The 58,592-nt window shown below is 42.4% G+C and overlaps 1 long non-coding RNA gene and 1 pseudogene across 1 annotated transcript; one reads left to right on the top strand and one right to left on the bottom strand.

Annotated features, from left to right (window-relative positions):
• Positions 1 to 325: 325 nt before the first annotated feature.
• LOC103239839 (uncharacterized) lies at positions 326 to 57,924 on the bottom strand. The gene is made up of 5 exons (XR_012093683.1): positions 53,226 to 57,924; positions 52,119 to 52,241; positions 36,702 to 36,813; positions 34,510 to 34,598; positions 326 to 659 (listed from the first exon to the last, which is right to left on the bottom strand). It is a non-coding gene; the product is annotated as an uncharacterized lncRNA (long non-coding RNA).
• LOC103239831 (large ribosomal subunit protein uL13-like) lies at positions 49,108 to 50,014 on the top strand (annotated as a pseudogene).
• Positions 57,925 to 58,592: the final 668 nt, after the last annotated feature.

Genomic DNA, 58,592 nt, shown 5'->3' with positions numbered 1-58,592 from the left:
TGCAGTTGGCTGTTCATTGTAGCAGTTAACTGTTTTGGCTATAATAAGTTAAAAGAAGCCCAAAAACAAAACAAAAATTCCATTCTAAGTGCCACAACAGATGAAATACTTATTGCTATGTGAACAATAGGAGGATTTGGACCTAATGCTTCCTAAGGGAGTCATAGAAGACTTCATCTTTATAAAATCTTGGTATTTTCTCTATCTTTAAAGAGAAACATCCTATAAATGTGTTAATTAGGGTACTTTCAGCTCCAAGTAACCGGAAACCCAACTAAAGCAGCTTAAATAATTAGAACAGTGACTATCTCATGCTCCAGAAAATCTGGAGGTGAGCCATTCTGGGGCTGGCTAATTCAGTGGCTTAGGGATAGCAGCAAGACCCAAATATTTTCTATCTTTCTGCTCTTTTGTCCTTGTTATGTCTGCAGTGTCTTTCCTCATAGTTAAGAGATGGTCAAAGCACTTCCAGGTGTTACAAGCAGACGTTTCATCTCCAAAGAAGAAAGGCATTTGCTCCTGTGCATTGCTTTTTAGTAGTGAGGAAAACCTCTCCCAATTACCCACCTGCAGACTTTCTATCAGGTCCCATTGATCACAGCGAGGGCCCAGGGTCATGCCTTCATAGTGGATTCAGGATCAAGCATTTGGGTTTTCTCCTGAGGGAAATGGAGAGTCATTAGAGGATTTTCAACCTGGTGATAGAGTCACACCTTTTTAGTGGTTGTCTGTTTTGTAGAGACAATGTCTCACTACATTGCCCAGGCTGGTCTCAAACTCCTGGGTTCAAGCAATTCTGTTACCTTGGCCTCCCAAAGTTCTGGGATATACAGGTGTGAGCCACCTCACCCAGCTTAGATTTCTGTTTTCGATAGATCACTTAGAGAGTAATATGGAAGATGGACTAGAGGGAGGGAAAGATGAGAAGCAGGAAAACCTGTTAGCAAACTGCTGCAAAATCCATATGAGAAATGATGAGACCTGAACCAAAGTAATGATGATGGGAATTTGGTGTAGGAATTAGGAAAGACCGAGCTAATCGGAGATGGTAAATTTGCATTGGCAGTGGATGCAAAGATTGTCTAGAAGTCTTGCCACCAACTGAACTGAAGAACATCACAGGATCGAATTTGAAGGAGCTGATGATTAGCTCAATTGTGTAAATATTGAATTTGGAGACCATGGTGTTTCCAGGTGGTAGGACAAGATAAAGGCTGGAATTGAGAAAGGGATATGGAGCTGAGAGTTGTCTGCATGGGAGGGATTGGTTAAAGCCAAAGGAATGGATGAGGTCACCCAAAGCAAGAAGGGAAGGGTGCCAAGAACAGAACTCTGGGTGCACAGCATTTAAGGAATGGGCTGTGGATGAGAATTCCATGAAAAAGATGAACTCAGAGAATCAGAAAGATAGAAAGAGAACCAGGAGGGGGTTGTATTACAGAAGCCAAAGGACAAAGATTTCCAAAGAGTGTTAAATACCACAGAAGGGCAAGGGAGACAGGCATTGACTTCAGCTTTAATGACTTTGATGTGAGCAGTAAAGGCAGCAGATGCAGACAACTCTTTCTAGAAGTCTGGCTGTGACAGGGAGTAGAGAGATGATACGATAACTGAGGCGGGTGAGGGACAATTTTATAACGTAGAATGAAGCTTGGACATGTTTGCAGGCTGAAGGAAGGAGCCCAGGGCCTGGGAGATGCCATAGTCCTGTCTGACCTATAGACATAGGCCAGTTTTGAAGCAAAACTCCAAAAGTTGAGTTCTCTCCTCCCTGTGGGCCACTCCAGAGGATCCCTTGGGCCGGCTCCTCAACAGGGGGTCACCAGGTGTCCCTCAGCCTCTGCTGTTATGATGACACACTCATCCACATGCCCTTATTATTCTTAGAAAACAAAAGGGAATCAATCCTAGTCTCCATTTAGTACTGGCTTTCTGGAAATTATGCAAAATACTGGCTGTCTCCTAGATCACTTATTAGTGCCTTGGGGTGGTAATTTCATGGAAATGACTGTGAGGCACAGATGAGCCGTCTAGCAGACAGCCATTTACATTCCAGGGGTCTGTCTTCTATATCTTCCCTATCCCCTTTGGGGCTGGTCCCACTGTCCCCAGGTCAGGTTCTCAGGGAGCTGTACCCTCACCTTCCCTACTTCCTTCAGACTCAGAGCTTCCTTTGCCCAGCCAGCCACTCACTGTCCATCTCTTGGTGGCATAATTGTAACCAGAAGCAGAGTAGGGTATGCACCTTGGTGAGGTCAGGGATGTGTAACTTGAAGGAGATCCAGGAAAAGCTGTCAACATGGCACAGATCCCAACATGCAGCCCTGGGACAGGCAGCCCTTACCCACAGAGCCCTGGTAGGACACATATTGAGGTGTGTGTGTATGTGTGTGTATATATATATATGTGTGTGTGTGTGTGTGTGTGTGTGTGTGTGTGTATTTGAGACAGGGTCTCACTTTCTCTGTCAGGATGGAGTGCAGTGGCATGATCTCAGCACACTGCAACCTCTGCTTCCCGGGTTCAAGCAATTCTCCCACCTCAGCCTCCACAGTAGCTGGGACAACAGGTGCTCGCCACGATGCCCAGCTAATTTTTGTATTTTTTTTGGTAGAGATGGGGGTTCACGATGTTGATGTTGGCCAGGCTGGTCTAAAACTCCTGACCTTGTGATCCACCCACCTCAGCCTCCCAAAGTGCTGGGATTACAGGCATGAGCCACTGTGCCCGGCTGCAGTATGTTTTCTAAGGGAAACCTTTACAGAAACTGCCTGCCTCACCCCCAAAGTTTACTCCCAGAAGCCATGTTTCTGCTGCATCTTCCTATTCCTCATCCCCATCTTGGACTATGAGGTCCAGGGTAGACATTCCGTGGCTTCAATCACTTAGCATAATGTTTTAAGATTCATTCATGTTGTGGTATGTATTCATACTTCATTCCTTTTGATTGACAAATAACATTCTTACGTATGGATGTGCCGTATCGGTTCATGGACATTTGGATTGTTTCAATATTTTGGCTTTTGTGAATAATGTTGCTATGAATATTTGTGTACAAGGTTTTGTGTGAATGTATGTTTTCATTTTTGGGGCGATGGAATTGCTAGGTTATATAAGTATGTATATTGTGTAATTGTTTAAACATGACGTTTAATTGTTAACTGCCAGACTGTTTTCCAAAGCAACAGCACCAGTTTACATTCCCACCAGCAGTGTATGGGAGTTCTCTACATCCTTCTCAACACTTATTGTTTGTCTTTTTCATTAGAACCATACTGGGGGGTATGAAGTGAAATCTCATTGTGGTTTTGATTTCCATTTTTCTAATGGCTAATAATGTTGAGCATTTGTTTGTGTGTTTACTGGCCATTTGTATATCTTCACTAGGAAAATGTCTATTTGGATCTTTAGCTCATTTTTAAATTAGGTTGTCTTTTAATTATTGATTTCTAAGAGTTCTTTGTATATTTTGGGTACAAGTCCCTTATCATATATATGATTTGCAAAACTCATTCTGTGGGTTGTCTTTTCACATCCCTGATGATAGCCTTTGAAGCACAAAAGTCTTAAGTTTAGATAAAATCCAGTCTATTTTTTCTTTCACTCATGCTTTTTTTTTTTTTTTTTTTTTTTTGCCACAGGCTCTCACTCTGTCATCCAGGCTAGAGTGCAGTGGTGTCATCTCAGCTCTCTGCAACCTCCACCTCCCGGGTTCAAGCAATTCCTGTGCCTCAGCCTCCTGAATAACTGGGACTACAGGTGTGCGACACCACACCCAGCTAATTTTTGTATTTTTAGTAGAGAAGGGGTTTCACCATGTTGGCCAGACTGGCCTCATGGTGATCTGCCTGCCTCTGCCTCCCAAAGCGCTGGGGTTACAGGCGTAAGTCACTGCACCAAGCCTCATACTTTTTTTGTATCCAAGGAGGCCTTGTCTAACCCAAAGTTGTTTTTTGTTTGTTTGTTTTTGTTTTTGTTTTGTTTGAGCTGGAGTCTTGCTCTGTCGCCTAGGCTGGAGCACAGTGGTGTGATCTTGGCTCACTGCAAATTCCGCCTCCCAGGTTCAAGAAATTCTCCTGCCTCATCCTCCCAAGTAGCTTAGATTACAGGCGCGTGCCATCACACCTGGTTAATTTTTGTATTTTTAGTAGAGACAGGGTTTCACCGTGTTGGCAGGCTGGTCTGGAACTCCTGGCCTCAAGTGATCCACCTGCCTCGGCCTCCCAAGGTGCTGAGATTACAGGTGTGAGCCACTGTGCCTGGCCCTAACCCAAAGTCTTGAAGCTTTACACCTGTGTTCTTTTCCAAGCGCTTTTTAGTTGCAACTCTTACACTTCATTGATGATCCGTTTGGAGTTAAAACTTAAATTCAGTATAAATCTGACCCTCATCACATACACACCACTCCTCATCCCAGGTTTAGGTTTTACCCTGATTGCTTAGAGCAGAAGTAGAGGAATAAAATGTAGCAGTAAGCCATCCCCTGTCCTTAATAGGGGGAAGGCTTCTCCCTCACCATTATGTTTCCTTTCAAATAAGAGAGCTCAAGTATCGTGACACTTTCCATTAACTTACCCTGTCCACGACAAGTAGAGTGACTTACTTGATTCATAAAAGTGAGAGTAAGCTGGGCATGGTTGATTCAGTGCCTCCTTTTACATTTCTTTTCTAGCCCAGCACAGTGGCTTATACCTGTAATCCCAGCACTTTGGGAGGCTGAGGTGGGTAGATCACTTGAGGTCAGGAATTTGAGACCAGCCTGGCCAACATAGTGAAACCCCATCTCTACTAAAAATACACAGAATTAGCTGGGTGTGGTGGCATGCACCTGTAATCCCAGCTACTGGGGAGGCTGAGGCACGAGAATTGCTTGAACCTGGGAGGTGGAGGCTACAGTAAGCAGAGACTGCCACTGCATTCCAGACAGGGCAACAGAGTGAGACTCTGCCTCAAAAAATTATAATAATAATAAATAAATTTCTTTTCTTTTGTGTTCTTAGGCTAGAGCCTGCCTGCAGGGAGAAGGAGTTCTCTTCTGCTCCTTGTTTTAAGTCTCATCTGGGCAGGGTCCCATGTCTGGAGGCTGCTGGGGACCATGCTACTTCCACTGGATGGTGAGTCTGCCTAATTCAGGGATTCATTAGCTCACTTATTTGGCTCCCCTCTAAACTATACGCCTCAATTTGGCCTTTATTACCAAAAAGGTGAGTTTTTGTCACCATCTATCTGGCTTTGTCACCATCTCTATCTGGTTTCTCAATTTGTTTAGAACCCAGGCAGATGAGAACAGCACTCTGAGTGGGCCACATCAGAGACTCTAACACCTTCTTTCCTGACTTAAAGGAAAGGAACTATTCCTAGTTCCTCTAGTATATGGGGGTGGGGAAGAAGGAAAGGGCCATTTCCCTCAAATTTTCTTCTCTCTTGCTCAGTTAGACCCTGAAGATAGTTCAGTAATCTATTGCCTAACCAGATATCCGCATGGGAAATAGAATTGCAGTCTCATCTTCTTGCAGGCAACTCTAATCCCTACAAATGCTTCCTTTGGGGCCCAGTATGGTGGCTCACACCTGTAATCCAGGTGGTTTGGGAGGCTGAGATGGGAGAATCACTTGAGGCCAGGAATTCAACACCATTCTGGGCCAACATAGTGAGACCCTGTCTCCACAAAATAAATAAATAAATACATACATACATACATAGTCAGCCAAGCATTTCGGCGTATGCCTATAGTCCTAGCCACTTGAGAGACTGAGGTGCCCATTGCCAGAGCCCAGGAGTTTGAGGTTACTATGATCACACCACTGCGCTTCAGCCTGGACAACAGAGAGAGATCCTGTCTCTTAAAAAATAATAAAAAAAAAAAGGTCTGGGTGCCGCGGCTCACGCCTGTAATCCCAGCACTTTGGGAGGCCAAGGTGGGTGGATCATGAGGTCAGGAGTTTGAGACCAGCCTGACCAACATGGTGAAACCCTGTCTCTACTAAAAATACAAAAAATTAGCTGGGCATGGTGACACACACCTGTAATCCCAAATACTCAGGAGGCTGAGGCAGGAGAATCACTTGAACCCAGGAGGCGGAGGTTACAGTGAGCCGAGATTGCACCACTGCACTCCAGCCTGGACAACAGAGCAAGACTCCATTTCAAAAAATTACATAAATAAATAATAATACTAGTAATAGCAATTCCTTTGGAGCCCCTCCCTCCTTTCCCCATACAAGGCTTCAGTTAGAGAAGAAAACACCCACTTACCATGAACAAACGCTGCAGTCTCCACAAGTCCCACTACCCTCAAGAAGTCTCCCCTGCCTTCCCTTTTCTATATCTTAATATAATTCAGAAGGTAGGGGGTGACGGTGGAGGGGTGGTGGTTGATGGGAGCAGAACCAATTGTGCATCCTGTTTGTAAGCCCAGGGGAGGATTAAAGGGCGAAGGGTTCTACACTTCAAATGTAAGCTGTTCTCTTTAGAAGGTGAGATATTTTGTTTTTGTTTTTGTTTTTTGTGGCCATGGGCTTTAGTGTCAATTGTAGGGCAACAGGAAAAGAGCCACCAACATCCTGTTAAAAAGTAACCCCCCATGCTGGGTGCGGTGGCTCATGCCTGTAATCCTAGTACTTTGGGAGGCTGAGGCAGGTGGATCGCTTGAATCCAGGAGTTCGAGACCAGCTTGGCCAACATGGCAAAACCTCATCTCTACTAAAAATACAAAAATTGGCTGGGCATGGTAGTGCATGCCTGTAGTCCTAGCTACTCAGGGGGGTGAGGCAAGAGGATCGCTTGAGCCCAGGAGGTGAAGGCTGTAGTGAACCCCGATCGTTCCACTGCACTCTAGCCTGGGTGACAGAGTGAGAACCTGTCTCAAAAAAAAAAAAAAAAAGTTACCCCTGCTCTTGACCAAAAATTTAAAAATATTATAAATATAGATGTAATAGAGGAATTGCAAAGCCCCCATAACCCCACTTCCCTGGATAAAAGGGAACAGTGTTAGCAGTTGGATATATATTCCTCCAGACTTTTTTTTTCAATGCATGTATTAACTTTAAGAAAAGGATGAGTTCATAATGTATATGCAATTTTGTAACTTCCTTTTTTCAATAAAAAATATCCTAGGCATCCATAAGATTTCTTACTATCAGAGAATGGAGAGAAAAATATGGAAAGGAAGATAACTAGGATGAACCTTCTGGAGTTGGATTACAAACTGAATATTGGTGTAAACATTTTCTTCAATATATATAGATAGATTTAGAAAGAAATATACATATATGCACTTGAATCTCTCAAGTCGCCTGCTTGGCCCTCTTCCAAGTGTACTAAATAAAAAGAAATATACATATAAATGTCTATATGTGAGAGTACATACACATAACACACACACCCCACATGGATATACGTAGATGTATTTCCTAGCTTTGCCCATTCTTAGAGTCCAGAAACAGTGATATCCCAAATACAATGAACATACCTAGCACTCAGTTCTTGATTTTTAAAAACCATCCTTCAGTCGGGCGCTGTAATCCCAGCATTTTGGGAGTCTGAGGTGCATGGATCACTTGAGCCCAGGAGTTCAAGACCAGCCTGGGTAACATGGTAAAACCCTGTCTCTAAAAAAAAAATATATATATATATATACACACACACACACACATATACACACACACACAAACACACACACACAATATGTGTGTATATACACAATACATATATATACAAATATATACATAGTGTGTGTATATATGTATATATACACACACACAAATCTAGCTAGGCTCGGTGGCTCGTGCCTGTAGTCCCAGCTACATGAAAGGCTGAGGTGGGAGAATCACTTGAGCCCGGGAGGCAGGCAGAGGTTGCAGTGAGCCAAGATCACACCACTGCACTCTAGCCTGGGTTGACAGAGCTACACCCCATCTCAATAAATAAATAAATAAATAAATATATAAATAAATAATAAAAACATCCTTCACTAAAAGGAACCAGGGCTCCTTAGAGAAATGGCTTCCAGGGCTGAATCACAGACAGTGCAAGATGAGTCTGGTTTAACATCTTTCTGTGCCAGAATGTAAAGAAATGCCAATAAGTTGATGGAGACATGTCAAAAATTCAAAACTTAGCCGGGCGTGGTGGAAGGCACCTGTAATCCCCGCTACTCAGGAGGCTGAGGCACGAGAATCGCTTAAACCAGGAGGTGGAGGTTGCAGTCAGCCAAGACTGTGCCACTGCACTCTAGCCTGGGTGACATAGTGAGGCTCCATCTCAAAAAAAAAAAAAAAAAAAAAAAAGCCAGGCATGGTGGTGAGCACCTGTGGTCCCAGATATTCAGAAGGCTGAGGTGGGAGGATCACTTGAGCCCAGGAAGTGGAGGTTGCAGTGAGTGGAGACAGCGCCACTGTACTCCAGCCTGGGCAACAGAGTGAGACCCTGTCTCAAAAAATAAAATAAAAACAAATCATATATATTATGATTATTTTACATATATAGGTTTGCTATTTTCATATGTTATACATTTTAATGTTATATACATTATAATTTTTTTACATATATGTGTGTATATATATGATATATATGTCTTATTGGTTCTGCTTCTCTGGAGAATCCAGACATACACCACTGAATAAAATAGGACCATGAGCACATACTGATATAAATAGATAAGTTAAAGTTTGATAAAGAACAGTATATCTGCATAGTTTCAAAACATCTACCCACATTTCTTCTAATTAGGGAGAGCAAAAACAAAAACAACAAATTCTGCCCACAAAATGCTTATTACAAAGGGAAAGAGAATATGTTTTCAGTGAAGAAAGCTGGAAGATACCACCTTCATCAAATGATCAAAGTGAACATCATCAGTAATGGGACAAACGGAAACAATAGACCCACTGGTAAGATGTAAAATAAGAGCATAATATTATTCCTGTGATGTGTAACCTGAATCTAATCATTGAGAAAACATCAGCCATACCTAAATTGAGGGACACTCTACAAAATACCTAAATTGAGGGACACTCTACAAAATAATCTTCAAATACGTTAAGGTTATGAATGTCAAGAAAAGACTGAAGTACTGTGTCTAATTCAAAAGGAGAATAAAGAGGCATGACAACCAAATGCAACATGTAATGCTGAACTGGCTCCTTTGCTGAAAAAGACCTCCTTGGGATAACTGGTAAAATTTTCATGGGGCCTGAAGATTGGATGGTTGTAATGTGTTAATATCAATTTCCTGATTTTGATGGCTGTATTGTGGCTGTATAGCCGAATGTCCTTGTGTTTAGGAAATATACACTGAAGTACTCAGTGGTGATGGGTTATCATGTCAGTGACTTACTCTCAAGCAAGGTGAAAAAAATTATTTGTACTAATCTTGCAACTTTTCCATGGGTTTGAGACTGTTTTGAAAAATTAATGTTCTAGAGGAAGAGAAGAGTACGGCACTGGAAGGCTGATTGCAATCGTGTATGGGCAAGACTTGTTGCCCAGAGGGCTTCTTTGTTCCTTGCTAAGGCAGAGGGTTGGCTTTTCCCCTGGACACCTCACTCTTGCTTTCCAAGGCATCTGGTGCCTCTAATTTCTGAATCTTTCTAGGGTACTGCAGGGACACTGACTTGCTTCTTGTCAGTGTCTCCTTTGCAAGTACCCTCTGACCTCGTTTGGTTTTCTTGAAAGTCAAGTCTGAGATAAGAACTTGGGTGGAGGTAGTTTATTTGAGAGATGATCCCAGGAAGCAAGTGTGAAGAAACAGAGAAAAGCTGATCAAAGGAAGAAGGAAAAGCCAATGGAAGAGTACATTATTAAGGTCATCTTTGAGGCAGTTAGGGACTGGGAAAGGTACAGTGTGCCTCTCCACACTGTCTGCCCAAGGCACTGGACATTGAAGTATGCATCCTTTCTCTCTGTGGGTCCCCTTTTGGTTGAGGGCTGCCCCCCACTGGCATTAATTTGGGGAGTGCCTTTTCTCTTGCACATGAACCAAGCAGCTTTCATAATATCCAAGAAGCTCCAGGGCAAAGAGAAAAAATTTGGGTTGTTGAGGCACAATGCTATCAGCACAGGTGAGTTTGAGCTGTGGCTGAAGTCACAGGCAGGCTGAGAAGACATGAATGAGGTAGCAGCTTTGCCTTCCTCCAATTTCTTAAGACAATTTCTCCACCTGCTTTCTCTATTTCAGATTTCTCCCTCTGTCACCAAGGATGGAGTTTGTGTTTTTGTTTACTAGTCTCTTTGTTGGCAATGGGCTGACGTCTGAGTAAAGTACAGGGAAAGGACTTTGATTTTGCTATCTTGTCATCAGAAGTCAACCAATTGATAACTAATATAACACTTGCTTTTAATGTATCCAATACATGATTACACTACTGTGAGTGATTCCCAAACCCTGTCCCCAGCTCTTCTAGTTGTCTCATTTCTCAGGATTTCTTTGGCATTGCTGGTTAATGAAGTGAGATTTGCTCATCCTAGGCAAACCACAGGTTGGACTCCTCCCATCCAAGAGGGAATGCAATTCATGCTCCACAATTTTCACAGAAGCTTATCAGCTTGAGTATCTATTGGTCTTATACATGTTTTTCTCTTTCTCTCTTTCCCTCTTTCTAGCACCTATTGGTCTTAGAGTTGTTTTTTTTCTCTGTCTCTCTTTTTCAGATGGGGTCTCGCTATCTTGGCCAGACTGGTGTTGAACTCCTGGCCTCAAGTGATTGTCCCACCTTGGCCTCTCAAAGAGCTGGGATTACAAATGTGGGCCACTTCACCTGGCTCTTGTCTTATAGTTAAAGCCTATCTGTGGTCACCAAATCGATGCCAGAAGCCCTTGTCAAGAAGCAAAACTAAGACTTAAAGTGTAAACTACCTTCTTATAAGAAGCACAGTTGGAATTTAAAAGTCCAATTAGAAAGAGACTGAGAAGGGAACATGCCACTCTCAGACAAGATCAGATCCTCTCTTATGCACTGTATTCTTTTAGCACTTTATACTATTATGATTAAATAATTCATTGTGAAATCAATTGTTTAATGTCTAGCCCTCCTCCACTACAAGATAAGTTCCATGCCAGTAGATATGTGTTATTTAAAATTCCTTCTGGCCGGGCACGGTGGCTCACACCTATAATCTCAGCACTCTGGGAGGCCAAGGTGGGTGCATCATCTGAACTCAGGAGTTTGAGACCAGCCTGGGCAATATGGTGAGACCCTGTCTCTACCAAAAATACAAAAAATTAGCCAGGCATGGCGGCATGTGCCTGTAGTCCCAGCTACTTGGGAGGCTGAGGTAGGAGGATCACTTGAGCCTAGAAGGTGGAGGTTGCAGTGAGCCAAGATTGTGCCACTGCACTCCAGCCTGGATGACAGAGTGAGACCCTGTCTTTAAAAATAAATAAATAACTAAAATTCATGCAGTGTATGTTTTCAGATACAAGTGACAGAACCTCCAACTGAAATTTGCTTTAAAATTAGAAAATACGTTATTGTACATAAGAAATTTAGAGGTAGGGTAGGTTCCCAGGTTGGTTGATTCAGCAGCTCAACAATGTCATCAAGAATATGGGTTCAGGTTGGGCATGGTGGCTCACACCCATAATCCCAGTGCTTTGGGAGGTCAAGGCGGGCAAATCACCTGAGGTCGGGAGTTTGAGACCAGCCTGATCAACATGGAGAAACCCCATCTCTACTAAAAATACAAAATTAGACAGGCATGGTGGCTGGTAATCCCAGCTACTCAGGAGACTGAGGCAGGAGAATCACTTGAACCTGAGAGGCAGTGGTTGCATTGAGCCAAGATCGTGCCATAGAAATCCAGCCTGGGCAACAAGAGCAAAACTCCATATCAAAAAAAAAAAAAAGAAAAGAAAAATAAAAAAAGAATATGGGTTCCAATGAGAACACATGGACACAGGGAGGGGAATGTCACACACTGGGGCCTGTCAGGGAATGGGGGACAAGAGGAGGGAGAGCATTAAGACAAATACCTAATGCACGCGGGGCTTAAAACCTAGATGACAGGTTGATAGGTGCAGCAAACCACCATGGCACATGTATACCTATCTAACAAACCTGCACGTTCTGGGCATGTATCCCAGAACTTAAAATAAAATAAAATAAAACGAAAAATACGGGTTCTTTCCACCTCCCTACATGCCATCTTTGGTGTTGACTTCACCCTCAAGCTGCAAGATGGCTGTAAGAGTTCCAATCATCATACAAAATCAAGGCATAAACTCTGGAGGAAGAAGAGAGAACATCTCTCCTGGCTTTTTTTTTGAAACAAAGAAACTTTTCTTAGAATCCTCTTACACAGTTCTCAACACGCATTGGTCAGAATTGAGTCATATGCATATTTCTGGGCTAATCTGGGCAAGGGGATAAGATTGCCTTTAGACCAGTCAGTCAGGCCTAGCTCTTGGAACTGGGCCTGGAGTCTTCTTCCCTTGATACTCATGGCTGCATGAGAGAGAAATGAATAGCTGAACAAAATCAAGATTCTGATAAAATGGAAGCTGGAGGCAACACAGAGTGTCCACTAACTCTTCGCACAGCACATGGCTATTCAAATCTGCTCGCCTAGGCTGGACGACAATCTCTACGAAAGCCACTGGCTGTCCTCACTACCCTCCATTCTGATGTGGACACCTCCCCAAAACATTTCCCCTCTTTCTTTCTTGTTACCCAGCTCCCCATCGAGTTCTGGAATTAGCTAACCCTAGGCACAGCTGTGTTTTACCTTGAGGTTTTTGCTACATTACCACAGAAGACGCTGTTTATGCTCTTGTTCAATATCCTTTACATAAGAATGTGTGATGAATGTCTCTTTCAATTACACATTTGTATCTATAGACAAATACCCTCTCACCAAACGAGGACAATTACACAATCCATAATCATTCTTTCCTGCAACAGTGAACTTAGAGCTATCTACAGTGCTCAATAGCTGTCATGATCTCATCCCAGGATCTTGGTACCATTACGTTTCTCCTTTCTCTAATATTGTGTCTAACATCTGGTTGTTTTTTCTTCATGTAATGTTGATGTTGGGAAAGACTGGACCCCAGGATTTTGAGCTGTTAATGGGGAGAGACCAACAATACAAGAAACTAGACTTAGTTTGGCACAGTTCCCCCATGGGCCAGAAACTGACTTCCCAGATTACATATCTTAATTTGAGTTTAATTTGATATCTAAAAGCTGACTGACCAGACATTGAAAGGTATTTATATCAGATTATTGGAATTGTCTTTTGAGGACTGTAAGGCCAAAATATACTCTGGTGGTCTTTTAAGAAATACATTCTCAAGGGAATGGTTAGTACCATCGTTAATCATCCTGGCTAGAGTTCAATCCTGTGGCTGGAAATGAGGTCTGGGGAGCAAACCTATAGAATGGGGTAAGGCGAAACTTCCTCCTTTCTCTGATGCCTAGGGCCAGTTTGGCCTGGACTCTAAGGTCAGAATATTCCTGGAGAACTCCTGGTGGTCATAAATATTGTCTCCTGCTGTCATGAGGCCAGGCCTGGAACACAGCAGGAAGATGGATAGTGGGGGTCCCGAGGAAGGATCTGAGTTTTTGCAGTCATTGGAAATTCTCATCTTTTGTTAATTTGCCTTTCCTTTTTCTTGAATCATCAGTCGCTTCCCTTGAAATATTATGGGCTGGTCTCTGCTGGGATATGTGAAATTGAAGGGAAGGTCTTGTCTCACACATCGGCCATAGAAACCAAGTTCTGCCTACTTGAACCCCAAACGGTGTCCACAGTAGTTGTTAGCAGAGGATAGCTGGGTCTGTGGAGCAGAGACCTCAGGGGTCACTGTGGCAGAGGCAGCAGTGTCGACATATGGTGAGGAGGCCAGAGAGAAAGTATAGGAAGGATTCTCCCTCCCTTCTTCCTTTTTTCCCTTCCTTCCCTTCTCTCCCTTCCTCTTCTTCCTTGTTCTCTTTCTTCTCTCCCATCATTTCCTTTCCTTCTCCTCCTCCTCCTCCTCCTCCTCATGCTCCTTCTTCTTTTTTTTTTTTTTTTTTTGATAGTCTCTTGCTCTGTCACCCAGGCTGGAGTGCAGTGGCTTGGTCTCAGCTCACTGCAACTTCCACCTCCCAGGTTGGAGCGATTCTCCTGCCTCAACCTCCAGAGTAGCTGGGATTACAGGCATCTGCCACCATGCCCAGCTAACTTTTGTATTTTTAGTAGAGACAGAGTTTTGCCATGTTGGCCAGCCAGGCTGGTCTCAAACTCCTGACCTCAGGTCATCCGCCCACCTTGACCTCCCAAAGTGCTGGGATTACAGGCGTGAGCCACTGCACCCAGGCCATCTTTTTTTTTTTTTTTTTTTTTAAGAGACTGGGTCTTACTCTGTCAAATAGGCTGAGTGCAGTGGCACAATCATAGCTCACTGTAATCATGAACTCCTGGGCTCAAGTGATCCCCCTGCCTCCGCCTCCCAAGTAGCTGGGACTACAGGCACATGCCACTACATCGGCTAATTTTTTTTTTTTTTGAGATGGGGTCTTGCTATGTTGCCCAGGCTCATCTCAAACTCCAGGCGTCAAGTGATCCTCCTGCCTCGGCCTCCCAAAGCTCTGGAATATTACCGGGCTGAGCCACCACACCTGGCCCTTCTTTTTATTTAATTTAATTTTTTTTTTTTTTTTGATACAGCGTTTCTCTCTTGTTGCCCAGGCTGGAGTGCAACAGCGTGATCTCAGCTTACTGCAACCTCCACCTCCCAGGTTCAAGCGATTTTCCTGCCCCAGCCTCCCAAGTAGCGGGGATTCCAGGCACCCGCCACCACGCCTGGCTAATTTTGTATTTTTAATAGAGATGGCATTGGGGCTTCACCATGCTGATCAGGCTGGTCTCAAACTCCTGACCTCAGGCTATTCACCCGCCTTGGCCTCCCAAAGTACTGAGATTACAGGTGTGAGCCACCTTGCCCTGCCCTCTTCTTTTTAAATAGGTAACATATTCACATGGTCCTAAATGAAAAAGTACAAAAAGCATATACCCCAGACATCCAGTCACCCAGTCCCTTCCCCTTCTCACCCCGTTACTAGTTTCCTTTGAATTCTTCCCGGGAAACTTACGAATATACAAACAAGTATATATATTTATATTTATATATGTTTATTTTAAAGATATATTTATGTAAATATGTTTATTTTAAAGATATAGTCATCAAAATATATTTAGATTTATTCATGTGCTACATAACATTTCAGCCAATGAAGGACTACTTATAGGATGGAGGTCCCATATTTTAAGAGAGCTGAAAAATTTCTGTCTAGTGATTTTGTAGCCATCTTAACGTCATAGCGCAAAGCACCACTCACATGTTTGCGGTGATGCTGATGTAAACAACCTACTGTGCTGCCAGTTGTATAAAAAGTATAGCACATACACTTATGTACAGTATATAATATTTGATAATGATAATAAATGACTAGGGGAGTGGTTTATGTGTTGACTATACTATACTTTTTTTTTCTTTTTTTGTCAGGCATCTCACTCTGTCGCCCAGGCTGGAGTGCAGTGGCATGATCTTGGCTCACTGCAACCTCTGCCTCCTGGATTCAAGTGGTTCTCCTGCCTCAGCCTCCCGAGTAGCTGGGATTACACGCGTGCGCTACCATGCCTGGCTAATTTTTGTGTTTTCGATAGAGACAGGGTTTCACCATGTTGGCAGGGTGGTCTTGAACTCCTGACCTCAAGTGATCTGCCTGCCTCGGCCTCCCAAAATGCTAGGATTACAGGTGTAAGCCACTGTGCCCAGCTGACTATACTATACTTTTTAATTGTTATTTTAGTGTGTACGCCTACTTATTTAAAAAAAAAAAATGTCAGGCACAGTGGCTCGAGACCATCCTGGCTAACATGGTGAAACCCCGTCTCTACTAAAAATACAAAAATTAGCTGGGTGTGGTGGCAGGCACCTGTAATCCCAGCTACTTGGGAGGCTGAGGCAGGAGAATTGCTTGAACCTGGGAGGCAGAATTTGCAGTGAGCCGAGATCGTACTACTGCACTCCAGCCTGGGCGACAGAGTGAGACTGCATCTCAAAAAAAAAAAAAAAAAAGAAAAGGGTAAACTGTAAATTAGCCTCAGGCAGATCCTTCAGGAGATATTTCAGAAGAAGGCATTGGTATCATAAGATGACAGCCCCATTCACGTTATTGACCCTGAAGACCTTCCAGTGGGACAAGATGTGGAGGTGATATTGATGATGCTGACCCTGTGTAGGCCTAGGCTAATGTGTGTATTTGTGCCTTAGTTTTATTTTTTGAAAAAATCTAAAAAATAAAAAGTAAAACAAACTCCCATGACACAAGTTCACCTATGTAACAAACCCTAACCTGTACCTCCGATCTCAAAATAAAAATTAAGAAAAAAGCAAAAAGCTTACAAAATAAAGATATAAAGAAAGAAAAATTTTTTTCTATTTAAAAACTCTTCATTTTAAAATTTTATTTATTTATTTATTTATTTTAGAAGGGTCTCGCCCTGTCACTCAGACTGGAGTGCAGTGGCACAATCATAGCTCACTGCTGCCTCAAACTCCGGGACTCAAGTGATCCTTCTACCTTGGCCTCCCAAGTAGCTAGGACTACAGGCACACACCACCACACCTGGCTAATTTTAAATTTTTGGTAGAGATGGGGTCTCCCTGTGTTGTCCAGGCTGGTTTCAAACTCCTGGCCTCAAGTGATTCTCCCTCCTTGGCCTCCCAAGTAGCTGGGACTACAGGCACATACCACCATGCTGGGCTGCATTTATAAATTTAGTGCAGCCTAAGCGTACAGTATTTATAAAGTCTACAGTAGTGTACGGTAATGTCCTAGGCCTTCATATTCCCTCACTACTCACTCACTGAGCAATTTCTGAGCAATTTCACTCACTGAGCAATTTCACTCACCCAGAGCAATTTCCAGTCCTGCAAGTTCCGTTCATAAGTGCCATTTCATAAGGCATACCATTTTACATATTTTATACCACATTTTTACCATGTATTTTCTATGTTTAGATGCACAAATACCATTGTGTTACAATTTACTACAGTAATCAGTACAGTAACATGCTGTACAGGTTTGTAGAGATGGAGTTTTGGAGTTTTGCCATGTTGCCCAAGCGAGCCACCCGCCTTGGCCTCCCAAAGTGCTAGGATTACATGTGTAAGCCACTGCACCTGGACTGGGACATTATATATTTTTAAATATTTTCCTTTTATGAACAATGTGTATTTAATTTCCCATGTGGGTAAATATATCTATTGGAGAAATTCTTACAGGTAGACTTGCTGATATGAGCATCTGTAATTTGGGTATATCTTGCTATATTGAGGAGGGACCTGTTCTGGAATACATATGGAATAGCACCCTGAAACAGTTTCAGAAATAGCCGGGAGAATCCATGAAGACAACTTTTTTTCTGGCAATTAATTGGTGGAACTTAGTGGTTTGGGCATAATAATTCGGGTTACGTTTAGATCTCCTGAGTGATGGTTACTTATTATAAGACTTCTCATGACAGACACTCCCAGTTGTCTCCCTAAATACATTCACCTCTTCTTTCACAGTAATAGAGGTTAAGCTGGGCAAAGGGCCATTCATTTCCTGGTCAGTTTGCAAGTAGAGTGACCTTGGAATTAACCTATGACCAATGGACTATGAGTGGAAGTGAAGGATGCAACTTTGCCTCACTTGTTTTTGTTTTTGTTTTTGTTTTTGTTTTTGTTTTTGTTTCAATCACTCACCCTGGGCTTCTACTCTCTCCCCTTCTTACAAGCTGAAACATGTTTGGGTCTATGGCCCATCTTTGACCATGCAGATTGTGATGGTTAATACTGAGTGTCAACTTGATTGAAGGATGCAAAGTATTGATCCTGGGTGTGTCTGTGAGGGTATTGCCAAAGGAAGTTAACATTTGAGTCAGTGGACTGGGGAAGGCAGACCCACCCTTAATCTGGAGGGCACCATTTAATCAGCTGCCAGCAAATGTAAAGCAGGCAGAAAATGTGAAAAGGTGAGACTGGCCCAGCTTCCCAGCCTGCATCTTTCTCCTGTGGTGGATGCTTCCTGCCCTCGAACATCAGACTCCAAGTTCTTCAGTTTCGAGACTCAGACTGGCTCTCTTTGTTCCTCAAGCTTGCAGATAGCTTATTGTGAGACCTTGTGATCATATAATTAATACTTAATAAATATATATATATATCTCCTATTAGTCTGTCCCTCTAGAGAACCCTAATACACAGATGAAGACAATGGCATTGGGGATGACAAAACAGTGAGATGGAAGGAACTTGAAACCCTTAATGACTGTGTGGATCAGAAAGGCTTTGCTGTTCTGGCCTGCTTACCTTGGGGTGCTTTTGTTAGAGAGAAATAAACTTGTATTTTCTGAAGTCATTGTATTCTGGAACCTTTTTAAAGCTGCTAAAAGCAACTTAGCCTTTACCCTAACATCCATTCAATATTTTTTTGGAAATAGGCTATCTCTTAGAGCACTGCCCTCAGTGTTTGAGCAAAATAATTTACATATGCATATATTTTCTGTCTATTTAAACAAGAATTTAAGGGGGCTAAGCACTGCTCTGCCACAGAACAGGCAAGTCATTCCTTCCTTTCACAATATGTGTTGAAGCCAGGCACAGTGGCTCACGCCTGTAATCCCAGCACTTTGGGAGGCTGAGGCGGGCAGATCACTTGAGCCCAAGAGTTCGAGACCAGTCTGAGCAACATGGCAAAACCCTGTCTCTACAAAAAATACAAAAATTAGCTGGTGGTGGCATCCACCTGTATCCCTAGCTCCTCAGGAGGCTGAGGTGGGAGGATTGCTTGAGCCCAGAGGTTGAGGCTGCAGTGAGCCAAGATCATGCAACTGCACTCCAGCCTGGGTGACAGAGCGAGACCCTATCTCAAAAACAGTATGTGTTGAGCATATACTATGTGATAGGCACATTGCTAAGTGCTAGGGATACATTGGTGAGCAAAACCAACACTGTTCCTGCCTTCATCCAGTCTGGGGGAGGAGACAGACATTATTCAAACAGTCACACAAATAAATATGTTGTCACAAAAGGAGTGAGCATGAGGGAAGGTCGTGTGAGATCGGATAGGAGAGGCAGGCAGTGTCCAGATCACGCAAGGCGGTAACAGCCATGTGAACGCTGCATGATCTGCACCTCTAAGTAGCTGCTGATAAAACGATCTTCTTGATAGCTTCACTCTGCCCACCCAACCTCACCTCATTTCATTCCTTTAACAAATATCTATAGATCACCTACTTAGCTGACAGCATAAGGAAGCCCTTCTGATCTCAGGAAGACAAAGTGCTGGGCCTTAGGAAAACCTTAGGCATCTATGCACATATTTCTCCAGAAAGAGACATTCTCCACTGAGATTGGATATTTAGCTGAAGTTAGGATGATGCTCGGGAAGGCATGAGTTTCTGCTCACTGGAGGCATTCAAGCACAAGCAGGATCAGTCAAACTAGATTTGGAATTTGGGTATGGAACAAAGGTTTGCGACCTTGAGACCAAACAATTCCTCAAGGTCAGCAAGGTGGGGCAGAGCTGGAGCAGGAAACCACAGCCTGGCACATTTCCTTCTGAATTAGCCTCCCCTTTCTGGGGTGAGGCGAGAACTGCTGCCACGTGCCCCGCCAGAGTCCCATAATGAGTTCAGGCTTCACCTGTGCTGGTATGGCCTGAGTTTGAGAAAGAACTTCTCACAACTTGCCAGAGGCTAGAATGGTCCTTCTCCTGCCCCAGAGAGCCCTGACTTAGCCTCCCCTTTCCTCAAAGATCTCCAGGAAGGCTGAGGAAGATGCTGGATTTTCCATTAATATCACTATTCAGGAAATAGCAAGATGATGGAGTAAAAAGAGGACTGGCAAGGTGCAGTGAGTTGAACCTGCAATCCAAGCTAATTGGGAGGCTGAGACAGGAGGACTGCTGGAGCCTGGGAGTTTGAGGCTGCAGTAAGCTAGGATCATACCACTGCACACCAGCCTGGGCAACAGAGAAAGGCCTAGTCTCAAATAAATAAATAAATAAATAAATAAATAAATAAACGAAAGAGGACTGGATGAGAAATCTGATCACAGTCCTGGGATGCTGACAACTCACTTTCCTTCAATTTACTAATCCATAAGAAAGGATGCAGAGTGGAGGAAGGGCACTAGATGACCTCTCACACTCTACAGTGGTGGTTCTCAATGTGTGGTCCCCAGTCAAGCAGCATTAGATTTACCTGGGAACTTGTTAGAGATGCATATTTTCAGAGTCCACCCTTGACCTACTGAATCAGAAACTCTGGGGTGGGGCCCAGCAGTTTGCAAACCATTGCTCTATGGCACTGTCTTTATGGCACCCAGTACCTCCTAAGCCTGCACCCTGCCCATGGCAGAGCATGTGATAGCATGTCAGGCCACTGTGCTTTGCACAGCTCTGAAGAATGCCCTTCACATTTCAGGCATTGTAGATCTCTAGTTATTAAGACAATTTTCTGGTAAACAGAAGTAACATGTCTTGAAGAAGGGACACAGTTTTCTAATTGAACTGGAGGTGAGACTTGCAGAGGCCAGATTCAGGGCAGTCTGGGCTTAGCTGTGAGACCTCCCACACCTTTCCTCCTGGGCTCTGCTGCTGTGGTGCTCTTACTATATGAAAGCCTGAAAGGAGAGATCTCACTGGAACCTGCCTCCCCTCACCAGCCCTTCTCCAGAAGGGATGTGTTTTCGGTCCAGTGATGCAGAACTAGAAGGACCCTTGGAGACTTCCTCACCCAATCACTTCACTTTACAAATGAGGAAACTGAAGCCCAGGGAGATTAAGAGACTTGCTCAATCAAGGATACAGAGAATGAGTGGCACAGTCAGGATAAGGCTTGGGTCTTTTATTAGAGATGTAGCCCTACCAACATCTGCATTTAGTGCCACCCAGCCCCAATTCTGAACATGTTTCTTCTTTCAATTCCACCTCCTGCATCTATCCCCAACACACACACACACACGCTCACACACATATGCTCATACACACATGCTCTCTCACACACACACACTCACATGCACACATTACCCTAGGGCTCTCACAGTTCCCTGCTATCTCCCTTTCCATACCAAATATGGAGGAAAGGATGTGAAATTCAGTCCTCTCTAGAGCCCCTAGGATTGATGCTAACTCCAAGGACAGTCTTGGGCAGTATAGGGAGTGGCTTTTAATTGGAAACAAAGCCTCCAGGTAAGGTAAGGGTCCACTGGCTTACTTTTAGGCATTCGGGGCAGTTAGGGAAGGTGTACTGGAAATGGACAATTTCCAGGCCTCCCTCCCCTGCCACATGGCTGAGTAAAACCAATTCTGCCTGCCTAGGAGATTCACAGGACCTGTGCAGCCACAGGCCACCCTGATCCCTGCCAAATTTGGGAGGCAGCAGATTTAATTATTTAACTCAACTCTGAGTCAGAGGTGGCCCAAATGTCAGAGCCCAAGCCAATGCTGTCGGGGCAAAATTGCAAAATTATCCCCTTAGTCCCCGACCACATCATCCCTGAGTTAGTAAGACCCAAAGCAGAAAACCAGAAATTCTCCAGCAGTCTCTGCAGCAGACTTCCTCCCAAGGGACTGCACTATTTTTTATGGCTCTGAGACCCACATGTCCTTTGTCCTTCCCTCCCTTGCTGAAGTGTCTCTAAATGGGGGAAGGAATAGAGGAAGTGTGGCCGGGAGCATGGAGGGAAAAGAATGTGTTTGCCCCAGCCAAGCAATCATAACCATCTGGGAACTTCTGGCTATAGAGGGAGTTAATTTAGGTCACAGATCCAGGTCCTCCAAGAGCCGAAGCCTCAGGGAGAATCATAGCATCACAGATTTGGGCACCTAGCTAATGCAGACATTATAGGATGGTAGTTAACACATCAACTAACTCCACTGTTACACCCACAGCCCTTCCTAAGGGTAAATATTCTGCTCCTTATCTCTGCAAAAGGCAGCCAAAGGAAGCCCTGTTTTTACCATGTGACCCTATCACCCTTTGGCCACAACTGACTGGACAATTGGAAGTGGGAAGCTAAATCCAAGTGCGACAAATCCAGTAGTTACATGTGGTTGGTGGTTACCATAAGGGACAGCACAGATACAGGACATTGCCATCATTTCAGAAAGTTCTATTGGACATTACTGGGAGATAGGCTCCCCCATTATCTTCTTTTGTTTTGTTTTTGTTTGTTTTGTTTGTCATTCACCAATGATCCCATTATCTTCTATAATAGTGGTAGGCAAACTTATCCTGTAAATGGCCAGATAGTAACTATTTTAGGCTTTGAAGGCTATAAATCTCTGTTACAAGCTACTCAAACCAGCATGAAAGCAAGCATAGACAATATATAAACAAATGAGTATGTCTGTGTTCCAATAAAAGTTTATTTACAAAAAAAAGGACAGTAAGCCATATTTGACCTCTGTTTAGTTTGCTGATCCTTGCTCTACCACACCACCCTATTTGTTTCTTTCACATTGCTAAGTGTTTTGTAATAACTTGTTTACTGTCTCTCTCCCCATATCAGACTGGTAGCTCCATGAGGGCAGAGCCTATGTCGATTTTGCTTGTTAGAGAGAATCCAATACTGACATGTAGTGTAGGCTTAATAAAACTTTGTTGGTTGACTGAGTGAATAATGTGCCATTTACTGGACTAGGGAATGCCACAGAAGGAACAGTTTTTGAGAGAAGATAATGATTGTCTTTAGGGACATGCCCATGTTATTATCATTTCTTATCTTCCTCTCTCTAGAGTCCCATTCAGTTCTAACCTTCTTTAAATCTCACTAGTTTTGAGGTCAGTGATATTTTTCAGAGTAGTTGCTTTTTGGACTCACTCTCTGGGAGGCTGTAATTGGAGGTCCAGCCATGGAGGGGATTCCCTGGTACATCCACCATGAGCCAAAGCAGCAGGAAGATTTGGGCCCGGCCTGTCCCTCCCACACATTTGTCAGCATTGGCTCCAAGAACTCAGATTCCTTTCCCATTCTGTTTGGGCTCAGCTAAATTAGAAAGACCAAATCTGTGACTTAAGGAATTACTTCATGCAGAATTTTCAAAATTTCAGTCATTCATGTGCCCCCTTCACAGTTTTTACTGCATTTCCATACCACCCACACACAGGCTTACTTAATATTTTCAGCCCTTTCAACATTTTTAATGTTCAGTTTAAATTGGATCACTCCTTGCTCAAAAAATCAAACAGCCTCCCATTGCAGAGTAAATTTCGGAGCTCTTACCGCAGTCCGCAAGGCCCAACATCAGCTGGCCCCTGGCTACTTCTCTGACCTCATTTCTGCCATTCATTCAGTCAGCCACACTGATCTCGTATTCTTGGAACATTCCAAGCAAGCTGCTGCCTCAAAGCCTTGGCTCTACCTACCTAGAATGCTTCACTCCTCACACATCATTCCTCAGAAGGGCCTTCCCTGGCCACCCTACATAAAATATAAAATAGCAGCTGTCTTTGCTCTTCCAAATAAGTTTTAGAATCAGCTAGAAAAATTTCACACATACACACACACACACTCAGAACATTGATTGGGATTGCATTAAATTTCTAGAATAATTTGGAAGAATTGACATCTTTATCATACTGAGTTTTCTTCCTATCCATGCTAGATCTTATTTGTTTAGGTTTTACTTTATAGTTTTCATTAAAATTATATAATTTTCTTGATAAAGTCTAGGTGTACATCTTTTATGAAATTTGTTTCTACACAGAAACAATGTTGTTGCTTTTTAAAGGCTATCTTTTAAAAAATATATAGAAAATGCTTGCTAAAATCCTGTTCTTATTTTTAATATTATTTATTTATGCCATCTCTTCTTTTTTTCATGGTAAGTCTTACCGGTATCAGAGGGATGTTAAAGAACTACTAGCACCTAATGGAGACGTACTTCTTGATATAATAAAAAGTATTGAAAAGGAATGAAAAAGGGGGTAATTAAATATTCTTTAATGCTGATATTCATGTGGAAACTTTAAATTATTTTCTGTCCTACCAATGCTATGTGACTTCCACACAGGGAAACATTGATTTATTAAATGTCATAACCCCATTGAAATGCCTTTAGGGCTGTCAGTTGCTTTGGCTCACCTCTGGGCCTGTCTTTAGTTTGGGAGTAACAGATGGATCTGGGTTAGGAGACGTGGGTGTGAAAGGTATCCCAGAGAAGAGGGGGATCCTAGAGTCTGGATAAGCTGGGAGGGGACCTCTCAACACCTCAGAGACATGCTGCCTCTATGAGAAGTTGTGCACACAGAGGGGTTGCCTAGGGCAAGGATTGAAGTTGGAGCGAGCAGGGAGTGTCACGGGCCTCCCTCCCTTTCCCCACCAAGACTCAGGCTCTGGGTGTGAAACAGGAAATGGGGTCTTCTTAGAATTGTTGAGGTTTCCTGGAAGCCTGTGAGAGCTGAGACCATCTGGCTTTCTAAAGTTCACTTTCTGGTGGAGGAGGGATCCCCCTCTGGGGACGTAGGCTCACTAGTTACAGATACTGAGGCCCTGGGGGTACTGATGCTGGACTGGAGGAAGAGGCTGTTAGCCCTGGACTCTTCCAGTCTCCACTGCTGTTTACCCATGACCACAGACTCCCTGTCCTCTGGTCAGTCTTTGTAGCCTGTGCTTGTTAAATCAAACTATGTGTTCTGGGAAATATGAGCATTTTAAGGTTCTGCCTTATCTGATAAACCCTTGAACTGAAGAAGGCAGGAAGCCACAGACTCCTGGGTGGGCAGCACCTACCTGGGGTTACCCCCCACCTCAGAGGGGAAGGCAGCTGTTCTGAGTCATCAAGTAAGCCTAACAACTAGCACCCACTTACATGTTCACATCATCAGAGAGGGAGGCAAAGGCCAAGTTTAATGCCTGGAATAGGGGCATCGAGAAGAGCAAAGGCTTTGGGACGACAGGGCCCAGGTTCTAGTTCTGGCTCTTCCACCTCCTAGCCATATCTCTTCGACAACCTCTCTCAGTCTCTGAAAGTCAAATAACACCATGGTATAATGCGATCCCGCTAAAAAAATTGTAGACTAGGTGCAGTGGCTCACACCTGTAATCCCAGCACTTTGGGAACTCAAGGCAGAAGGATCATGTAAGGTCAGGAGTCTGAGTCAAGCCTGGCCAACATGGTGAAACCTCATCTCTACTAAAAATACAAAAATTAGCCGGGTATAGTGGTGTACTTCCACAGTCCCAGCTACTTGGGAGGCTGAGGCAGGAGAATTGCTTGAACCAATGAGGCAGAGGTTGCAATGAGCCCAAATTGTGCCACTGCACTCCGGCCTAGGAGACAGAGCAAGACTCTGTCTTAAAAAAAAAGGTAATATTTTGTAAGCTCATATTCATTTTATAATTGAGAAAAGAACAATAGTCATAGTTTATTGTAAAGTGCTAGACAAATACATGTTTTCTATTGTTATTTTTATCACTGTTCCTTTGTCCAGTCCTAGAGCCAGAAAATATCAACTAAGAAAACAATGCCTTATTACATGTCCCTTACTAGAGGCAGACAGATTTTAGGGTGGGAGTGGTATGGGAGAAAGCAGAGGCTTTTCTCTTAAAATTTAAAAATATTCATACCAAAGAGGATTTCAAAGAGGATACAAATCTAGGGCCAGGCACAGTGGCTCACATCTGTAATCCCAGCTCTTTGGGAGGCCAAGGTGGAAGGGTCACTTATGTCCAGGAGTTTTAGACTAGCCTTGGCAACACAGCAAGACTCCATCTCTACAAAAAATAAAAAATTAGCTGGGTGTGGTGGTGTGGGCCTGTAGTCCCAGCTACTCAGGAGGCTGAGGTGGGAGGATCGCTTAAGCCTGGGAGGTTGAGGCTGCAGTGAGCCATGATCACACATCTGCACTCAGCCTGGGTGACAGAGTGAGACCCTGTTTCGAAAAAAAAAAGAGGATACAATTCCAGGAAGCCATGGAATGGTAGACGCGGAAGCACCTACAGTAATACACTCCATATGGATTTCTCAAACATGTATGTAAAAACATAAATGAAGTTCTCAAAAAAATGAGATGTCCTGTCTTAAACCTTTGCAAGATATAAGGGTCACTCAGGTCTTTTAGCTCTATTTGAACACAAAATATTTAATATTTTGCATGTAGAGAATAAGAGGTAGTCAGCATGAGAAGGGAGAAGAAAAAGATTTGTAATCAATGCTGTGTAGGAAAAAAGCAAAATGACAAATATGAGCCTACTCAGCAGATGGATATTAGGGAGACTGAGAGATAGACAAGGGGCAAATAGATAGAGAGACAGAGCAGAAAGAGGAGAAATGAATCTGTGAAAGCTGACACCATTCCCAGACCCCATAGCTGGGTGACAACCTCTGAGATGATCCAAGGAATCTGGCTCTGGTTAGAAGACTTTATTCACTCAACAAATTGTTATGTTGTGGGTCAGGGCTCTTCTAGACATTAGAAGTGCAAAACTGAACAACTCTAAACCTCTGCCTTCATGGAATTTATATTCTAGAGGGAGGAGACATAATAAACAAGTAAAGCTAAAAGTATGATGTCAGGCGGGTGATAAAACTTTAGATAAAACTAATGCTGAGCGAGGGCGACAGGAAGTGCAGAGGAGAGGAATGAGGGAGAGAGGTGGGAGCCATGTGTTATTCTCTGTAGCTGGTTCCATTGCCAGCCTCAGTGGGAAGGAACCATTTGAGCCATGGCCTTAAAAGACCCATGTGAACTAGCATGCAAAAAAATGCAATAGGAATCATCACAAAAGATGCTGTTGATTTTCCAGCCAACATCCAGTTATTCCTTCCTTCTCTCTCACAGATCCCTTCTCCCTTTACCAAGATGCAGCCATGTGATGAGGAGAAAGCTGGGCTCCATATCTAATCCCAGAGGTGGATCTTGTTAGATCCCAATTAGTCTAAGTCAATTATGGCTATCCAACTCCACTTACCAGTGAGTGTCTCAGGAAGCTAGGCTTAAGCCAATCAACACAGGGAATCCCCCAATCACTGTCACCGGTCCAGGAGCAGGCACATACCCTAAACTATCCTAAGCAGATTGAAAGAAAGGGTTTATATTTCTGTTTAGGGAGGAGATTTTTTTTCTCTGTTATGATGAATGTGAACAAGGAAGCATGTTGTCACAGTTGCTCAGGACACAGTGACACAGCCATCTCTGGACAATGAGGGAAGCTAGCCTGTAGACAGAGCCAATACAAAGAAGAGGGCAGAGCTGGGAGCACTACAGAGAAATGGAGTCAGAGCCCTGATTATTCCATGCCTGGGGCCTGCTCTACTTCAACACTCCCTGTTATGTACTGTGAAGAATCTCCTTACTGTTTACCCCAGTTCGAGTTAGGTTTTCTGTTCCCTGGTCCTTAAAGGTTCTTAACAGACAATAAAAATAATAGCAGCTAACATTTCTTGAGAATTGGCTTGTGCCAGGCTCACACTTTATATTGGTAATTTTTTAGAATGTTCTAAACAATCTTACAAGGCAAATGCAATAACTGTGCTTATTTTCAAGACACAAGTGATTCTGCTCAAGGTCATATGGGTGGTTAAGTTGCAGAACGAAAATCTTTCAGAGCTCAGAGCCTGTGCTCTTAATCACTGTGGTGATTCCATCCATATGTGAGGCAGAGGAAAAGAGGAAGGAGATTGTGAAGAAGCCCCAGGAAGAAGAGGAGCTAGCGATATTATTAACTATATTAATATAATTATATAATATTGCTATCTCAGCCTGGAATACCTCATCCCTGGAACAGCTTTTCTCTGCCTAGGAACTTCTTTTTGTTCTTAAAGAACTCGACTTAGATCTATCTTCTCCTCTAAGAAGCCTCCCCACATTCCCAACTCCCCAAATCTCCAACCTTCTGGGATCCCACAGAAATGTGTTCAGATTTCTATTATAGCCCAGGTTATTTTATAATATGTTTGTTTTCATACCTTCTCCTTTTACTAAACTCAGAACTCCTTGAGGGCAAGCACTTCGACCGGTTATTCCTTGTGGTTCCTGTGCTCAGCTTAGCTCATCGTAGGTGCTCAGGAAAAGTGGGATTGAATGAAGTGAGCATCCATCCATCAAACATCACACCTTGAGCACCCTCTGTCTTATCAGGTACTGTGCTAGGCCCTGAGGAGTTGTATGGTTAAAAAGATCAGGCTTTTGTCCTCTTTAAGTTTATAAACAAATTGAGGATGGGTTCATATCTTTAATTATACATTACAGAAACCCAACTCAAACTAGCTTAAGAAGTAAAAAAAGAATGTGGGTAGGGGGCAGAATTAATTTGCCCCAGGCATGTGATCAGGAGAAAGCTGGGCTCAATCTGTAATCCCAGAGGTGGATCTTGTTAGATCTCAATTAGTCTAAGTCAATTATGGCTATCCAACTCCATTTACCAGTGAGTGCGTCAGGAAACCAGGCTTAAGATTACCTCCAGCTTCAGGAATCACTGAATCTAAGATCCAAGGATTTCCAACAATATTATTCTCAAAATTACATCTCTTTCTGTAACTTGCTCTTGTGTAGCTGCATTCTCAGGATTTTTTTTCCATGTGAAAGTACTTTCAGCTCCATGTTTGCATTCAATCACAGCAATTAGAGCTGCTTGTTCCAATCTTTCCAGCAAAAGTAATTCCCAGTGGTTCATCTGCCCTTCACAGAACCGTTCACAGTGACTCTGATTGAAAAGGCCTAAGTCACATGCCTGCCTCTGGATTTTTGAGGTGGGGTTAACCCCTCCAAATCACATGGACTAAAAGAGGGAAGGTGGTCCACCAGAGGAAAATCAAGTTGCTGTTACCAAAAGTGGGAGATGATGCTGGGCAGGCAAAAATCAACATGTCCTCCACAGGGGAGATGCCCTATACACTAATAATAATGGCAAGGCTAGTAGTGATGCCTTTCTTGAGAGCTTACAGTCAAAGATTAGATAGAAGAAATGGATCACTTCAAGGACAGCTGTCCATGAATGCCTCTTAGGAGAAAGCCTATGTACTAGGTCTTCTGGATAGGTAGAATTATGGTAGGTGAAGATGAAAAAGCCTTTCAGATAATGTGGAAAGGCATGAACAGAGGCAGAGAGGCAGGGATACTTTGGAGGTTTTCCAAGTTTGGTGGGAAATTTTGGGAATTAAGTCTGGAACATTGGTCAGGGGCTAGACCCATAATCTAGTAATGTACTGGCCGGGCGCGGGGGCTCACGCCTGTCATCCTAGTATTTGGGAGGCCAAGGCGGGCGGATCACAAGGTCAGGAGATAGAGACCATCCTGGCTAACACAGTGAAACCCCGTCTCTACTAAAAATACAAAAAAATTAGCCGGGTGTGGTGGTGGCGCCTGTAGTCCCAGCTACTTGGGAGGCTGAGGCAGGAGAATGACGTGAACCCGGGAGGCGGAGCTTGCAGTGAGCCGAGATCGCACCACTGCACTCCAGCCTGGGTGACAGAGAAAATCTAGTAATATACTAACCCTTTATTCAGATGTCTTTCATATATAATCTCAAAAAGAGTATACTAATTTTGGTGGAGACTAGGAATAGGACAATTCTTCCCATGTTACCGATTGAGTGTTACCCAGTACAAGTTAACACCTGCTGAGAGAGAGATCATGGTGCCCAGACAGAACAGCACGAGTACCCCAGTGTTCTGCCTTTCAGTCCAGGACTGTGCCCCTCCTCCCAACAAACTCCCTTTCCTCCACAAAGAGTGAAAATGAAGTCTGGGGTTGGAAGGCACCAGGACAGCAGCTGTGGCTCAGCCCCATGGCCAGCCTGAAGGGGCCTCTGGAGGAAGCTGTAGGAACTACCACCTAGGCAGAGAGCAGGTATCTGAGTTGCACAATGGCTAAGAGCCGACTCCAGAGTCAGACAGGTCTGGCATTTATGACCAGTTTCATGACACCATGTTACCTTGGACAAATCCTGACTTTTCTGAGCCTTAGTTTCCCCATCTCTAGAACAAGGACGGTTAATAAGATCTGAATGAGGTAATGCATATTAAGAAGTTAGCACAATGTGGCAGGGCCTGGTGGCTCACACCTGTAATCCCACCACTTTGGGAGGCTGAGGCAGGAGGATCACTTGAGGTTAGGAGGATCACTTAAGGTTAGGAGCCTAGGCAACATGGTGAAACCCTGTCTCTACTGAAATACAAAAATTAGCTGGACATGGTGGTGCATGCCTGTAATCCCAGCTACTCGGGAGGCTGAAGCGGGAGAATTGCTCGAACCCAGGAGGCAGAGGTTGCAGTGAGCCAAGATCATGCCACTCCACTCCAGCCCGGGCAACAGAGTAAGCCTTTGTCTCAAAAAAAAAAGGAAGTTAGCACAATGTCTTTTCCATAGGGTGTGCAATAAGTGGGATATTGAGGGCATTACAGACCCTTGTATCCCACAAGACTCCGTCTCAAAATACAAAACCAAACAAACAAAAGAAACTGAAGCTCAAAGAGGTAAATTAGCATGTTCAAAGTCACGTGGCTATTAAGTGGTAGAGCTGGAACTTGAATCGGGTTTTTTTGACTTTACATCTGGCACCTAAGCTCCTCTGCCACATTCTTGAACTCAGTTCTCCAGCACATCTCAGTGTATCCAGAAGCAATTTTTCTCCCTTTTTCCCTTCCCCCTTCCTCCCCCACCCCACAGGTCTCCACCTCCCAAGTCCACAAATGCCAAGCTCACAAGTCATCTGTTTTGCCAAAATTCTGTTCCGATTTGATAAACCGTAGCTGGGCCAGCTCACTCAGCATGATTCAGCCGGAGAGAATAGCAAGGCTGCATGCCCGGCATGCCGACCGGCTGAGCTCAGGCAGGATGGGCGGTGTTCAGGAACCTCAGCCTGACAGATGGCTCCACTCGGCTGTCTCAGCGGGCCTGATGCCAGGGGCAGCACTCGCTCTCAGCAGGAGGGAGGTCGTGTGAGTTCCATATGCATGGATGTGTGTGTGTGTGTGTGTGTGTTTGGATGGACCATGCAGGAGTGAAGCTGTGTATTATCCAGAATGCCCATGTGTATGTGGCCGGTTTGCATATGTTTATCTGTATGTGTGTGGATGAATGCATGTGTGCATGCCTGGCTGTGTGTTTGTGTGTGTATTTGGGTGCCTGCAGAAGTGTATGTGTGTGTGTTTGAGTTTCAAATTTGCATTCATGTAGGATGTGTTCTCATTAGCATGAAAGAGAAAGCTGGGGGTGGGAGGTGGGGGGAGAAGGGTCGTGGGCTTTGAGAGTTGAGAATGTTGAATGTTCCCGCCTGCAGTGGAGAGTTGCTGTATGCCCCCCGCTCTAGCTCTCTCTCCTCATCACAGGCCTGACTGACAGCAGCAGCAGCAAAAGGTCATATCAAGCCCAATATGAAGTTTAGGCTCCGGCTACAATTTAGGTTTCCCAAACCAACTCGTTGGCTACAGTTTTCCCCTAAGGTAGAGGTACTTAACTGTTTGTTAATCTAGGGTCCCCCTGAAAATCTGGTGACCAGAATGAATCTTCCAGGAAAATGTCCTCAAAACACATACATTCACACGCAATATTATGGAGTTTAAGGGGCCCTCCAAAGCCTATCCATGGACCTCAGGTTAGGAAACCAAGTATTATATAAACACTTATTGAATGGCTATGATACTGAGCCCTTGTTAGAGAGATAAGTACATAGAGGAAGAAGATGGCCACTGTTTAAAGAGTACACAGTCTAGCAGGAGGAATAGATGTAAATGCGTAACTACAGTTAGTTATATATTGCACTGTATAACTAACTACAGTTATCTATATACTGCACTGTAACAAGTGCAGTAGTGGCTGGATGAAAGAACTGCCAGAGCATGAGAGGAATGAGGGCAAGCACTTCTGGAGGGGTTCAAGGAGGAACTCACTGAAGAAGGGGACACATAAGATACATATTGAAATACGAGAAGGCATTTATCAAACAGAGAAGATGCAGAAAGACTCCCCAGGCATAAAGAACAGCACGGACAAAGGCAGAGGAGATGCTGTATTTGGGGAACGATACACATGAGATGAGCCGGGAGCAAGGTGAAAGAGAGTTTAGAGGTGGACTGGGAAGGACCTTGTTCACACTAAGCTAAAAGTTTTGACTTTTATTCTATAAGTAAAAGGGAACTATTGGAGCTCTTTAAATAAAAGTGTGACATGATTTAATTGATGTTTTACAAAGACCACAATGCATCCGGCACTTATCCAGAGGTCAAATAAGCGGCTGTTGTGACAGTTCAGGTGAGAGAAAATACAGGTGCGAACACCAGGAATGTATGAGAAACTAGGACATAGGCTTAAAGAAAAGAGGTATTTAGGAGATAAACTAGTAAAAAATTAGATGACCTCATTAAATGTGTGGGGGTTAAGAAGAAGAAAGAAGAGTTCAGCATAGTTTCCGTGTTTCTAGCTTGAGAAGAAAGGTAGATAATAGTGCCATGCACTGAGATGGAACCACGATGCAGTTTAGGTTCTTGGAGGAAGATGATTTGTGTTTGAAACAGAGTGTGAGATGTCCAACTAGAAATATACATCAAGCAATTGACTATATAGGTCTGGAGCATTGGGGAGAGAGATTTAGAAATGTCAATTTATGAGTCACAAGCAGACAACTGAAGTCACAGGTAATAGATGAGATCACTGAGGGAGAATTTAGATATCCAGTGAGAAGAGAAGCAAGAAAGAAGTCAATATTTAAGGGGACATGGAGGAAGAGGAATTTGTAAAGAAGACTGTGAGAGGGGATTCTTAGGGTTTGAAGTGATTGAAATAAAATCAGGAGAGGTATCTCCTAGAAGCTAATAGTATACAATTTTTTTTAAAAAGTGGAGTTTCACTCTTGTTGCCCAGGCTGGAGTGCAATGGCACGATCTCGGCTCACTGCAACCTCCGCCTCCCGGGTTCAAGCGATTCTCCTGCCTCAGCCTCCCAAGTAGCTGGGATTACAGGCTTTCACCACCACGCTGGGCTAATTTTGTATTTTTAGTAGAGATGGGGTTTCTCCATGTTGGTCAGGCTCCTCTCAAACTCCCAACCTCAGGTGATCCGCCCAGCTCACCCTCGTGAAGTGTTGGGATTCGAGGCATGAGTCACTGTGTCCGGCCTAGTGTACAAAATTTTAAGAATGAGGGAGTAATCATTAGTGTCAAAGGCTACAAAGAGGCCAAGTAGGCAAAGGACTGATATAAAAACCATACATAATCAAAAGACAGAAAGAAGACTGGAAGGAAATATGAAATACACAAAACATTAATCAGAGTCATCAGCATGGGGAATTATGGGAGTTTTTATGTTTATCAGAGTTATTACTATTGGAGATTATAGGTGCTTTTATATTCTATTTTATAGTTGTTTATCTCAATGTTCCCAGTCCATTCCAGTGCATGTGGACCAAATTTGAACAATGAGAAAGAATACCTGGGGAAATTTTAGAAGGCTATTAGAAGACTTTCTTCTAGCCAAGAGAGAATAACAGGCACTGGATTTAACCTCCTGCCTAAAACAATTATAAAGCAATAGGCCGGGCATGGTGGCTCACGCCTGTAATCTAACACTCGGGAGGCCAAGGCAGGCGGATCACCTGAGATCAGGAGTTTGAGACTAGCCTGGCCAACGCAGAGAAACCCCCTCTCTACTAAAAATACAAAATTAGCCGGGCGTGTTGGCACATGCCTGTAATCCCAGCTATGGGGGAGGTTGAGGCAGGGAAATCACTTGAACTCTGGAGGCAGAGGTTGCAGTGAGCGAGATAGCGCCATGGCACTCCAGCCTGGGTAACACAGTGAGTCTCTGTCTCAAAAAAAAAAAAAAAAAGAAAAAAGAAAAATTTAAAAAAAAAAAAACAATTATAAAGCAGACAAAATTATAACATAACTGTTTCTGGTAGTGCAGGACACTGATCCTTGAAAGAGAAAGAGAAAAAAATGAGTCCTAATACTGCACAAGTTTACTGTCTGGAAAGTTTCCAGGCTGTAGTGCATAAAAGAGTAATCTAGGCAGAGCTGGGAGATTCTCTGAGTTGAGGAGACAGCTGATTATTCAAGGAGGCCAAGATGGCTAGAATTCACAGGGCAGAGTATCAGGGGGAGAAAGTTGCATAGAGAGAACTCTAGAGATCTGCAGTGGGTTCCCATTAAGTCTTCATCTGAGTACTAAAGACTGTATGCATATGAGGAAGCTACTAGAGGCTGGAGAAAACACACTTCACAGAAACAGGTGGAGTAATTCTTGGAGTTCACACAGGTTGGAAATAGTTCATATTCCTAAAAACCAGGGTGAATAAATCTCATAATATATTGAGCATGGGAAAAATACCCAGAAGGATATTGCCTCATAATACAGCCAAATTAGTCCTAGAATAGACTGTGCTCTCAAAGCTTCAAAGCAACCTCAGAGGCATCAAACTGTTTCCAAGCAAGTTAACTGCATCCTGAAACAAAGCTCAAAACAATTAAGGAATAAAAAAGCCTAGCACCCAACAATGTAAAGCTTACAATATTGGCATTGACTCAAACTTACCAGACATGCAAAGAAGCAGGAAATTATGGTCCATAATGAGGAGAAACTCAATGAATAGAAACAGGCCCATAATGACACAGATGATAGAACTAAAAAATAAGAACAATAAAACAGATTTTATAAATACATTTCACATGTTTAAAAAGACAGAGGAAATCAAGAGCATGTCGAGGAGAGGGAAGGAAGATGCCAAAAAGGCCTAAATCAAACTTAAAGAGATGAAAATTGCAATATTAAGATAAAAATATACTAGATGGAACTAACAGATTAGATGCTGCAGAAGAAATATTAGTAATTTGAAGACATAGCAATAGAAACTATCCAAAATAAAACATAGGAAAAAATATGTAAAACAAGGAACGAGCATCAGTGAACTATTAGTCCTTAATATATGTATAATCGGAAATCCTAAAGGAAAGGACAGGGAGAAGACAGAAGAAATACATGAAGAAACAATAGCCCCCAAATTTCCAAACTTAATAAAAATTGGAAACCCACAGATCCAAAAAGCTCCATGAATCCCAAGCAGAAGAAACATGTACACAACACACTAAGGCACACCATAATCAATTTACTTAAAACCAGTGATAAAGAGAAAATCTTCAAACAGCTAGAGAAAAAAACATGATGCAGAGAGGAGCAAAATGACACGGGATGTCGAGGCAGGAGGATCACTTGAGTTCAGGGATTTGGGGCTGTGGTGTGCTATGATCACACCTGTGAATAGCCACTGTACTCTAGCCTGGGCAACAAAGACCCTGTCTCTGAAAAAAAAAAAAGATATCAGACTTCTCATCTGAAATTATGCAAACCAAAAAAGAGTAGTGCAGCATTTTTAATGTGCTGAAAGAAAAACCGCCAACCTAGAATTCCATACCTAACAAAAATGTTTTTCAAAAATAAAGGGAATTGGCCGGGTGCCGTGACTCACACCTGTAATTCCAGCACTTTGGGAGGCGAAGGCGGGTGGATCACTTGAGGTCAGGAGTTCGAGACCAGCCTGGTCAATGTGGTGAAACCCTGTCTCTACTAAAAATTCAAAAATTAGCCAGGCGTGGTGGCATGCACCTGTAATCCCAGGTACTCTGGAGGCTGAGGCAGGAGAATCACTTGAACCTGGGATGTGGAGGTTGCAGTGAGCTGAGATCATGCCACTGCATTCCAGTCTGGGTGACAGAGTGAGACTCTGTGTCAGAAAAATAAATAAATAAATGAAGGCAATCAAACTTACTATGAAGTCATAGTAATCAAGTATTGGCAGAAAGATATACATATAGATTAATGGAACATAACTAATAGTCCAGATATAAAACCTTACATTTATGGTCACTTGATTTAGACAAAGGAGCAAAGACAACTCAATGAGGAAAGGAATAGTCTTTTCAAGTAATGGTGCTGGGAAAATTAAATATCCATGCATAAAATGAACTCAAACCCTTACCTTACACCATATACAAAAATTAATTCAAAATGGATTATAGACCTAGACACTGGAGCTAACACTATAAGACATCTATAAGAAAACATAGGAGAAAAAAACTTCATGGCCTTTGGTTGAGCAAAGAATTTTTAGACATGATACTAAAAGTAAAAGCCATAAAATACAATTTTGATAAATTGAAGTTTATCAAAATAAAAAACTTTTGTATTCAAAAGATACCATTAAGAAAATGAAAACAGAAGCCATAGGTTGGGATAAAGAACTTGTACCCAGAATTTATAAAAAAAAGTTTACAGCTCAATAATAAAAAAAGAAAAATAACTCAATTTTTAAATGGGCAAAAATTTTGAGGAGATGCTTTACCAAAGAAGGAAAACAGATGGCTAATGAGCATGTGAAAAGATGCTTAACATCTTTGTCAACAACATGCAAATTAAAATCATGATGCAATGCCACTATACCATAAGGGCAATAATAAAAAAGATAATTCAGGCATGCACCTGTAGTTCAAGCTACTCAGGAGGCTGAGGCAGGAGGATTGCATGAACTCAGGAGTTCAAGGCCAATCGGAGCAACGTCGTGAGACTCCACCTCTTAAAAAAAAAAAAAGATAGTACTCAAAATATCCAATACCAAATGTTTGTGAGAATGTGGAGAAATTGGAACCCCCATGCATTGCTGGTGAGAATGTAAACCAGTATAACTACTTTGGAAAACAGTTTGTCAGTTCCTCAAAAAGATAAGCACAGACCTGACACAGCGGCTCAGGCCTATAATCACAGCACTTTGGGAGGCCATGGCAGGAGGATTACTTCAGGCCAGGATTTTGAAACCAGCCTGGGCAACATACTGAGATCTTGTCTCTATTTAAAAAAAAAAAAAGATAGGCACAAATTCAACAATACAACCCAGCAATTCAATTTCTATAAATCTAACCAAAATAAATGAAAATATATATTACCTTATGACATATATGCAAATGTTCATAGCAGGATTATTCATAAGAGGCCCTCACAAAAACAGAAACAAACTAAATGTTCATCAGTTGGTGAATGGATAAACCTAATGTGGTATATCCATAAATGGAATATTATTCAGTAATGAAAAGGAATAAACTACTGATACATACCACAATATTGGTGAATCTTGTAACATGATGCTGAGTGAAAGAAGCCAGAAGCAAAAAAATTACATGTATGATTCTATTTATATAAAATCTATAGGCCAAAACAAATTTAAAGAGACAGAAAACAGGTTAAGCGGTTGCTTGGGTTGGGGTAGAAATGAAGAATAACTATTATATGCACATTGGGAAACATTTTGGGTGGTGGAAAAGTTCTAACGCTGGATTGTGATGATAGTTGCACAACTCTATTAACTTACCAAATGACTGAATTTATACATTTATAATAGGTAAATTTTACAGTATGTAAATTATATCCCAATACAGTTGTTTAAAAGAAAACAAAGAAGAAATAAAGACTTTGACACATTTTTTAAAAACGGAAAAAATTTATCACCAGCAAAAACATCACTGCAAGAAAAGTTCAAGGAAATACTCCAATGACAAGGAAAATCATGCCAAATAGAAATCTAGATCTATGCAAAGGAGCAAAGCACTAGAGATAAAAATGTATGTGTGTACTATTTATTGCTGTATAACAAATTATTCTAAACTTTGATGGCTTAAAACAACACACATTTATTATCTCACATGGCTCAGTCTTGGGAGACAATTCTCCACGGAATTTATGCATATCTTGTATCATCTTTTATCATCTTTGTTCTAAACTATCTTTTTTTTTTTGACAAAGTCTCTCACCGTCAACTGGTTTGGAGTGCAGTGGCACGATCTTGGCTCACTGCAACCTCGCCTCCCAGGTTCAAGCAATTCTCCTGCCTCAGCTTCCCGAGTAGCTGGGATTACAGGTGCCTGCCACCACACCCAGCTAATTCTTTGTATTTTTAGTAAAGAGGGGGTTTCACCATGTTGGCCAGGCTGGTCTTGAACTCCTGACCTCGTGATTCGCCCACCTCAGCCTCCCAAAGTGCTGGGATTAAAGGCATGAGCCACCATGCCCAGCCTAAACTATCTTTTAAAGGATGTTTGTAGGGTCTGGAGTGGACCTCCAGCAAACTCCAACAGACCTGCAGCTGAGTGTCCTGACTGTTAGAAGGAAAACTAACAAACAGAAAGGACATCCACACCGAAACCCCATCTGTATGTCACCAACATCAAAGACCAAAGGTAGATAAAACCACAAAGATGGGGAGAAACCTGAGCAGAAAAGCTGAAAATTCCAAAAATCAGAGCACCTCTTCTCCTCCAAAGGAACACAGCTCCTCTTCTCCTCCAAAGGAATGCAGTGCGAGACTTCGTCAAAAAAAAAAAAAAAAAAAAAAAAAAAAAAAACGCAGCTGAATGGAGAATGACTTTGACAAGTTGAGAGAAGAAGGCTTCAGAAGATCGGTAATAAAAAACTTCTCTGAGCTGAAGGAGGATGTTCGAACCCATCGCAAAGAAGCTAAAAACCTTGAAAAAAGACTAGATGAATGGTTAACTAGAATAAACAGCATAGAGAAGACCTTAAATGACCTGATGAAGCTGAAACCCATGGCACGTGACTACATGATGCATGCACAAGCCTCAATAACCAATTCGATCAAGTGGAAGAAAGGGTATCAGTGATTGAAGATCAAATGAATGAAATGAAGTGAGAAGAGAAGTTTAGAGAAAAAAGAGTAAAAAGAAAGGAACAAAGCCTCCAAGAAATATGGGACTATGTGAAAAGACCAAAATCTACATCTGATGGGTTTATCTGAAAGTGACGGGGAGAATGGAACCAAGTTGGAAAACGCTCTTCAGGATATTATCCAGGAGAACTTCCCAAACCTAGCAAGGCAGGCCAACATTCAAATTCAGGAAATACAGAGAACACCACAAAGATACTCCTCGAGAAGAGCAACTCCAAGACACATAATTGCCAGATTCACCAAAGTTGAAATGAGGAAAAAATGTTAAGGGCAGCCAGAAAGAAAGGTTGGGTTACCCACAAAGGGAAGCCGATCAGGCTAACAGTGAATCTCTTGGCAGAAACTCTACAAGCCAGAATAGAATGGGGGCCAATATTCAACATTCTTAAAGAAAAGAATTTTCAACCCTGAAGTTCATATCCAGCCAAACTAAACTTCATAAGTGAAGGAGAAATAAAATCCTTTACAGACAAGCAAATGCAGAGAGATTTTGTCACCACCAGGCCTGCCTTACAAGAGCTCCTGAAGGAAGCACTAAACATGGAAAGGAACACCTGGTACCAGCCACTGCAAAAACATGCCAAATTGTAAAGACCATTGATGCTAGGAAGAAATTGCGTCAACTAACGAGCAAAATAACCAGCTAACACCATAATGACAGGATCAACTTCACACATAACAATATTAACCTTAAATGTAAATGGGTTCAATGCTCCAATTAAAAGACACAGACTGGCAAATTGGATAAAGAGTCAAGACCCATCAGTGTATTCAGGAGACCCATCTCACATGCAGAGACACACATAGGTTCAAAATAAAGGGATAGAGGAAGATCTACCAAGCAAATGGAAAACAAAAAAAGGCAGGGGTTGCAATCCTAGTCTCTGATAAAACAGACTTTAAGCCAACAAAGATCAAAAGAGACAAAGAAGGCCATTACATAACGGTAAAGGGATCAATTCAATAAGAAGAGCTAACTATCCTAAATATATATGCACCCAATACAGGAGCACCCAGATTCATAAAGCAAGTCCTTAGAGACCTACAAAGAGACTTAGACTCCCACACATTAATAATGGGAGACTTTAACACCCCACTGTCAACATTAGACAGATCCATGAGATAGAAACTTAACAAGGATATCCAGGAATTGAGCTCAGCTCTGCACCAAGCGGATGGACCTAATAGACATCTACAGAACTTTCCACCCCAAATCAACAAAATATACACTCTTCTCAGCACCACATCCCACTTATTTCAAAATTGACCACATAGTTGGAAGTAAAGCACTCCTCAGCAAATGTAAAAGAACAGAAATTATAAAAAGCTGTCTGTCAGAACACAGTGCAATCAAACTAGAACTCAGGATTAAGAAACTCACTCAAAACCACTCAACTACATGGAAACTGAACAACCTGCTCTTGAATGACTACTGGGTACATAACAAAATTAAGGCAGAAATAAAGATGTTCTTTGAAACCAGTGAGAACAAAGATACAACATATCAGGATCTCTGGGACACATTTAAAGCAGTGTGTAGAGGGAAATTTATAGCACTAAATTCCCATAAGAGAAAGCAGGAAAGATCTAAAATTGACACCCTAATCACTATTAAAAGAACTAGAGAAGCAAGAGCAAACACATTCAAAAGCTAGAAGAAGGCAAGAAATAACTAAGATCGGAGCAGAACTGAAGGACAAAGAGACACAAAAAACCCTTCAAAAAATCAATGAATCCAGGAGCTGGTTTTTTGAAAAGATCAACAAAATTGATAGACCGCTAGCAAGACTAATAAAGAAGAAAAGAGAGAAGACCCAAATAGACGCAATAAAAACTGATAAAGGGGATATCACCACCAATCCCACAGAAATACTACCATCAGAGAATACTACAAACACCTGTATACAAATAAACTAGAAAATCTAGAAGAAATGGATAAATTCCTGGACACATATATCCTCCTAAGACTAAACCAGAAAGAAGTTGAATCCCTGAATAGACCAATAACAGGCTCTGAAATTGAGGCAATAATTAATAGCCTACCAACCAAAAAAAGTCCAGGACCAGATCCATTCACAGCCGAATTCTACCAGAGGTACAAAGAGGAGCTGGTACAATTCCTTCTGAAACTGTTCCAATCAACAGAAAAAGAAGGAATCCTCCCTAACTCATTTTATGAGGCCAGCAAACCCTGATACCAAAGCCTGGCAGAGACACAACAAAAAAAGAGAATTTTAGACCAATATCCCTGATGAACATCGATGCAAAAGTCCTCAGTGAAATACTGGCAAACCAAATCCAGCAGCACATCAAAAAGCTCATCCACCACGATCAAGTGGGCTTCATGCCTGGGATGCCAGGCTGGTTCAATATATGCAAATCAATAAACGTAATCTAGCATATAAACAGAACCAAAGACAAAAACCACATGATTATCTCAATAGATGCAGAAAAGTCCTTTGACAAAATTCAACAGCCCTTCATGCTAAAAACTCTCAATACACAAGGTATTGATGGGACGTATCTCAAAATAATAAGAGCTATTTATGACAAACCCATAGCCAATATACTGAATATTGGGCAAAAACTGGAAGCATTCCCTTTGAAAACTGGCACAAGACTGGGATGCTATCTCTCACCATTTCTATTCAACACAGTGCTGGAACTTCTGGCCAGGGCAATCAGGCAGGAGAAAGAAATAAAGGGTATTCCACTCACAGTTGCTTCAAAGAGAATAAAATACCTAGGAATCCAGCTTACAAGGGATGTGAAGGACCTCTTCAAGGACAACTACAAACCACTGCTCAATGAAATAAAAGAGGACACAAACAAATGGAAGAACATTCCAAGAATCAATATTGTGAAAATGGCCATACTGCAAAAGGTAATTTATAGATTCAATGCGATCCCCATCAAGCTACCAATGACTTTCTTCACAGTATTGGAAAAAACTACTTTAAAGTTCATATGGAACCAAAAAAGAGTCTGCATTGCCAAGATAATCCTAAGCCAAAAGAACAAAGCTGGAGGCATCACGCTACCTGACTTCAAACTATACTACAAGGCTACAGTAACCAAAACAGCATGGTACTGGTTCCAAAACAGAGATATAGACCAATGGAACAGAACGGAGCCTCAGAAATAATACCACACATCTACAACCATCTAATCTTTGACAAACCTGACAAAAACAAGAAATGGGGAAAGGATTCCCTATTTAATAAATGGTGCTGGGAAAACTGGCTAGCCATAAGCAGAAAGCTGAAACTGGATCCCTTCCTTACACCTTATACAAAAATTAATTCAAGATGGATTGAAGACTTAAATGTTAGACCTAAAACCATAAAACCCCTAGAAGAAAACTTAGGCAATACCATTCAGGACATAGGCATGGGCAAGGACTTCATGACTAAAACACCAAAAGCAATGGCAACAAAAGCCAAAATTGGCAAATGGGATCTAATTAAACTAAAGAGCTTCTGCACAGCAAAAGAAACTACCATCAGAGTGAACAGGCAACCTACAGAATGGGAGAAAATTTTTGCAATCTACCCATCTGACAAAGGGCTAATATCCAGAATCTACAAAGAACTTAAACAAATTTACAAGAAAAAAGCAAACAACCCCATCAAAAAGTGGGCAAAGGATATGAACAGACACTTCTCAAAAGAAGACAGTTATGCAGCCAACAGACACATGAAAAAATGCTCATCATCAATCGCCATCAGAGAAATGCAAATCAAAACCACAATGAGATACCATCTCACACCAGTTAGTATGGCGATCATTAAAAAGTCAGGAAACACCAGGTTCTGGAGAGGATGTGGAGAAATAGGAACACTTTTACACTGTTGGTGGGACTGTAAACTAGTTCACCCATTGTGGAAGACAGTGTGGTGATTCCTCAAGGATCTAGAACTAGAAATACCATTTGACCCAGACATCCCATTACTGGGTATATACAAAGGATTATAAATCATGCTGCTATAAAGACACATGCACACGTATGTTTATTGCAGCACTATTCACAGTAGCAATGACTTGGAACCAACCCAAATGTCCATCATTGATAGACTGGATTAAGAAAATGTGGCACATATACACCATGGGATAGTATGCAGTCACAAAAAAGGATGAGTTCGTGTCCTTTGTAGGGACATGGATGAAGATGGAAACCATCATTCTTAGCAAACTATCACAAGGACAGAAAACCAAACACTGCATGATCTCACTCATAGGTGGGAATTGAAAAATGAGAACACTTGGACACAGGAAGGAGAACAACACACACCGGGGCCTGTTGTGGGGTTGGGGGAGGTGGGAGGGATAGCATTAGGAGATATACCTAATGTAAATGATGAGTTAATGGGCGCAGCACGCCAACATGGTACATGTATACATATGTAACAAACCTGCACGTTGTGCACATGTACCCTACAACTTAAAATATAATAATAATAATAAAAGAATTTCAAGAAGTCAGAAAAGAAACAAACAAAACAAAACAAAAACAATCCTCCTGCCTCAGCCTCCAGAGTAGTGGGGATTACAGGTATGCACCGCTGCTCCCAACTGTTATAGGATTTTTCGTATGTCTTGTACCAGAGTTACTGGTGAACAACTATTACACCCCAAAGTCAGAAACCATTTAGTCAACTTTTGTAACCCCTGGTATCTAGTGTATAATAATCTTACATGTAATGGAAACAGTAAAAAAATTTGTTGATTAAATTTGAAAAAATAAATAAACAAAGGATGTTTGTTTAGCAAACAGCCTTGGAAGATGGTGAAAATGTCTCTCTCCATGGCAGAGGGCTGATATGTTTCCTGATTCATCCAATAAAGATAGTATCTTTGGGGTGAAGGTTGGGCAGGTTTACTTGCAGCCTTTAGCTTTTAATCATACACTATGAATGTAGAAATTGACTTCATAGTGTTTTCTCTTGTATGGCCCAAACACACACTTAAATATTTACAGCTATAAATACTTACAGCTATGATATGCTCCAGGAAATACCTATACCAGGAGGTGGTTGGGGAAAGGAGGGATGGGGAGGTGGGAAGAGAAGAAACATGAAAAAGATTGTATAGTGGGAATAGAGTGAGGGTTGGAGGAGAGAACTTCACAAAAGAAAAATGTAATGCACAGCAACATATAGTTCAATAGAAGCTCTTTGGTTTGCAGGACAGTGGCTAACTCAGCAGATGAACCAGAGCTTCCTGCCCTTTGCAGATGGCATGAAGATAAGAGTTTGCCAAACAACTAAGATGGGCTCTTGGTTGAGCAGAGAAACTACAACATGGGACACACAGAGCCACCCTATTGCCCTACTGTCATTCAAGCTTAAAGGAGACATATCTACAGACAGGGTTTGAGCCTAGTAATGGTGAGAACTTCCTTGGGTGTCTCAACAGGCTAGAGATGAAATTCCCAAGAAGGCAGAAAATAGAGGTAGCACATTGGTTTTATTGCTTTTTATTTATAATTATAAAAGTCATGTGTGCTTATTATAAAAATTCAAACAGTACAGAGGATATAAAGGGGTAATTAAAAACCCTCTGCCTGCCAATTTCACTCTTTAGGGATACCTAATGTCAGCAGTTTCTTGTGCATGCTTCTATACACTTTCACCTTTATTTAATGTTTCTCAAAGTAATACATGCAGAACGCTTTTAAAAAGAAAGCCACATAAACACAAAGCTTGTAACAAAAACCAATGATCCCTGTCCTGCCTCTCCCCCCATATTTTCCCAAGTCCCTTTTCTCCAAGGTAACCGTTTTAGACATTTTTTAAATAGTCTAATCTTGGAAGTGACATTTTAGAGGGTTCTTCTGGCATTTATATATCTCTGCTTTTCCTAAATAATATGCTGCTAATGCTAATTTTTGATTAATCAATTTTAGACATAAAGTAATGACTTCTTGTATAGTGGATTCAGGATTTAGCTCTCTTATACCGCTGTCCCAACTGCTTCTTCTCCCCTATACTCCCAATAGAATTGTACTACAATTTTTTTGCTAAATCAGTATTTAGTATTTACCTTATTATGCCTTACAACTATTTACTTGTTATGTTATTACAAGTACACCAAAATTGTATATTTTTTTTGTTTTTTTGAGACAGGGTCTCACTCTGTCACCCAGGCTGAAGTGCAGTGGCATAATTTGGCTCACTGCAGCCTCCGTGCCCTCGGCTCAAACAATTCTTCCACCTCAGCCTCCCGAGTAGCTGGGACTACAGGTGCGTGCCACCATGTGCAGCTAATTTTTGTATTTTTTGTAGAGACAGGGTCTCACTATGTTGCCCAGGTTGGTCTTGAACTCCTGGCCTCAATCCACCCTCCTGCCTCGGCCTCCCAAAGTGCAAGGATTACAGATGTGAGCCACCATGCCCTGCTCAAAATTATATTTCTTTCCCTATCTTTGCTTTTCCTAAATCTAATAAGTGCCTTGGTTTTTCACCTGCTTAATTTTCTTTGTAATTATTACGTATAGTTAATTCTTCTGAAACTTTACAATAATCTTTCACTACAGTTTCCCTTGTAGTCAATTATATCAGGTAATCTGTCTGTTCCAATTTTTCTCTTGAAAAATTGAAAGTCTCCTAGACACTCCTGGAGACTCACTTTCTTATCTGATTGCACCCTAGCCCTTTCATTTAGCTGTCTTCCCAGCACTTTTCTTCCCTATCGTCCTGAGAATTCTTTTTTGCCTTTTTCTGAGTTGGGATTCCTGTTGCCTAGAATTTGTATCTTCCTCTTTCTCAGTTTGCACCCTTGTTTGGGAGATATCTATTCCAGTAGCTTCATCAGTTTTAACCTGATGATACTCCTCGATGAACCTCTCTTGAATCACTTTACTCTTTGGCCTGGTTATGCTCGACACCTGGTGCAACACTGTGATCCTAGAATCTCTACTCATTGTCACTCTTCAGGGTGCTCTTCATCTCTTTCCTTGTTGGATCTTGTTTGTTTGTTTACTCCTATATTTTGCTGAGAAAGTGTATATTTCAGACATTGCATGACTGAAAATTTCTTCATTCTATCTTCACACTTGATTATAATGTGGCAAAGTATAGAATTCGTAGGAAATATTTGTTTGCAGAGTTTCTAAGCCATTGCTCTCTTCCCTTCTTGATTCCAATGTTGTTAAGAATCCTAAAGACATTTTGATTCCTGATTGTATACAACCCATTGTTTCTTTTTGGAAGATTTTAGAATCTTCTCTTATTTATTTATTTATTTTTATTTTAGAGACAGGGTCTCACTCTGTCACCCAGGATGAAGTGCAGTGGCAGGATCATAGCTCACTGCAGCCTGGTCCTAGCGAACTTAAGCAAACCTCCTGCCTCAGCCTCCTGAGTAGCTTGGACTACAGGCATGCACCACCACACCTGGCTAATTTTTTTTTTTTTTTTTTGAGACGGAGTCTTGCTCTGTCGCCCAGGCTGGAGTGCAGTGGCGCGATCTCACTGCAAGCTCCGCCCTCGGGTTTACGTTATTCTCCTGCCTCAGCCTCCCGAGTAGCTGGGACTACAGGCGCCCGCCACTGCGCCCAGCTAATTTTTTTTGTACTTTTAGTAGAGACGGGGTTTCACCGTGTTAGCCAGGATGGTCTCGATCTCCTGACCTCGTGATCCACCCGCCTCGGCCTCCCAAAGTGCTGGGATTACAGGCGTGAGCCACCACGCCCGGCCCTGGCTAATTTTTTAATTTGTTGTAGACATAAGGTCTTGCTAGGTTGTCCAAACTGGTCTCTAACTCCTGGCCTAAAGTAATCCTCCTGCCTGGGCCTCCCAAAGTGTTAGGATTACAGTCATGAGCCACTACACTCTTCTAGAATCTTCTCTTTGTCTTTGGTGTTCTGAAATTACACAATAGTGTTCTGAATTTCACTAAGTGCTGAGATATGAATATATTTTCATTCACTGTGCTGGGCAACTTCTGGAAGACAAAATCCTCTCCACAATTGGCTCAGCAAGTGAAGAGATCTTGGGAGGTCACATGCCAGCTATTTTACACTTTGGTCCAGAGTGAAATACTAATCACCTCAGCCTGTCTAACAGCAAAGTTCCTGGGAAATGCGAGGAGCAGAATAGAATATTTGGTGAACACCACTATGTCTGACATAGGAAGAGTAGACTATAGAATTTTTGTCATAAAGGGAAGGAGAGATAAGGTAGTAGCTAGGGTGACAGGAGGTGAGTGGATTTTGTTTTTGGTTTTTCTTTTTTTTTGAGACGGAGTCTCACTCTGTTGCCCAGGTTAGAGTGCAGTGGCATGATCTCACTCACTGCAACCTCCACCTCCCAGGTTCAAGCAATTCTCCTGCCTCAGCCTCCTGAGTAGCTGGGATTACAGGCCCACACCACCATGCCCGGCTAATTTTTATATTTTTAGTAGAGAGAGTTTCACTATATTGGTCAGGCTGGTCACAAACTCCTGATCTTAGGTGATCCGCCTGCCTCGGCCTCCCAAAGTGTTGTGATTACAGGTGTGAGCCACTGTGTCAGGCCTGTTTTTTGTTCTTCTAATTAGAAGGGAATTGCATGTGTTTAGAGGAGAGGGAGTGGTTAATCAAGGGGCATGGTATTGGTCTTGGAGAACGTGGAAGGAAGAATGATGAGCCTTAGAAAGGAGATCTGACCCTCTTTCTCTGAGATTGGCAGGAAGGAAGTGAAGGAAGTATAGTTAGCTAAATTTGTAGGTGTAGAAGCAGGAAATTGAAGTTCACACCTGATATTTTAAATTTCCTAAGAAGTAGGAAGCAAGCCAATTGCCACAATTGGTAACAGTGGTGGTATGGTGGAGAAAGGACCAGAAGTAGGTTATGGGTGTTCAGGAGCTTGGAGAAGATTCTTGAATCTATCTCCACTAAGCCATCTGCCTTCAGATGGACAACTATTAATACAATAGCTTCCCATCTGATTAACTTGCCTCCACTAAACCCTTTCAGCATACTACAAACAGGTTGACCTTTTTTAAAAGGACATATCAGATCATGCCACCCTCTGCATGAAATTGTACACTTGCTCAAAATTCTTGAAATGACCCAAATATTTGGTTCACATTGTCTTCTCAGCCTTGCCCTCAGCCCTCCATACACTCTCAACAGGAACCCTTTTCATTTCCTTCCTCCTTTCCTCCTTGAGGCCTTCATAGATCCTCTTCCCTATACCAGGAGACCACTTCCATTTCACTCCTATTCCTTTCACTTGGTTAATTTTAACCCTTTCTTTGGGTCTCGAATTAAATGTCACTTTCTCAGAGAGGCCTTCCCTGATTCTTCAGTCTAGGCTAGGTCTTCTTATTGTATGCTCTTATGATACTTGGAGCTTTTTCCTTGGTAGCACTCTTCACAATGGTAATTATAGTTGGCCCTTGAACAACATGGGATTGAACTGCATGGGTCCATGTTTACATGAATTTTCTTCTGCCTCTGCCACCCCAAGACAGCAAGACCAATCTCTCCTCTTCTTCCTCCTGCTCAGGCTATTCAACGGGAAGATGACAAGGATAAACACCTTTATATGATCCATTTACGCTTAATAAAGTAAATATATTTTCTCTTCCCTGTGATTTTCCTTTTTTTTTTTTATTTTCTTTTTTTTTTTTTGGAGACAGAGTCTCACTCTTGTCACCCAGCCTGGAGTGAAGTGGTGCAATCTTGGCTCACTGCAACCTCCGCCTCTCTGGTTCAAGCAATTCTCCTGCCTCAGCCTCCTGAGTAGCTGGGACTACAGGCATGCACCACCACGCCTGGCTAATTTTTTTGTATTTTTAGTAGAGACAGGATTTCACCATGTTGGTCAGGATGGTCTCAAACTCCTGACCTCAAATGATCTGCCCACCTCGGCCTCCCAAAATGCTGGGATTACAGGTGTGAGTCACTGCACCTGGCTCTCTGTGATTTTCTTAATAACATTTTCTTTTCTCTAGCTGACTTTAGTGTAAGAATATAGCATATAATATATATAACATACAAAATATATGTTCATCAACCGTTTATGTTATCGATAAGATCAACAGTAGGCTATTAATAGTTATATTTTTGGGGAGTCAAAAGTTATACATGGATTTTCAACTGTGCAGGGGGTCAGCCCCTTAACCCCCATGTTGTTCAAGGGTCAACTGAGTATGTTTGTATATAGTGAACAAGGGGTCTTCCCTCCACTAGACCATAATTCCATGAAGGTAGGCACTATGTCTGTTTGTTTGGTCTACTGCTACATGTTTAACATGTAGCACATTGTCTGGCGTGTAACAGATGACAAATAAATAGTTGTTAAATGAATAGGTTAATCAATTTTGTTAATTAATATTGTGAAGAGATAATCAAGGTCACAATACCTATGAGAGCCCAATCAAGAATGGAGACCGCTTTTCCTAGGCGACCGCTGAAGATGGCAGAGGTGCAGGTCCTGGTGCTCAATGGTCTAGGCCATCTCCTGGGCCTCCTGGCAGCCATCGTGGCTAAGCAGGTACTGCTGGGCCAGAAGGTGGTGGTCATACGCTGCGAGGGCATCAACATTTCTGGCAATTTCTTTTTTTCTTTTTTGAAAGAGTTTCCCTCTTGTTGCCCAGGCTGGAGTGCAATGACGCAATCTTGGCTCAAAGCAACCTCTGCCTCCGGGGTTCAAGCAATTCTCCTGCCTCAGCCTCCCGAGTAGCCGGGATTACAGGCGCCCACCAGCATGCCCAGCTAATTTTTTGTATTTTTAGTAGAGACGGGGTTTCGCCCATCTTGAACTCCTGACTTCATGTGATCCACCCGGCTTAGCCTCCTAAAGTGCTGAGATTACAGGCGTGAGCACCACGTCCGGCCATTTCTGGCAATTTCCACAGAAACTAGTTGAAGTACCTGGTTTTCCTCCACAAGCAGATGTACACCAACTCTTCCGAGGCCCCTACCACTTCCGGGCCCTCTGCTGCATGTTCTGGCGGACGCTGCGAGGCATGCTGCCCCACAAGACCAAGCGAGGCCAGGCTGTCCTGGACCGCCTCAAGGTGTTTGACATCATCCCACCACCCTAAGAAAAGAAACAGCGGATGACAGTTCCTGCTGCCCTCAAGGTCGTGCATCTGAAGCCTATGAGAAAGTATGCCTATCTGGGGTGCCTGGCTCACGAGGTTGACTGGAAGTAGCAGGCAGTGACAGCTACCCTGGAGGAGAAGAGGAAGGAGAAAGCCAAGATCCACTACTGGAAGAAGAAACAGCTCATGAGGCTACGGAAACTGGTAGAGAAGAACGTGGAGAAGAAAACTGACAAATACACAGAAGTCCTCAAGACCCATGGACTCCTGGTCTGAGCCCAATAAAGACTGTTAATTCTACAAAAAAAAAAAAAAAAGAGAGAGAGAGAGAGAGAGACCACAGCACTGCTGCAGAGTCAGTCTACGGGGTTATGTTCAGAGAGAGAGAGAGAGACCACAGCACTGCTGCAGAGTCAGTCTACAGGGTTATGTTCAGCAGCTTCATTATGGGAGTGGAGAAAGCTGATAGTTGAACTGATGCAAGGTGGGTGTGGAAGAAAGAGGATAATGTTGGTCTTCATGTGGCACTATAAGGTCTAGGCGGAATAGGGAAGGGAAATATGGAGAGGAGTGATGAACTTGGTAGAAAATGGTAAGGTCAAAGACCTGGTGGAGTCCAGGATATGAAGGAGAATGTATGGTGGGAGTAAGAGTGAGAGAGCTAGGGAGCCAGGAGGTGATAATCTGAGATTTAGTACTCCAGACCTTAAGATCTCAAAAGTGGAGCAGTGCCAGGTCTTTAAAAAATCCAAGACATAATCATGGAAATGAATGAGTGGAATGGCTGTAAGGTGGTGGTTACTGTTGCCAAAAATAAGGAATACGGAGGCTAGGATGTTAAATGGTTCCATATAGTGAAGTTACCTAGTTGACAGCGAGCCTTAAAGTGAAGAAGACTTTGTGCCAGGTACCCAAATCTTTAAGGACTGAAGTGGTCAGAGGATGACTTCTGTAAAGATAGCATAGAAGATGGCATGAGCCTCAAACACAGGCCTTCCCCTCATTCCTTCCATTCTTGGATCAGTTATACAACAGTCAAAGTTCCAGGACAGAGGGTCTGATAGGCTGAGCTGGATGGTATAAGCTTCAAAGGACAAGTAAATTTTGCAAGGGGTAGAAATAACGTGGTAGGTTAGTGTCAATGGGGAATGACAAGACTGCCAGTGAAGTCCCCAGTAGTATACGGAAGATGTGAGAAAAGGCAGTGTCTAATCAAGAAGCTGGAAGGCCCAGGCATGGTGGCTCACGCCTGTAATCCCAGCACTTTGGGAGGCTGAGGCGGGCAGATCACCTGAGGTCAGGAGTTCAAGACCAGCCTGGCCAACATGGTGAAACCCCGTCTCTACTAAAAATACAAAAATTAGCCGGACGTGGTGGCATGTGCCTGTAATCCCAGCTACTCAGGAGGCTGAGGCAGGAGAATCACTTGAACCTGGGAGGTGAAGGTTGCAGTGAGCCGAGATCGCACCATTGCACCCCATCCTGGGGGACAAGAGCGAGACTTCGTCTCAAAAGAAAGAAGCTGGAAGAAGATATAATGGAGGTATGGCACTCAGAAAGAGCCAGGTTTCCATTAAGCAGGAGGCAGAGAAAGTAAACTGCCAAGAAATTAAAGTTTGTAGGAGGGGTTTTTGCTTATTTGCCTGTTTTTCAATGGATGAAGGATTATTCCAGCAGTAAAAGTAACAACAAGTAATAGAGAGAGGACAGGCCCTGGTCAGAGGTCAGGGTTCCATTCCTGGCTCTATCACCTACTAGCCAAGCAACTTTAGCCAATTACTTTGCCAGAGCTCAGTTTTCCCACTTGTGAATCAGTAACCTAATAATTCGGTTACTTTGCGGATCAAATGAGATAATGGGTGCAAAATTGCATTATAAACTGTAAAGTATGGTCCCTACATATTGTTATCATTAATGTGTGGTGAGTTCACGCAAGCATTTGGACCAATGTTCTTATTCCTGACTCAGTTTGGAACAGTACTGGGAGGAATGCAGGCCAAATACTAACTCCATTTTAGAGGTGGGACAAAGTACCATGCTAAATTGTGCTATGTGGTATAATGGTGGAATAGAGAATGCTGTGTGAGCACAGAAAAAGGAACAATTCAGAGCCTAAGTGAACTTTATAGTGGAAATGCCATGTGAGCTGGCCATTGAAGATTAAGTCTGAGAAAGGGAGAGCTATTCCACTCTCCTTAGTTAGTGGTAGAGATCTAAGTAGAAGCCAGGGCCATAAACATGCAGTTAGGTGCTGCTTCCCAGTGCTCTTTGACCCCCATATGCTGCAGCATATTCTCTTTGCTTTTGCTAAGGGCCTAACTGCCATGGGAGCACCACCATTCTTGCTTAGTCTCTTTGCAATTTGCTGTCAACAACTTACTGTCAGTGTGCAGATGTACAGTTCACATCCCCCAGATATGCAGCATCACACTTCAGTTTCTGCCTCTGAGCCTCTTCCAAGTTGTCTGATGATGCCTGCTGTTGGCTGACTGCCATGCCTTATCTGGGAATCAATGAGACCAGTAGGTCAACTGTGAGCAGTTCTCCCAGGAAACCAGCAGGGTTTTAAAGGAATCGTGACTTGTCCTACACACTGTGATTGTTCTACACCTGAATGAGGTTGCTAGAGGTCCCTCTATCCTATCCCCTCCTCCCCTATTTCCTTCAGTGACTTTGCAGAAAAAACAGATCCTATTTGGTTTCCTTCTTCCTCAGTCTCTTAGGTTCCCAAAGTCTGACTGTTCCCTTCATACTTTTTCAAAGGGCATTGGTGGGGACCTGGTAACCCACCTCATTCATAAAAACTTGGTTACCCAGTGGTGGGCCATATTTCTATTTAATAGTCTGCCATAATAATAACCATGGGTATATCCATTTTACAGATGAAGAACGTAAACCTCAGAGAGGGTAAGAGGTGAGAGGCTCAGGGTGGGGAAAAAGCAGAACATGAGACAGTAGTAATACAGCCTAAGGCAAGGCAATAATGACTATCTGTCAATGTTTGGTTGCCCAGCATCCATTTCCCCACTTCCTGATAGTACCCTGATTTCTGTACACATTATGTGCAGTCTTGGTGGGAGCAGACATTCAGAGAGGCCTGTTTCCCACTGCAGTTAGGGGAGGGCTACAGAATTCTGACCTTTGAGATTTAAGGGAAATAGCAGAAGTTACCTCCCTGCTGAGACTAGTATGCAGCCTAGCCCACACTCCATGTTTAGTAAATGTCATTTCTGCCCAGCAGTGTCTTTTCTTACAGTCTGAGTGGTGTTAGGCAAGTCACTTAACATTATTTGCCTCAGAAATGATGTGTATAGGCCAGGTTTGGTAGATCACGCCCGGGTGGATCACTTGAGGTCAGGAGTTTGAGATCAGCCTGACCAACATGGTGAAACCTTGTCTCTACTGAAAATACAAAAATTAGCTACGTGTGGTGGTGTGTGCCTGTAATCCCAGCTACTTGGGAGGCTGAGGCAGGAGAATCACTTACACCAGGGAGGCAGAGGTTGCAGTGAGCCGAGATCTGGGCAGCCAGTGCGAGAGAGCGAGACTCCATCTCGGAAAAAAAAAAAAAAGAAATGTTGTATGTAACATCGCCATTGTTCCTAACGTGTGTTAAGTGCTCAGTGGTTAGTTACTGCTCTGATCGTCATAATTATTCTTTTGTTCCCAGTGAATGGGTTGAATCAATTGTGGTATATATCATCAGCATGACAGAAACTATTTAAAGTAATGTGGAAGCAGATATTGACTTATTGAAACAGAAACTGATTTATATGGTTGAATAAAAAGGTCAAATTATGATCATACTTTGATTAAAATATGCACATAGGCCAGGCGTGGTGGCTCATGCCTTTAATCTCAGCACTTTGAGAGGCTGAGGTGGGTAGATCACTTGAGGCCAGGAGTTCAAGACCAGCCGGCCAACATGGTGAAACCTCATCTCTGCTAAAAATACAAAAATTCGCTGGATATGGTGGAGTATGCCTGTAATCCCAGCTACTTGGGAGGCTGAGGCAGGAGAATCACTCGAACCTGGGAGGTGGAGGTTGCAGCGAGCTGAGATCACGCCACTGCATTCCAGCCTAAGCAACATAGCGAGATTCTGTCTCAAAAAAAAAAACAACAAACAAACAAAAAAACAAAAGAATAGAATATACCTGAAATAGTATGTCCCAAAATGTTAACCAGTATTTATCTCTGTTTTATTTTTGCCTTTCTTCATTTTCTATTTTCAGTGAACGGACATTAGTTAATAGTTACTAATTTTTAAGTTCGAAAAGGCCATCACTTAGTGGAGAATCAAGGCTTGATTTCAGCCAGGGGCAAATTCAAGCAGATAGAACAAGGCAGCCAGGTTCCACAAAATAGGGATAAAGTCAGAATAGCAGTTACATCAGATATCTGGATGGCATACTTCTGGTTGAAAGGGCAGTCCCGGGCAGTGGCTAGATACACAATTCAACCCTCCAGGGGAGCTGGGGGCCAGAGCAACTCAGGTCCTTGTAACTACTTTAATTCCCTGAAAACCTTTCTTAGTTACCCTTCCCATCTACCAGCCACTGTCTACTCCATTCGCCTAATTTATTTCCTTCCTAGGACTTACTCACTCTGAAAACACCTTATCTGGTTGTTGTCACAGAAATGTAAGCTCATGTGTGCAAATATTTTGTCCGTCTTATTCATCATATACATGCTGTGACATGAAAAGCGCCTGCACAAAATAGGAGCTCAATTAAAAACAGAGAATTAGCTGGGCGCGCTGGCTCCTGTAATCCCAGGCTTTGGGAGGCCGAGATGGGCAGATCACGAGGTCAGGAGATCAATACCATCCTGGCTAACATGGTGAAACCCTGTCTCTACTAAAAATACGAAAAATTAGCCAGGCGTGGTGGCGGGTGCCTGTAGTCCCAGCTACTGGGGAGGCTGAGGCAGGAGAATGGCGTGAACCCTGGAGGCAGAGCTTGCAGTGAGCCAAGACTGCGCCACTGCACTCCAGCCTGGGCGACAGAGCGATTCTGTCTCAAAAAAAAAAAAGAAAAGAAAAGAAAATAAAAGAAAAAAAACAGAGAATTATTGCAAAATCAAAACCCACCAGGGAATAAAAATAAGGGAAACTGAGGCAGAAATCCAGCTGTGCCTTTGGGATCTACAAGTGTGAGGGGTCAGCAATTATGAGTTCACCTTTTGGGGTTGGATTCAAAGTAAGGAATATAAGCAAAAAAAATACAATTTCAATGATCTTTTTTCTTTTCAAAAAGCAGTTATCACATTTTTAAAAAATGGTGATACTTCCAGAAGAATATGACACAGTCTCCATGTATGAGCTTATTGGAAGTCTAGGTTAAATGAGTAACTTCCTGAATGACGTGAAAAGTGATGAGGCTCTGGCATTCTGGAAAAACTTGATACAAATTGTACATTAAAGCAATTCCATGGAATGATATTTAAAAGTTTAAATGGCCACTTAGTCTAAAAGATTTTAGCTTGAAACTAAATGAATATTTCTTATAAACATCAAAATCCCTGGCATAACTCAGCTTTTATGAGACACAAGGAAGCAGAAAATTCTGAGTTTTATGTCAAACCTTTTGTGAACAAGCAAGTAGGAAAAATGAAAGGGAGAGGGGACAGCTGAGACTTTCATTCAACATCTTTTATATGCCACACACTAACAAGCCATGACTTTTCTCATTTAATAACTCTACAAAGCAGGCACTATTTATTTCCATTTTCCAGAACAAAAAAATAAAGCTGAAACAGATTGACTTGCCCAAGATCACAGTTAACAAATTACAGAGAAAAATCTAATTCCAGGTTTATTTGATTCTAGAGCCTGCATACTTTTAATTTACCACACTTGCCTCTCCAGCATTCCTGGAAATCCCCTTGATGAAATATATTGCTCATCTTAAAAAAAAAAAAAAGGCAATAATATGGCTGAAAAGGAAGCAGGAAGTAATAGGAAAAACTAAGTGATTCACAAACTATTAGGTTGAATCACACAAAATTGCTGATATTTGACTTTTTTTAACCCATAAAAGAAGCAGTTTCATATCCTTCAACCTCATGATATGGTATTATTTCTGTGGATAAAGATCACCATGACAACTCTATTAATAACTACTCCATCACTCATCTGTACACACCTTTACTGATTAAATTTCACATCATTTCAGTAACAGTTTAAGACAGGAAGTGTTTTACATATGAGGAAGAGCAGATTTGGTAACCCTACCCGTTTTTCAGAGCAGCATTTCCCTTAGGAAGACATGTAAGTTTTTTTAAAGGCTCCCATCTGTCCCTGACTCCCTGCCCCTTCCATGTCCCACTTTCCACATCATGTTCTGTCAAAATAACTTTTTTTTTTTTTTTTCCTAAAAAGAGACAGGGTCTCGCTTTGTTACCCAGATTGGAGTGCAGTGGCACAATCATAGCTCAATGCAGCCTTGAACTCCTGGGCTCAAGTGATCCTCCCACTTTAGCCTCCCAAGTAGCTGGGTCACCATGCTGGGCTGATTATTTTAGTTTTTGTAGAGACAGGGATCTCATTGTGTTAACCAGGCCGGTCTCAAACTCCTGGGCTCAAGCAATCCTCCCACCCTGGCCTCCTAAAGTGCTGGAATTACAGGCGTGTGCCACTGCATGCAGCCTAAAATTACTCTTGAATTTTGCTTCTACAGTTGGCTTCTAACTGGTCTCCCACACTTCCAATCTATTCTCCAAAGGTTTTTTCCTAAATGCAAACCTGGGCTGGGCTCAGTGGCTCACACCTGTAATCCCAGCACTCTGGGAGTCTGCAGCAGAAGAATCACTTGAGGTCAGATGTTCAAGACCAGCCTGGACAACACAGCAAGACCCCTATCTTTCAAAAAAGAAAGAATTTTAAAAATTAGTTGGGTGTGGTGGCATACATTTTAGTCCTAACTACTTGGGAGGCTGAGGTGGGAGGACTACTTGAGCCCAGGAGTTCAAGGTTACAGTGAACTATGGTTATGCCACTCACTGCACTCCAGTCTAGGTGACAGAGCAAGACCCTGTCTCTTAAAAAACAAACAAAAAGCAAATGTGTCACTTATCTGCTTACAATTTGCCATCTCCAGCCTAATCATATTGCCTCCCAAAAATGCTATGTTGAATAGAACCCACTTCTCTGTGTCATGCACCTCTGTGACTTTATCCCACCTATTTTGTGGCTGGAATGGTTTTTTCACCCCTTTTCCCCATCCCTTACTTGACATTAAACAGGCAAATTTATGCTTTTCAAGGCTTAATTCAAATGTCACCTCTTTATGAAACTATGCCTGACTCTCCTCTGATAGCCACCAGTTTTCTGTGCTCTCACAGCAATTGGTACATTTTTCTATTTTAAGACTTTCAAATAGTGCTCTGATTAGGTGTTTCTGTGCCCTTAAAATATTGACCAGACTGTATCTTACTCTTAGTAACATCAGGATGTTGCATACCACTAGATGTACAGCAGGTATTACCAGTCAGAACCCAAGGGTCCTCAGTACTGAGTCCCTATGTTATATCTTAGGTTGGGGAATGAGGGAAAAAGCATACAGGTTGAGTGCCAAAAACAAGGGTGCACTCTTCCAGAGCATTTCCAGAGTTCTTTTACATTGAAGGCATAAGTTGGGGACTACCTGAACTTGGATTTATATTTCCATTACCAAAGCTTATTTCATTAGGGTAAACAGTGTTTATGAGCACTATGTATAGATTACATAAGAGCATTTGAATTTTATATTTTATACAAATATCTAAGATGGTAGTGGGGCACCTAGAAATCAAATTGTCCTTTGCTACAACCATGAAATACTGAGACATTTCATTCAATTTGATAAACAAGAGACAATTTACTAGCTGAAAATATATGCATGCAATATAAAACTACCAGGAGCACACATGGCCACAAAGACAAGCTGTTAGATCAAGAACATTCATCCTATCAAATATTAATATTGCCATAATGCTTCTTCAGTACTTTTAAAGTTTGGTAGCAGGTATTAAAGTGTTAAAAATCTTTATAGAGAAGAAACATAAAATTGACAAAATTTATTCTACTAACTTGGGAAAAAGATCATCAGTATCTGATTTTAGCTGTGGGAACACATTTGTCTAGTTTGTGGAATACTAGTGTTCTATCAGGGAAAGTTTGAAAAATATGCTCTTAGCTTAACAGAAAGCAGTCATACCTTTACTCAAAGCAAAGGATCACTAAAAAAAAAAAAAAAAAAAAAAAAAAAAAAAAAAAAAAGTGTGACTTTAAACAAGTCTGTAGAAAGAGAAAATTTTGATTATAATTCATTAAATTCACTTTTTTAATGTTTTTGGGCTTTCAGATATGGTTTGCGTAGCTCAGTAGGGGTCATTAATTTTCCCAGACTCTTAGAACCAGATGGGCATTTCCCTTTCCCCACACGCTGGCTGGTGAAGTCCTGTGTAGTAGGAGTCTATCCCCACTCTCTTATAAGGGAATACAGTGTTAACTCACAAGAGGATGCCCAGAAAAGGCTGAGGTTTCAGCCACTTTGAAGCTCAAGAGATCAAGATCACAGATCTAAAAATCACAAAAGCTGGAATCAGGGACTGTAGCCAATAAAATAGCTACACCCAGTAACAGGGTGGGTGGGTTAGACAGCATTTATTTTCAAGATGTACTGGAGATAAGACTGATGTGATATTTCAATTTCCTATTCACTTGGAGAGATAGGCAGTGTACCTGCAACATATCCTGACTCATCTGTTTTTTTCTTTTGAGACAGAGTCTTGCCCTGTTGCCCAGGCTGGAGTGCAATGGCACGATCTGGGCTCACTGCAACTCCTGCCTTCCAGGTTCAAGCTATTCTGC

This window comes from Chlorocebus sabaeus, chromosome 1 (genome assembly GCF_047675955.1).
Source record: "Chlorocebus sabaeus isolate Y175 chromosome 1, mChlSab1.0.hap1, whole genome shotgun sequence".
NCBI classification, from domain to species: Eukaryota; Metazoa; Chordata; class Mammalia; order Primates; family Cercopithecidae; genus Chlorocebus; species Chlorocebus sabaeus.
This window is presented reverse-complemented; position numbering and strand designations above follow the sequence as displayed.